This window comes from Pistacia vera, unplaced genomic scaffold (genome assembly GCF_008641045.1).
Source record: "Pistacia vera cultivar Batoury unplaced genomic scaffold, PisVer_v2 Contig67, whole genome shotgun sequence".
Taxonomy (NCBI): domain Eukaryota; kingdom Viridiplantae; phylum Streptophyta; class Magnoliopsida; order Sapindales; family Anacardiaceae; genus Pistacia; species Pistacia vera.
In genome coordinates, this window is record NW_022196523.1 from 1,375,102 (window position 1) to 1,447,190 (window position 72,089).

Here is a 72,089-nt window from a genome sequence, read left to right on the forward strand (position 1 = left end):
TTTTAGGCATAACAGAAGCCCCCCAGTTTTTGGAGTGCGTAATCGTGCTTCAGAAACTAAGGTCTTTGATCTGAATTACTGCTGCACTATAGGCTGCAGTCTCGAACTAAAGAGCTCGAACTATTCCTGACGCGATCGAGTGCTGAGAGCTAGGAGCTGATCGCGATCTGGTAGGAGCTCGACCTGAAAGCATAACAAGCTCGACCTGAAAGCATAACGAGCTCGACTTGAGAGCATAACGAGCTCGACCTGAAAGCATAACGAGCTCGGCCTGAAAGCATAACAATCTCGACCTGAGAGCATAACAAGCTCGACCTGAGAGCATAACGAGCTCGACCTGAAAGCATAATGAGCTCTACCTAAGAGCATAATGAGCTCGACCTCAAAGAATAACGAGCTCTACCTGAGAGCATAACAAGCTCTACCTGAGCATAACGAGCTCGACCTGAGAGCAAGAGATCAGCGATCTGAATACGCGATTTGAAGCTAAAGATCAGCGATTTGAAGCCGAAGATTAAGACGACCTGAGTGTGCGATCTACGATCTGGCCACGCGATTGAAGAATTCTGATGTGTGCGATCTGCGATCTGGTCACATGATCGGAGAACTCTAACGCGTACGATCTGGCCACGCGATCGAAAAATTCTGACGTGTGCGATTTGCGATCTGGCCACGCGATCGGAGAATTCTGACACGTGCGATCTACGATCTGGCCACGCGATCGGAGAATTCTGACGCGTGCAATCTGCGATCTGGCCACGATATCGGAGAATTCTGACGTGTGCGATCTGCGATCTGGCCACGCGATCAGAGAATTCTAGCCCGTGCGATCTGCAATCTGACCACGCGATTGGAGAATTCTAACGTGTGCGATCTACGATTTGGCCACGCGATTGGATTCTAGCGCGAGCTTGAGATCTGAGCACGCTATCAGGGAACTTGGACGCAGGTTTGAGACCTGCATGGGCCACCAAACTGTTGACGCATGATTTTGGAGGCCAACGACTCGCACGTGTAAAGTGCTATGAGGGTCTTAGAAATTACACGTGATGGATCCATGAGATTTGAATATGGAGCTGAGATTATATATGTTGCAGAAAACATAAATAATAGGCTAACAATGGAGGTTTTTATAGTGGTTCGGATGCTCAAACAAGCGACTCCTACATTCAATGTTATTTTATTGATCTCTGAGTATTTCTATGATATTGCCCATAAGACATACAAAGATGAAGAAATACAGTGTTTACAAAGAGAAAGAATTGAACTCAAATCTATGCTTAACTCTTATATGCCCAACCCCCTTTTTTGGGAAGAGAAGTGCCAATTTATACACTTCTAAACTCAATGTAAGGAGTGCTTTACAAGTTGCCTTGACATATGGAAGGCTCTCGTCCATTCATCTCTTGAAATGAGATAGAGTTGGTATGAATATCTTTGAGGAGATATAGGCTTGACAGCTAGTACAAAAAGACATTTATTGAACTGACATAAACATAATTTTTTAGGCATAACAATACTTTATGTGAGTTTTGTTGCAGGTTTCTCCTATTTCAATAAAGGTTTTGGGTTTTAAAGTTAAAAAAAGGTTTGTGGATGTGATATATAGTAGCATCTCATCTCATGTGCAAATAAGTTTAAATTTGTATCAAATTATTATTCAAATACAAGGAGTATACATATGAAAAACGTTTTATACGTTATGTCAAGGGTTAAACATAAATTCTTAATTAATGGTCCCTTTCCTTTGGGATGTTTTCAAAACATCAGATTTAATTCTCGATGGTCCATTAATAACCTTATTATTATTTGATTTGTTTCGATTCTAATAAATTATAAGGTTAATAGAGTAGAGAGATTTGACCAAGTGAAATGATGATGAATGCGTTAGAAGACAAAGAATTGAATAGACTTAAATGCAACATAGTTTCTCTCCATCATCTAATAAATTCACACTTTCTTATGCACGATCATCCATAGCCTCATTTAACCTCCATTAATGCTTCTTTGAAACTACCCCCCCACCCCCTAGATATATACACACCCATGTGCTGCCCATCATCAACTTAAACCCTTGTTCTTAAGTGCTATTAAATATGTATAATACTACTTTTCATACAAATTGGTTTTTGTATAACTTATGAACCAATCCAAACCCATGCATCTTCATTAAGGATGTATGTTTGATGTTACAACATAAAATATTAATAATTATTAGTCCATATATAGCTTGTAAACGTAGCAATGACAAGTAATTCAACTTCAATAATTGATCATGGAAGGAAATGCATGCATGTGATGACAAATATATTTCAGGTGGGCATGGAGTGATTTACGGAATAATTTAACCATTATTATTTTTATTTTTGACTGTTTAAAAGGTCTGATATGAGAGTTATGAAATGGGGTATCATGTGAATTTGGTAAAATTTGGCAAAACGACGTCGACGGTTGTATCCAATTTGAGGGTGGTCCCCTTTTCAGTCTTTGAGTAACTTTTATGTCTTTCTGTCCTTTCTTCACCATTTTGTATTTTTCTTCTCTGTTGTTTTCTGTCTTTCGAGTCTTGGCAAACCATAACCTGTGCCACTGTTTCTGTGTAATTTCACATATCAACATTCGTGAATCAAACAGTTTGATTATTGGGCAAATTTTCTCATGTCCACATTTTCAGGCACGACCAAATACCATTCATTCAAGGATATCACATGCTCCAATAATCATATGATTCGTATATATAGGTATATATAGCTATTCTCTGTTGCTTCAATTCCCTCGCGCGCGTGTGTGTGTGTATTATTACGATAAAAGATTGATTCACAGTTCAATCTTACAAATTTTCTCTCGTAATCTTGATGTAATGTGATTTATTGTGAGTTTACCAATTATGAATTATTATGTCGAGATTTTAAAAAAAAAAAAAATTATTATATTGAATTTTAATTTTAGTATTGTCCATATTATTATAACAACATGATCATAATTCTTAGATAATTGAAAACCATACTTAAATACTTAATTGAAGGAGAGGGGTTGAGGTGAAGAAAAGAAACAAAAATCACCAACCTGGAAAATCCTATAACACCAAACTACTGCTACTCTTGTTACACCAACTTAGAATCCAATAAAATAAACATCACACGTCTAAGACTCTTCTTATCATATTTGACTTCACTATTTTGTTAAATAAATCTAACGATAGTTATTATTTTTAATCCTTTTGATGTTGCAATCCCTTTTGCTTATAAAGTGATTTATGTAATTTTCAAATATAATTGTTTTGTAATTTAAATAATTACTAATGTGGAGGCTTTATTTACAAAATAATGAAGCTCAATAATTATATTATTATGAATCATCTAAATAAACAAAATTAATTTGACCTCCTTTTAGTGTTTAGGTATCAACATGAAAATGCCGACCCAATCTTACTCTGTTGAGTCTTCTTCGTGACTGAATTATACAAAACCCTCATCTTTGTTTTTTTTTTTTTTTTTTAATCACCGAGGGTGTTTAAGCCCGTTTACGTCCATCTAAACTAATCTCCGGAGTCTTGTAACTGTCAACCCGTCAAGAGCCACAGTGGTCACCCATATTAGTGTTTGGGGGGACTCAAACTTAAGAACTTATATAACTTTTTTTTACTCTTTTACCATCATGTTACCCAGTAGCCACACCCTCATCTTCATGAACATTGTTGAAATCTTTTTTTTTTTTTTAATTTGAGATTAAAATGTAGAATATTATGATATATTGGTCTGTTTGCAATGTTAGAAGACATATGGAATGTTAAAAATGTTTTGTGCATTAAAAAAAAGGTTATGTGTAGATTCAGACTAAGTTAAGAATTCAAATTTCCAAAAAATTATGAATAAACTCAAGTGCTTGAGTTTGATAATACTCTTATTGGAGTTGGAAATATAGGGATATTATCAATTAGGATGCAAACTTTTCAAACTGTATCATGGTTTTGTTCAATTAAGGACATCTAAAGGTCTTTTTTTTGGTAAAAGGTAATATATAAGAAAAAAAAAAAAAAAAATTGAATCTCCTAACCATAGGACCCTACAAAGTCACGGTCCTTGGACAAGCCCAAGAAACCAATCAAAGCAAAACAAAATGAAAGCAAGGATTTGTAGTCCCAACATCCACCTAACTAGTCTCAAATAGGACCAGACAAAAAGGGCCAGCAGTACAAAAAATGCAGGCCATTTGGACACAAAACAACTGCACAGTTTGTACACAAGCTGCAAACCAAAATCAGCAACCAGAATGGTCCCAAAATCCAGCCGCACTCAAGAAAATCTAGTAAAAACTTCAATCCCACTTCCCCAGCCAGCAGAAAAACCATGAATCACCACAGTAAATTCCTGCATAGAAACGCACCCAAAGGCAGGAGAAATCAATTGTTTGTTGTCAGCTTTAACAGAAAGTGATAAAATAGTTTAGATGCTCTCGATTTTTCCTTTTCAAGTGAATTTAGTTCTTAAAACCAGAATTTTGAAATTTTGAAAAAATAAAAAAAAGACCAAAACCAGTTTTTTTTTCAAAAGAAATCGAAAAAAATAAGAAATCTAAAAATAGAAGAAAATTAATAAAATAAAAAATTATTATTTATTTTGTAAAAAGGGAACATTTAATTTTTAATTTGATAATTTTTATTATTTATTTTATAAAAATAAATAAACTAAATTTGTTAAATTACGTTTCTACCCTTATATAAAGTTCAATTTAACCTTAAATAACTATTTATTGTTTTTAAATGAATCATTTATAACTTTCGTCTTTTTATTAATAAAATCTGAAAAATTTGTAATCTAATTGATAATATCTGGAAATATATGTATCATTAAAACAAATAGACTTATATAATATTCTAAAGGGTTCTTTGTGATGTTCTACAAACATCAAGAAACTCTCTCAATTTTTCATACCGTATGTAAAATATTAAGAAACCCCCTATTTATTTTTTTTGGCATATCCTAGTAACTTATATGATTATTATTTACCCCGCTCAAGGGCATTATGAAACCCAAGCGCTTGAGTTTATTGAACCTTGCTTGAGTTTATTCATCATTTTTCATAAATTTTAACATTTCAAAACCCTTATAAATCTTAGGGTGCGTTTGGTTCGGGGTGAAATAGGATTAATCCTATAATCTTTGTTTAATTTTCAAGATTCTCTCGTTTGGTTGTCAAATAATATAATATTACAGTAACATTTTTTTGTAAATAGTGTTTACTATTGGTAATATTAGGGATAATCAGATTACCTTCACAAGGGGTGTTAATGTTAGATTATCGGGGTAATCATAATTTTTACTCTATTTTGTCCTTAATATTTTATCATTCTAGACACATTTGCCCTTANTTTTTTTTTTTTTTGGCATGTCCTAGTAACTTATATGATTACTATTTACCCCGTTCAAGGGCATTATGAAACTCAATCGCTTGAGTTCATTGAACCTTGCGTGAGTTTATTCATCATTTTTCATAAATTTTAACATTTCCAAACCCTTATAAATCTTAGGGTGCGTTTGGTTCGGGGTGAAATAGGATTAATCCTATAATCTTTGTTTAATTTTCAAGATTCCCCCGTTTGGTTGTCAAGTAATATAATATTATAGTAACATTTTATTGCAAATAGTGTTTATTATTGGTAATATTGGGAGTAATCAAATTACCTTCCCAAGGAGTGTTAATGTTAGATTACCGGGGTAATCATAATTTTTACCCTATTTTGCCTTTAATATTTTATCATTCCAGACACATCCGCCCTTATATATCTTTTAAGTTACAAGTTTCCCAAATTGAGTTAGGATGACTTTTCTACCCCCCATATTAAATTGATAGAGACAAAAAAGCCCCTGATATTTGAAAAAACTACAAATACATATTATGTTCAATGAAACCCTAATCCACCATTGGTTTTTCTTTTCCTCCACAACGAAAACCAGTGGTGCTATTAGGGTTCTCTTGCTTCTCCAATCGACGCAAAGCACACCAGGTTGGTTCTTTTCACCGAACATTGTGTTGCTGTTTATTAAATTGTACACTGATGCATTGATTTTTGTTTGTCGTTGAGCAGTTCCAGTCCCGAAGTGCAACAATTTGTCTTTGTCAATCTCCGTCATTTTAATCAAGTCAGGTGAGTTCTGTAATACTGTATTTTGTGTGATTCAATTCGCCATTTTCAGTAATCAAACAACTTCGACAAAAAGGGTCAATTTTTTTCGTCCATTCATACACGGAACTGCTCCCAAATATATTGATGTTGTGTTCAAATGAAAAAGGGACTGTTGTTGGCATGATTATCTTGGTTTGAAGTGTCAGTGTTTGGGCATGGTTTGATGGTCTTTAGTTTTTAATATGATATGGTTGTTGTAGAGAATTGAGCATGTTGGTTTAAATTCTGGGTTATGCTTCCCTATTTTGTTTCAAATTGTGTTGTTTGAATTTGGGTTTGTTAAGGCTGTAAGCATGTGTGATATAGTGATTGTGTGGATGTTCTTTTTCTGTGATGTACTGTTTGAAATGGCTGGTTGTATCTTCATAAACTGTATGCATTCGTAGCCTTTGGGTTTTACATTTTGTTGTTTGGGTTTGGGTGGTTGCCATTCCACAGTTTGTCTTGACTGTCTAGTGTAGTGGTTTTGGTGCTGATGTACTTTAAATTGTGAACTGAAATGGTATAGGTGCTTGTGAGTAATATTATGCTTGTTGGTACATAGAGTAGGTGAAACAATCATGGCTCGTTTACCCCTAAGGCAAAAGATGCGTTTGGTCACAATCTTACTTTTGCAATTGCACATGATGGAAAACATGTTCGCCATGCTTCTAATTGTTGGGCTTGCTATGCTGCATAGGAATAGGAATACTAGGGGTTTATAACTTATAGGGGTAGGCGTTATTTGAGAGCAATGGGTAGGCGTCCTATAAGATATGCGGTCGAGCGAATTGATAGACATAATGTTAGGTCACTCAATTTACAGAACATGGTTTTTGATAGTGATACACAGTGTCTTGAAAATTGTAGAATGGATGTCAAATCGTTTGACAAGTTATGTCATTTACTAAAAAGTATTGGCAGGTTAGCATCAACTAGAAATACAAATATAGAAGAGATGGTGGCTAGTTTTCTTCACATAATTGCGCACCATGTGAAGAATAGAGTTCTTAAAAGACAAACAAAAAGATCTGGTGAGACAGTTTCACGAAATTTCCATAGAGTGCTACAAGTTGTGTTGAGACTGCATAGAATTCTGCTGAAAAAAACCAGATCCCATCTTGGAGAATTCAACTGATGACAGATGGAAATGGTTCAAGGTACACATTGTACCCATTCGGTTTATCATTTTCATATTTGTTTGCTTATGACATTATCCAGAAATTAATTTAATGTTTCCCTGTTTTTGCCATCCTGTTATAATTGTTTGGGTGCTTTAGATGGAACATATATACGGGTTCACGTGGACTCAGTTGACAAACCTAGGTATCGCACCGGAAAGAATGAAATTGCAACGAATGTGCTTGGTGTTTGCACACCAGACATGCAATTTATTTATGTCCTCCCGGGGTGGGAAGGTTCAGCTGTAGATGGTAAGGTGCTGAGGGATGTCATCAATAGGAGACATGGGTTAAAGGTCCCCCAAGGTAAATCCTTGATCAATTTCTGTTTTCTACAGCTATATACAGTAATATAGTCGATGGTTTTTTTTTATTCTAACATGTTTAATTTCATGGTAGGGGTTTATTATTATGTGATGCTGGATACACCAATGGGGAAAGAGTCTTGGCACCATATAGAGGGCAACGATATCATTTGAATGAGTGAAGGCAAGGTCGTCAACCAGTGACACTGCAAGAATATTTTAACATGAAACACTCTCAAGCAAGACATTGTATTGAGAGGTGTTTCCGTATACTATAGAAAAGATGGGGTGTTTTGCGAGAAACATCCTTCTATTCGGTGAGAACCCAATGTCGCATTATTTCGGCATGCTGCCTTTTACATAACTTCATTAGAAATGAACTGCCAATGGACCCAATCGAGAGTGAGGTCGGTAAAGTGTGCAATGTCGAGGACGACGAGGAGGACAGTGGTGAAGTTATAAGGCATGTGGAGATGAGTGTCGCGTGGACTACATGGAGAGATAATTTATCTCAAGAAATGTTCAACAGTTGGATGTCTTCGTGAAATACGTAGTGTCAGGTTATTAGGGGTTTTGTTGAATGTGTATGTCCGTATTGATGTCTTCTATTGCAAACACTTTGATCGGTTTACTTTGTTTCTGTTGTGACTGTAAACACTTGTAGCACCTGATTTTTCTCTTCTGTTATGTTTTACTTGTTGATGCTTTGTTGTATGTTAAATTGGAGTTGTTTAGTTATTATCTTTCATTTTGTGGCGTGCATATATTTTGTTAGTGCAACAGCTTTTACAATTTCTCTATTATTTTGTTTTTTTTCTTGTAGTATAAATAATTTAAAATTTGGGGCTACTTTGTCGTGTTTTTGTCTAATGTGCTGCTGAAGTTTCTTTACAGAATGGACAACTTAGATCCAAAAAATGAAAGTGGCGAAAAGAGTTTGAGTTTGGACGTACCAAACATCAACACAAAAGGAAAGGGTAAAGCCAACAGTACTGCGACCAAAAGACAGTGGACGAAGGATGAAGATGCTCATCTAGTTGACTATCTTGTAATAATGAAGCAAAGCAATCAGTGGGGTGTAGATAATGACACATTTAAAGTTGGGTTTCTGTCCTAACTAGAAAAAATGTTGCAGGAGAGGCTTCCTGGACATGGCCTTAAGGCAATTCCTCACATTGATTCGAGGTATAAGTTACTGAAGTGCTAGTACCATGCGATCAATGAGATGATAGAAAATGGCAGTGGATTTGGATGGAATGATGCGGAGATGTGCGTTACCGCAACCAAAGATGTATTTGATGAATGGGTTAAAGTAAGTGTTTTTTATTGGTGAAATTGTGTACATGTTTAATTTTTTAAAAACTTTCATTTCTCTGTCTTTTTATTTATTTATTTATTTTTATTTTTTTGGTAGAGTCATTCTACCATGAAAGGCTTGCGACACAGACCATTTCCCCAATATGACTCATTAATCACAGTGTTTGGTAAAGATCGAGCAACCGGAGGGGTTGCAGAGACCTCTGGTGATGTGGTGGAGGCTTTTGAGACAGAGCAGGAGGCGATTAATGAGACAGATATGAACGTCAACGTCGATCTTGAGGTGGAGGGCCAAAGTATTGTTCTGGTGAAGGAAAAGATGGCTAGTTCTACATGTCAGACAGCCACAGGTGGCCCTAGTAGAAGGGCTGTCAGTAGCGGCAAGAGGAAGGTTAAGGATGAAGGTTTTTTTGACTTCATGGATCAGATGGGCAGGTTTAGCAAAGCATTTGAAGGAACCCACGAAGAAATTAAAGACATTGCATCGTTTTTCAAAAGAGAGTCTGAAGAGAAGGACATGAGGAATTCGTTGTTCAATGTAATAGCTGAGTTGGATGGGTTCATAGTTGATGAGCTGCTGGAGGTAGGGGAGGTGATATGCAAGGAACCTCACAAAATTGAGTTCTTCTTCGTGTTACCACTTCATTTTAGGCGGGAGTTTGTGAGGAAGCAGCTCACAAGTAATGTGTATTATCCAATATTTGATGATTAGTAATATATTTATATTAACATTTAACTTTTTTGTGCACTAATGCGTTTATTTAGATGAATGTGTTGCCTCAGTAGAAGTATGTCAGTTACATGGGTATGGCATATTTTTTACTATGAAACACGATGGTGTAGTATCTGCATTGTATAGACCGTGGATGTTGTGTACTTTTTTTATTATGGGTGATAGTGCATTGTGTTAGCACTTAACCATATCCCATTGCGGATATCTTTTGCTGTGTAATACCCTAGTTTTTGTTAAGGATTGTAAATGTTGTTAATTAAATGGTAATCACAATATAAAATGGTGTTGCGTACTGTCATATATGTTGTTGTTGTTATTATGATATCCAATTATCATGTGCTGCAACAGTTATCTTAAGTGCAAGGTATAACAGAATTACCTTTGTTTTTTTACTTCCTCATTATTTTTTTACATGATTTTCAATTTGATTGTCATATGTATTTTTTACACATGTTCAAGGGGAATGACATCTACACAAAGGTAGAAAGGGGAAAGTGCCGAGATTGGGTGCCATGGACAATCACATGCCACACGACCATTGTGCAGAGAGGACAAAGATGAAGGTCAATAATGTGATTTCATAAATTCTTACTTTGTTCGTGGAGGACTGATCATTATTTGATGAAGTTGATTTGCACATATTATGCATTGTTAGGGGGAACAGAACCTGTACAGAGGGCCAAACCAACTAGTGCTAACCATGGCTGCCATGGTGATTCAGACGTTATATGGATGGTCTTTAGCTAAAGCAAATTTGACGGTAAGGAATATGGTTTCATATATTTGTTCTTTAGGGAACATAACAACACTTCACAACATAATGAGGTCAATTTGCTTTATAGGTAAGAAACTTCCATGACGGGCAAGCAACCGCATTGCCACCAGTAGACAACATGGAATGTTGACCAATAATATGTTTGACCGACACTTGGGGTATGCTTCTCACCTACGTCCATGTAATTTTTAAATCGAAAACTTTTTGGTAGTGTTGATAATTTCGATTATGACAGGAAATTGTGGACAAGATCTACACATGTTGACATATCAGATTTCAAGTGTCTCGATTCCATGTGGTTTTTCTTGTATTTCGTACGAGCTAATAGGTAGAAGGTTGTGAAATGGATTAAAAAAGAGGACATATTCTCTACGAAATATGTGTTCATTCCCATTGTATTGTGGTTAGTTAATGTTTGCTGATTTTTATAAATGCAAGGTAATTTTCAATTCTATATATTGATGAGGGTGCTAATATTCTACATTTCTGTATATGCAGGGGTCACTGGAGTTTGCTGATCTTATGTAACTTTGGGGAAGTAGCGTGATCAGAACCCAACATAAGCTACATGTTATTGTTGGACTCACTTCGGTTAGCTAACCCAAGCAGGTTTGAGCCTCTGATAAGAAAGTAAGGTCTTCCAACAATTTTCAAGATCCTGCTCCACATTTTTCACTTGTGCTAGAGTTTGTGGCCAATAGCAGCTAATTTTAATTCCACAACTTGTTCCATAGGTTTGCCCTCGATATCACTGCTGCTGAAACAACGACAGAAAAGACTAACCGAGTGGCTGATATACCTCTCATGGTGCCTGATGTGTATAGGGTTACACCCCACAGGGGTCACATTTTGGATTTTTGTTGTCATTTGTGCGTATGCTCACTGACTTACTGAATGTTATGTGTGTCCAAGTGCCCCAACAAAGGAACCAAACTGATTGCTACTATTTTGTGCTTTATTATATATATAAGTTCCTCGAACGTGCACCGGCGAAATTTTCCCTAACCAAAGGGTACCCGTACTTTGTAAGTGTTGCATTGTTCCATTGCCAGTTATAATTTTTTACATCCTTTTCCATCAAGATACAACCGGTTATTTATTATGTCGTTGTGTAACTTGTGCCTCACCACAGATGAAAGAGGATTGGTTTGGGGAGGATGATGTCAAATCTTTCTGTGACAAACTGCTGTTGGACGTCGCATAGAGTGAGGCAGTGGTAAACATTTGCTGTTGTAATTGTCGATTTAATATAATATGGACTATGTCACCATTGATCATGACCTACCATATCATGGTCATGAATTGTATTTGCACCACTAACAAGTATGATTTCCTGACTTGTACAGGATTGTGAAAACAACACAAAAGGTTAAAGCTACAAGTAACGTGCATTCGGCCTCATTGTTTTATTGTAAATTATTTGTTTCCATAACTGTTGTACAAAAAGTAGTTCATGTGTTATAAAATAAAGTTCGAAAACAATCCAACATTGTGATAAGGCACAATTGAAAAATCAATGTTACAACTTTATGTTTCTTTTCTATTGAAATATCTATTACATACAAATGTTTGTTTCAAACTGCTAAATTGCAATAGTTTCATTAGATGTATGGATGGTGGGATGTGTTTCGGTATGGGCTGAAGGGGGGAGTGGATTATGGATTTTGCTTCTGTGTTTGGAGATTTTTGGTGGGGCTAGGTGCATTTCAACGTCTGGTATGCTGTTGTGAGAGGAATGAGTTTTCTGTTGTTTGTGGGTTATTGTTTTGTGTTTTCTCTTTGGTTGAAGTTTTTAGTTGTGCAACAGGTTTTTTACCGTAGGATATGGTTTGCATGTTTGATGCATTGGGTGACAATGTTATGGAGGAAAGGGACATGATCGTATGGCGACTAGGCAGGGGTGTTGAGAGCCTACACTGCATGTTTGAGCTGCTAGTTATGTATGTTGGTTTAGCAGTTGGTGGGTGTTGCTATTGGGCTTGAGGTGGATGTCTATGCAGGTTTGTAATGGTGTGTTTAGGGTGATGAACACCAGTATTGCAGTGTACATTGTTGTTGCTGTGTTTGTTATTTTATGTTTCAAATTTCTTTGTGCGGCTTAGGAAAAAAGGCTCATTGGTCATTTCCCACAAGACGATATTACTTTGTAAAAGAACCAGTTTCCCAAAATAAAAAATGAAAATTGTTTGCAAAGGTTATATTTTGTTACATAATTTAGGCAAAACTTAGAAAAGATTCGCCCAACTCTTAAACTTTGAAGGGACAAGTATAGAAACTAATTGCAAATGGGCAAAATTATACCTCTTCAACCAAACAAAGCTATAATTGATTCCTAGACATCAGAACTAGTAAGGGTATTTTTGTAAAATACCATTATGTAATATTAAATTATTGTCAACCAAACACTATTATCAATTATAAATCCCCTGCAAACCAAACACAAAAATATTTTATACCCGGTAATCTTCAAGGTAATCTACCTTTCCATTAATATAATATTCCCGAGTAATAAAATATTTCCTGAACCAAATGGTACCTTAAGGATGTCTTTGATTGGGGGTTATTTCCCATTACTGAGGTAATACTTTGTTTGGTTGACAAGTAATATAAAATTTCAATAATCTTCTAAAACCAATAGTAATTACAGTTGGTTATATAGACAATAATTTGAATACCACCACTTTCTTAGGTATTATGAGATTATTTGGTAATCTAATTTTTGTTGCAATTTTACCCCTTAGGGTGCGTTTGGATTAGGGTCATATAAGATAACATAGGTAATTTTCATTTATTTTGCAAGATTCCGTTGCTTGATTTTCAAGTAATAAAATATTATAGGTATCTTTTATTGCAAATAGTATTTACTGTTGGTAATGTAGAGGGTAATCAGATACCCTCCCTAGGGGCTATTATTAAAAGATTATCGAGGTAATCTGATTTTTATACTTATTTTTCCCTTAATTAAATACAATTTTAGACACAATTATCCTCAAATGTCTACAAAATAACAATTAAATATTTAATTGAAGGAGAGAGATTGAGGTGAAGAAAAGAAACAAAAATCACCAACCTAGAAAATCCTATAACACCAAACTATACTTCTACTCTTGTTACACCAACTTAGAATCCAATAAAATAAACATCACACATCTAAGACTATTCTTGTTATATTTGACTTCACTATTTTGTTAAATAAATGTAACGTTACTTATTATTTTTAATCCTTTTGATATTGCAATCGCTTTTGCTTATAAAGGGATTTATGTAATTTTCAAATATAATTGTTTTGTAATTTAAATAAGTACTAATGTGGCGCTTTATTTACAAAATAGTGAAGCTCAATAATTATAATACTATGAATCATCTAAGCAAAGAAAATTAATTTGACCTCTTTTTAGTAATATTGACCCAATTTTACTCTCTTGAGTCTTCTTCGTGAACAAATTATACAAAACCCTCATCTTTTTTTTTTTTTTTTTTTTCTTTTTTTTTTTTTTTTTTCACAGGAAGTGCCCATACCAGTTTGCACGCACCTCAACTAATCCTCTGGGGCACTAGAATTATCGGCCTGATAAGAGTCTCAATGGTCACCCTTATTAGTGTTTGTGGGAACTCAAATTTAGGAGCTCATGAAACTCTTTTTGCTCTTTTACCATCAGGCCACCTAGTGGCCACACCCTCATCTTCATGAACATTGTTGTATTTCTTTTTTAAAAAAAAATTGAGATTAAAATGGGGAATATTATGATATTATGTTTATTTTTCTAAATAATGCAATGTTAGAAGACATATGGAATGTAAAAAATGTTATGTGCATTAAAAAAAGGTTATGTGTATGTTCAGACTAAGTTAAGAGTTCAAATTTCCAAAAAAATTATGAATAAACTCATGTGCTTGAGCTTGATAATACTCTTATTGGAGTTGGAAATATAAAGATATTATCAATTAGGATAACTTCTCAAACTTCATCATGGAAGGATAAAAGCTACAATTTGTTAAATTAGGAGACATCTAATGGTGCATTTGGTTCAGGGAATGTTGTATTACTGGAAATGTTATATTAATGGAAAGATAGATTATCTTGAAGATTACTGGGAACGTTTAGGGAAATGTGTTTGGTTGGTTAGAATAAATTGGTGGGTATGTTATATTAACATGTTTGGTTGGGAGGAGTAGAGTGGCGGGTATGTTATTTAAATTACTGAATTGCACTTTTATTAAATATTATTATTATATTATTATTTAGATTATTAAATATAACCCCCTACATTAAAAAACTTAGCAAAAACAACCTGATAATTAAAGTTTGGAAAATAAACGAATGCACCCCCACTAACCCAGCTACTGCCGGTCGCCAGCAACCACCGCTGGTTGCCAACAGTCGACAACCCAACGACACACAGTTGGTCGGAAATGGCCTCCGTGCACTGATCTGGCCAGAAAACAGCTAGATCTAATATAGTCGTTTTTGGTTAGATCGATGGCCGTTAATAGCCATATCTATTGATCTAGCCAGATCTCCATTTTCAGCCATTTGGCTATTTTTGGCCATCAACATGGCCAGAAACGGCTATATCGGAGACTCTTAGCAACTTCCGCTGGTGGTTGGTCAACTGCTGATGATGGTGGCTGGGTGGCGATGGTGGTCTACAATTTGTTTTAAATATAAGGGCATTGTTGTCCAAAAACTTTAAAGGTTTGCGAACAAACAATCAACAAATCATGTATTTTTAGTAACGCATTAAGCTTTAAAGGTTTAGTCATTATATATGCAACTTGCTCTTGTGTTTGACAATGAACCATCTTCACAATTCCATCTTTTGTGAGCTCACGAAGGAAATGAAAATGAACATCAATGTGTTTGTAGTGACCATGCATCACCGGACTCTTAGAAAGCTTGATTGTTGAACTATTATCGCAATAAATTGTTGTGGAATCATGTTGAGCATGGTTGAGACCCTCCAATATCCTTCTTAGCCATATTGCTTGACAGGCACATAAAGTTGCAGCAATGAACTCAGCTTCAGTAGTGGACAAGGTGACTATAGGTTTTTTCTTCGAGGACCAAGACACTGCTCCCGAGCTCAATATAAACACATAACTTGAAGTGCTTTTCCTATCATCTAAATCCCCATCATAATCACTATCCGTGTAGGCAATCAATTCCTCACTTCCTCCCTTCTTGTAAAACACACCAAGATCAATGGTACCTTTAAAGTACCTTAGTATCCTCTTTGCTGCTTGCAAATGAAGTTCAGTAGGGCAGTCCACGAATCTGCTATTAGGAAACGATCAAGTCATGGCAGCAGAAAACAAAAATTATATATAACACAGATCGTTCCTTAGAACCAAGATTAGGGCACAAATTTTCAGTTTATAAATTAAATCAGAAACTGCAGAAAAATCAGTTTAGTGTTAAGAAATCATACGCACGTTTGGAGGCTCCTCCAACTTGTCTCTGAATGGGTTTCTCTACTGATCCAAGAGTAGGATCGAACCAGCGGTAGTTCATACGAAGATAACCCCAAGGAACTAAAAATGGATTTGCTAGATCCTCTTTAGCCTTAAGAACCAAGAACAAGAATCAAGTGATATTTGATTCAACCCAAATGTAAACTGGCGTGGGAAGAGAGAAAAAGGGGGCTGGAGTTTTTAATTAAATGTGAATGAATGAATTGTTTTTTTTAATTCACAAAGTGTTGCACTTATATAGTGCATACAATGCCCTATTCTATCATGGAATAGGCTTGGGCACCAACCCAAACAGCCTCTATGTCAAAACAGCCCCATTTAGATATTTTAATTATTATTATTATTATTTCAATTAAATTCAATTAATATATGTAAAATATATTAACATTTAACAATAACAATAATTCATTTAAATATATGCGTACACATATTTAAATATAATCTCACTTATTTAATTTTAATATCAAATTAAATAAAGGCTACAACCTCAGCAAACTTAATTGCACTATGAGATTACCAAAATACCCTTTCACCTAAAAAGACGAAAATGCCCTTCTTATAAACTGGTTCTTAAATTATCTTCTATGTGTGTGACCTGTAGGCTTCTTATCATACCGATAGTGTGTAGTATTGCGATTAACACCAATTAATTGTCTCACTGCACACAGACCAAGATTGGCCCCTAGCAAGGCATCATGGCCACTCGATAGATTCAGATTTAGCGAAGCAACTACCTGTCAACGTGTTAGGAAAAAATCCATTGAGGTAGCGGAAAACAAAAATTAATAACAACACGGATTGTTCCATAGAACCAAGATCAGGGCACAAAATTTACAGTTTATATCAAAACAAGAATCTGTAGAAAATTTGTTTAGAGTTTAGGAAATCATACGCACGTTTGGAGGCTCCTCCAACTTTGTCTCTGAACGTATTTTGCTACCAACCCAAGTGTAGGATCGAACCGATGTAGTCCACACAAAGATAATCGCAAGAAACTAAAGAGGGATTTGCTAGATCCTCTTTAGCCTTAAGAACAAAGAAGAAAATGAAGAGTATTTAATTTTTCAATCAAAACTAAAATTGGCGTGGGAGAGAGTGTTTTGGGGCTGTGGGTTTTTCTTTTCAATGAAAAGAATGGATAATGAAATCTCTTTCCTTTTTCAATTAAAACTTTTCTTTTATAGTGATATNGTGTTAGGCTAGTGTCAAACTACACCAATCGGTGCACAAGGCACTCTGGTGATCTCAAGTCTAAGGATCACATGCACCACCATTTGTTAGAGGATTTGTTCCATAGAACTAGGGTTACCATCCATAGGGAATCCTCTGGTGCGTCAATCTAGTGAACTTGCCTATAGCAAGCACCCATGTGTTGCACCAGGTTGTTACCAAAGAACCTTGACAAGTGAGATCAGTCACTACCTTTTGACAGGGTCGTTCAACACTATGATAATCTTACCATATTATATGTGCCCTTACTTCAGAATAATACTGGGGCTACGGATGTTTCTAGAATGGCCACCATATGTGCTCATAGGGTTCTCACTATCAAAATTTGAAATACTTGATACCCTCATCACGGTTCTACCATTCTAAGGACATATATCAATACATACAATGATGATTTACGCGATATAGTATAAAACGTCTTTTATTGATCAATGAACATTATTACAAAAAGTCAATTCTACAATAATTGATTGGCTCTAAGGCATCTACTCTAACACTAAGGACACATATCAATACATACAGATATGATTTACACGATATATGTTAGGAAACAATCAAGTTATGGCAGCAGAAAATAAAAATTATTTACAACATGGATCATTCCTTGGAACCAAGATCAGGGCACAAATTTACAGTTTACACATTAAATAAGAATCTGCAGTTTTTCAGTTTAGAGTTTGAGAAATCATACGCACATTTGGAGGCTCCTCCAACTTGTTTCTGAACATATTTCGCTACCAACCCAAGAGTAGGATCGAACCAATGTAGTCCACATGAAGATAACCCCAAGGAACTAAAGAGGGATTTGCTAGATCCTCTTTAGCCGTTAAGAACCAAGAAGAAATCAAGCAAACTTTGATTTCAAACAAAAATGCGAAATAGCGTGGAAGAGAGAATAAAGGGGTTGGAATTTTAGTCTAAATCATTGAATGAAAGAATTAGTTTAATTCACAAAGTGTTGCACTTATATAGTGCACACTTTGCCCTATTCCATCATGGAATGGGCTTGAGCTCCAACCCAAACACCCCTTGTATCCAAACATCCCCATTTAGATATTTTAATTTTAATTATCATCATCTCAATTCAATTCAATTAAGATATATATATAAAATATAGTAACATTTAACAATAATGATAATTTATTTAAATATAAGTGAGCACATATTTAAACGTAATCTCACTTATTTATTTTTAATATCAAATTAAATAATGGCTACGACCTCAGCAAATTTAATTGCACTGTGAGATTACCAAAATACCCTTTTGCCTAAAAAGATGAAAACGCCCTTCTTATAAACTAGTTCTTAAATTATCTTCTATGTGTGTGACCCGTAAGCTCCTCATCATACCGGTAGTGTGTAGTATCGCGATTAACACCAATTAATCGTCTTACTACACCCAGACCAAAATTGGCCCCTAGCAAGGCATCATGGCCACCCGATAGATTCGGATTCAGCGAAGCAGCTACCTGTCAACGATATGGTTACCATACAATCCAATCTTTTCATCATCTGTTATATCAACGAGACCGAGGCATAGAAATAGTGTCAACCTCAGCTACTCTCGATATGTATGTATTCAGTTACTAGACCAATGACCGAAATTATAAACTAGATAGAGCAACAACTCAATCCTACTGCAGCCACAGTTTTAGTGTCATTGCCATTTACTGAATTACGCCGTGAGATAACTTCCCCCCGTACCCGGGAGTGATGAATCCTCTATCGATCCATCATAGTCTTGATACACTCCTTGATGCAGCCAATCACTACCGTATTGATAGCTTTGAATAGAACTGCATTAGGCTAGTGTCAAACTGCACCAATCGGTGCACAAGGCACTCTGGTGATCTCAAGTCTAAGGATTACATGCACCACCATTCATTAGAGGATTTGTTCCGTAGACACTAGGGTTACCATCCATATGGAATCCTCTGGTGGGTTAGTCCAGCGAACTTGCCTATAGCAATCACCCATGTGTTGCACCAGGTTGTCACCAAACAACCTTGACAAGTGAGATCAGTCACTGATTTTCAACAAGGTCGTTCAACACTATGATAGCCTTACCGTATTATTTGTGCCCTTACTTCAGAATAATACTAGGGCTACGGACGTTTCTAGAATGGCCATCATATGTGCTCATAGGGGTCTCACTATCAAGATTTGAAATACTTGATACCCTCGTCACGGTTCTACCATTCTAAAGACATATATCAATACATACAATGATGATTTACGCGATACAGAATAAAATGCCTTTTATTGATCAATGAACTTTAGTACAAAGAGTCAATTCGACAATAATTGATTGGCTCTAGGGCACCTACTCTGACAATATAGAATAAAATGTCTTTTATTGATCAATGAAAATTATTACAAAGAGTCAATTCTACAATAATTGATTGGCTCTAGGGCACCTACTCTAACAGTCTGCTACCTTACTTTGCTTGTTTTGGATTCGCGTGAGGTATGTAGTTAAGTTCTTGACTTTTTCTTGCCGAATGTTACTTAAATAACTTAAGGGCATGCGAATCGCCTTCTACCCTGGAATTGTTAAAGGTACAATGCTGTGAACTGTCGCTATGAATAAACTGAGTTTGCCTGCAAGCACTTGTACCACCTTTTTGCGTCACTGACCAATGTGACCGTGAAGCAACAGCACTTCACATGCTTTGAGATTTTATGTAGCTCTAGAAGGTCATTGATGTAACGCCCCACTTGAGGTACGTGGCTAATTTATGTTGCATTGTTTGAATGTTCATTGTTTAGCCCTCAATTGAGTTCGTATGTTGTTATTTTTGGTTGGTTGGCCCTTGGTTGAAATTATGTGTTGGTTTGGTTGAGTGTTAGCCCTGAAATTGGTTAAGACTTGGCGAATTTTAGAATTAAAGTCTTCACTGGGGCAAGGAATAGTCTTCGCCGCGGCGACGTAGGCTCTGGATTTCTTTGCCAGGGCGACGAAAAAGTCTTCACCGCGGCGAAGAGCCGACTGAAAAGTTGGGTGAAGTTTCCAGAGAATTTTCCATAGGGGCAAAGTGACCATTCTACCCCTAATTAGCAGGAAAAGTGGGGAGTGATATGTAAGAAAATTTCATAGAGAATGTGTTAGAGTTGGGGGTGTGAGTGCAATGAATTAAAAGACAAAGATGGAATTTCCAGGAAAGAGCAAGGGCAAAATGGGAATGCATATGTAAACTATGAGCTAATAAGGGTTTGGGTTTAGTAAACCCTTCATTCTTCATCCTCCACCGCCATTCCCATTCACCATTTTCTCTCAACTTTTCACTTAAATCTTTCAAGGATTTTTTAGGGCTTTTAGTTGGATCCTGGTAGAGAATTGTTCCTAAGCATCAAGAGGTAAGGATTCATGCTCTAGTATCAATTTAAGTTGAGTAAATGTTGAGTTCTTATTAAATTTATGCATAGGAATTAAGAGAAGAAGCAAGTCCAACAAGTTAGAGAGCTTTTGTGCAAGAACTCAAGAAACAGGTAAGTAAATCCAACTCAAGTTAAGATTTAAGCAATCAAATGATTTGATATGTATTTATATACTTATAATTGTGAGATTGATTGCTGAGATTGTAATTGTTGATGAGTTGATGCGTTGATACATGGTTCTTTGAGCCAAGAGAAGTAGAGTCAAGTTTGGGATGGCCAAATGAAGTTTGGCCGAATTTGAGAAGAAGTTGAGTAAAGATTTTTGAAGTGTTTCCTTGACAGGTTTAGAATTGTTGTAGAGGGGTTTTACTCCAAATATGGATGGTCCAAGAAAGAAATAGAACTATAGATAAAGTAGAGTTTTTGTGTGCACATTAGTTGTTTGATGAAATGCCTAAGAGAAATATAAGCATGAATAGAGAACCTTAATTCTTGCAACATTTCATAATGGCATTTTATGAGTGCATTAACGAGCATGAGCATAACAGATACATTAATTGTGCATTTGAGAAGTAGCTTGAGAAAGAGTAGAGAATTTTGAGTATAAGCTACTTTAAGAGTAAAGAGAAAGAGAGAATGAGCACTAGAGCACAAGAAGAGAGGAGTGCTAAAGAAGAGAATAGAGTGGGTTGTGCGATGGGAAACACATGAGTAAGGAGTAGAAGTCACGAAGAGTGGAACACCAAGGTCCAGCCGTGCCTCCGGTAAGATGGGGTCGTGACAGTCACAAAGAGTGGAACACGAGGTTCCGACCGTGCCTCCGGTAAGATGGGGCCATGACATTCAAGAGAGAGAATATGTACTCACGTGGCCAAGGGTTCCAAATCCATGCATAACCGAGTCCAATCGGTAGAGAATGAGTAAAAGTTATGAAGAGTGGGATAAGTTCCCGACCGTGCCTCCAGTAAGATGGGGCCGTGACATCCGTAGAGAGAGTTAGTAGAAAAGAAATCTGAGAAGAGAAACGAACAAAAAAATGAGAAAGTAATGTAAGGAAAGAATTAAGAGAAAGAGTTACGAGGATAGACGAGTAGAGGATTTACTTACTGGGCCTTTTTGTGCTAACCCCATTGTTTTCTGTGTGTTTTGCAAGATCTAGGTGAGGACGCGGTCGGATGGACGTCGGCAAGCGAGGAGCAATATCTAAATTGTCTATCACATTTTTGATGACTTATGTACATGATACTAATTTTGTGTAAAGAATATGTATATTTAATAAAAGAAAAATTTGGGCCCAACTACTTTTGCTAATGTACATGTATTTTATTATATGTATTTCTATAAGTATTTTAGTATAAAGCAGTTGTTACAATTGAAAGCATCGAGATGACCTCCAGGGTCGCCTTTGCCGTCAAACTTTGTATCTAAGGCTTTGAAGTTTGCGGGCAAAGAGGTGTATCGAACTTCTTTTATGAACGGGGAGTCGACTATCCCCACCAATGGGTCGTCTCGTTGGTTTCTCAGGTTGCCAAGCATCCTTTGTACTTGGTCCAGTTGGTCATTGACTTAAGGATTTTGTACACGTGCCTGATAGTTCGTCGGTTCGATTGGGCAGTTTTGATATTCTTCTCGTCTCGCATCTAGGTATACGAGTATGCGATGTGTGCTTATTTGCACTGACGAGTTATTGGTACCAAGATGGTATGTGCTATGGTCGCCCGGATTAGCTTTTCGATGACACGCATTTGCATTAACCTGCAAGGGTTGGCTATCAACCAAGCAAATGGTTTCTTGGTGGCCTTCCTGCCTTATCGCTAGTTCTTTTCCTAGTCTTTTGCTAGGGGATTTCTACCTTTGGGCCTCCCGTTCTCACGTTTCTTTCCTGGTTCGCACCTGGGGGCGTTATACAATTTTTGGTCTAGAGAGGCCCCTCCTTCTAGCGCCAAAATTTAATGCGACAAATCACATCAACCAGAGATACTCAATCGGCCCCGAGAGGGGCTGAACAAGATGTGAGCATGGCCACAGATGACTAGCAAGGTCGCTAAAGCAATGTATTAAAGTAAAGAACACAAGGAATTTTATAATGGTTTGACGGTTATGAGAACCAAACCTACACCCACTGTTCTATTATTATTGCAGTGGTGTTACAAGGTGCGAGTGTGAATCAAGGGCATTCAACCCCCGTGATCAATCTAATTTTTAACTCTCTCTAGAAGATCAATGTATTTTCTCCTTGAACCTTACTAATAATCGAAAAGTCCCTTGAAATGGAGGTCAAAGGCTCCCTTTATACTGTTGCATCTGACAGTGGGTGAGAGTGGGTATTACGAGGTTCTTTGCACACATAATCCCCCTAATCAAGATCTGGATCAGTAATCCTATGCTTGTTGCAAGTCGGGCCATGCTAATAGCTACTTACCACATACTTATGGCAGCAATCTCCTTATAAAAGTAGTTATACACCAAGAAGATGACATGTGGGAAGATCCTGGGCATTAGGCTACTGCATACTTTAGAGACATGTGGCATTGATCAGACCATTCGGGAATCAGGCATAACAAAATAGAAAAGGGTACCAACATAAATCGGACTAGAAGTACGAGTTGTCATGTGAGAACTAGAAACGTGAGTCGTCATCTATTAAGTCTCGGACTCGAGAAAGTAGTATTATTTTGAAGTAATATTTGGTTGGTGTGAATTAACTACTAAGCCCAACCATGTATTGGTTCAGCGCGTGAAGTCTCAACAAGTTCGCCCTTGGACAACATGATGCACTCGACTTTGCAATCTAGGATCAGCTTCTAAATAAGGCAACCTATTCCATTGCAAACATGTCTTCAAAATTGGTTGTTCCAATCACATTTTGATTATGACAATACGTGGAATCCCTAATTAGCCTTGGAAATAGTTGAGGTGGAGTTGAAATACTGTTACTTTGTATCGTGCAATACAAATATAATTCACTTGTATGAATATAATGTTAGTTGTTTACAATTAGTCATCCTTCTCCAATTAGAATATATATATATATATATATATATATATATATGTGTGTGTGTGTGTGTGTGTGTGTGTGAAATTGGTTGGTCCAATCACATTTTGATTATGACAATACGTGGAATCCCTAATTAGCCTTGGAAAGAGTTGAGGTGGAGTTGAAATACTGTTACTTTATATCGTGCAATACAAATATAATTCACTCGTACGAATATAATGTTAGTTGTTTACAATTAGTCATCCTTCTTATATATATATATGTGTGTGTGTGTATACACATAATATATATATATCTGTGTGTGTGTGTGTGTGTGTGTGTGTGTGTGTGTGTATTTATGTATGTATGTATGTATCTTCAATCAAACAAAGAAAACAAAATCTATGCCTGTATATAAGCACAATTAACATCTTCATATCCTTATCTTTGGAATTAATAAACCATTAATAAAAGCTCCCCCCTTCCAGTTTCCATCATCAATAAAATGGGGATAAAATGGACCTGTCTTCTGTTGGCCAAGTTTGATGACAAAGATGTTGAAGAATGCAGAGCTATGGCAGAAAACTACTTTAAACAAAACGATTTCGATACAGCAATCATAGCCATTAGAGTTGTTGATTATAAAGCTAAACAAATTGGTGCTACCATTAACTTCAACTACCACAACTATGGCTTTGCCTACCTTACACATAAGATGGCATTAGCCACTGATAACAATTTTTATCAACTATTGAATGTGAAAAAAGGTGCAAGTACGAATGATATCAAGATGAAATACAAGCAAAGGATACTGAAGCTTCACTCATATAAATGTTCTTCTATTGCAGCCGAAGTATTTGGATTATAGTCTATCAACTTCTATATTTGTTCTCTCATTGATCTATAGATGAGCTACTTGGGATGATGGTCTACAATAAGGAGGGTAAAGGTGAGAAGTAGAGGAATATTTGGTTATGCGTGTGTTAGGAGTAGGTTTTGGGAGGACATGTGGCTTAATGAGATTTGAAAGGCGAATAATTCGGTTATGAGATAAATGTGTCAGGGAATAAAAGTGGAGGATAGAGGGAATTTGGGGATATTTAGAAAGAAGGTTAAAGTTTTGGAAGGGGAAATGACTGACCCTCGAAGTTCAATCTTTATCTTTGTTTTTGCTATACTTAGAATTGTTCAATTCTGCTGTTAGGTTGCTGGGTAGATGATAGATTATGATTCTCTTAATGTAGTGTTTTGTTCTTAATATCAATATAGAGTCTATTTCTTTTTCATTCATGTGCTTGCTGATTATTTTAACTGGTATTGGATATAGTAGTTTGTGTGTTGCTTGGTGGTTTAACAAGTCGGTAATCTATCAAGTGGTATCAGAGCATTGATTTCTGGGTAATGGTTGTGACGAGAATGGATTCTAGAATGGATAATGTTGAGAAATAAGTTACCAAGTTAGGGGTTGAAATGGGCACTATCCGAGAATGTTTGGTAGAGATACAATCTTCGGTGCGAAGAAAGGACGAAGAAGAAGCTGGCAGAACGAAAATGCATTCATCAAGAAATATTCACTCTCACAAAGTGGAAAATCCTAATGGTACTGGTGGGTCTGGTGATAATGGCGAGAATTAGAGTGAAGTTGGAGGACGAAAACTAGAAATGTCAATATTCTCTGACGAGGACCCTTACGGATGATTTTTAGAGTGGAGTGTTACTTCAACCTTAACGGAGTATCTAAGGAAGGGAAACTAACAGTGATGGCAATTTGTATGGAAGGTAAGGCCATCAACTAGTTCCAATGGACTGAATCTAGAACTTCTGTAGGTTCGTGGGCCATGTTTAAACCAACGCTCCTCTAGAGGTTTAATGGGTCACAAGAGCATAACCCTTATGAATCTTTGAAGGCTATGAGACAGACTGGTTCAGTGGTTTATTTTCATTGGCAATTTGAAACGGTGGCTGCACTTTTGGTAGAGGAGAAAGAAGAGATACTACAGGTGCATTTTTAAATGGGCTTAAAATAAAGATCAGGGTTGAGATTCGTTTGGCCCAACCCAACTCTTTAATTCAGTTAATTGAAATGGCTCAAAGAATAGAGGAGAGGAATCAAGCCTTAGAAGAAGCCCGAGTAGGAGCTGCTAAGTTTAATCACATGAATGGACCTAGGTTTCGTATGGATTAAACACCAATGGATCAAGAAATTTTACCCGATCCAATGACAACTCAAAGTTCCCAAATTCGCCAGACTCCCTAAAATCAAGCTTGTTTCCAACTATAATCGAAGAACACCAAAACCATCGATACAAAGTTCGTCGCCCAATTACCTTCATCGCGACCATCCACCTTCTTCTTTTCGATCTTTTGAGCGACCATCCTTCTAACAGAGAGAGTTTCCGTTTAGAAAGATGATAGATGCAGAAATCCAAACAAAAAAAAAAAAAAAAAAGGGCCTTTGTTTTAGATGCAACAGTAAGTTCTTTCCTGCACACAAATGTGGTGAAAAATAGTTTCAAATCATCTTAATTGATGAAGAGGAAGACAAACCAGAATCGATTGGTGGTGGAGAAATAGAGGAACCTGAAGTTGAGTGACAACAGGGTGAAGTCAAGCGGCAACAGTGTAATGTCGAACTTTCTCTCAATCTGGTGGTAGGGATCAACGGTCCGAAGGTAATGAAGCTTAAAGGGAGAATCAAAGGTATTGATTGATAGTGGGGCTTCCCACAATTTCATTAGTTTTAAGGCAGTTAAAAGATTAGGGATACCGATAATGGGAACTCAATCTTTTGGGGTTAGAGTGGGTGATAGGTATAGTGTGAGGTGTGAAAGGGAGTGTAGAGATGTTTGTATGGAGTTACAAGGTGTCACCATCATTCAAAACTTCTTTCCATTTGACATGAGTAATGCTGATGCTGTTTTGGGAATTGTGTGGCTGGAGACTCTAGGTGAGACAATGACTGATTGGAGAAAGCAACCAATGAGGTTTAAATTGGGAGATCAGACAATTAGTTTGTGTGGGGATCCATCACTTAACAAAATGATGGTATCTCTCAAGGCCATGATTAAGGCATTGCAATGTGAGGGGCAGGGTTGTTTGATAGAGTTGGGACAGATCTAGAAACAGTATGGTGAAAATGGGGAGGTAGATGATCGACTGTTGGATGTGTTGGAGAAATTTAGTCAAGTTTTTAACCCATTTCCAAGACTACCACCTACCAGATCAAGAGACCACACCATTCAATTAGTTTTAGGAATTCAACCACCAAACCTTAGACCTTATAGGTACCCTTACTGTCAGAAAAATGAGATAGAACACATTGTCAAGGAGATGTTGCCCTCGGGGATTATAAAGCCGAGCATAAGTCCATTCTCAAGTCTTGTTTTACTAGTAAATAAGAAGGTGGAGATTCTATGTGGATTATAGAGCAGTTAACAAGGCGACAATTCCGAACAAATTTCTAGTTTCAGCTATCGACGAGCTATTTATTGAGTTAGAAGAGGCGACGATGTTCTCCAAGCTTGATTTGAAATTAGGCTATCATCAAACCAGAGTCAAACCAAAGGACACACAAAATACTTTCCGAACCCATAAAGGGCACTATGAATTTTTGGTTATGCCCTTTGGCCTAACCAATGCACCATCCACCTTTCAAGCATTAATGAATGAGGTCTTCAAGCCATATTTGAGGAAGTTTTTGTTAGTTTTCTTCGACGACATACTGATTTACAGTAAGGAGATGGGTGAGCATGCAAGGCATCTTACTTTAAAGACACTGATGGATAATCAATTGGTGGTCAACAGGAAGAAATGCATTTTTGGGCAGCAACAGTTAAAATATTGGGGCATATAATCTCAGCAAAAGGAGTGGCAGTCGACCCCTCAAAGATAGAGAGCATTACTAAATGGCCAGAACGACAGGATATTATCAACGATTTGTTCAAGATTATGGTAAGATAACCCTCCCACTCACTACCCTATTAAAGAAATATTCGTTTGAGTGGAATACAGCAGCTCAAGGTGCTTTTGAAGAATTAAAAAGACTCATGACACGTGTTCCAGTCCTCAGAATGTCTAATTTCACAAAGGAATTTATCATAGAGATTGATGCATCGAGGAGTGGTTTAGGGGCTGTATTGATGTAAGAGGGGCAACCTATTGCCTTTCTCAACAAGGGTTTGTCTCTAAATTCCAAACTTAAGTCAGTTTACGAGTGAGAATTAATGGCCATAGTCATGGCAGTGCAAAAATGGCACCATTATCTATTGGGAAGACGTTTTGTTATCAGGACCAATCATAGAAGTCTCCACTTCTTAACTGACCAGAAATTGTTGAGTGAGAATCAGCAAAAATGGATTATCAAGTTATTGGGGCTAGACTTTATAATTCAGTACAAAACTGGGCTACAGAACAAGGTGGTAGATGTTTTTTCTAGAGTGCCAGAAGTTGTAGAAAACCATGCTCTCCCTATGAGCTGCTTCTCGAGTATAACAAATTTAGAAGATGTCATTCATTAGGATGATAAGTTACGCGGGATCATGCAACGGCTTTTGGTCAACCCAAACAGCCATCCTCATTTTAGATTTGTGGGACAACATCTAGTGTATCATGACAGGTGCCTAAATCTGGACCTCATATCCAGAAAATATTACATAAGTTCCATTCCTTGCCCATTGGGGGCCATTCGTGCTTCTTTTGGACATATGATACAAGCTTGAAAATACATATTTTGTTAGTGATTCAATTGGATTATTTGTGGAAAAATGTGTTTAATTTGTGAAATTTAACTTAATTATTTCATAAATGTCTTTTATGGGATCACGGGTATGTTTCGAGTGTTTTCATGTTCTTAAAGATGATATTCAGATGAAGGTTATATCGACGATGGAATGTAGGACGACAAGAATCAAATGGTTCGTGATTTGGAGCTGAAACGAAGAAGTTAGGGCGATTTGAAGTTAAAGTGAAAATCCTGGAAAACGCTCCAGTTTTGAACATGCGACATTAATTTGACAATAACTTGATCTGTAGATGTTGGATTGAGATGCATCTTGAACCGTTGGAAAGCTGATTCAAAGGGCTACAATTCATGTGTTTACCACTTGGAAAGATTCGAACGTTATCATGCTCAAAAACCACCATCTTGTCAAGATTTCGAGTTCTGGGGCAGAATCAACTATGCCTAGGCATAATGCTGCGGCACAACTGCGATTCTGGACTTTTTTAAATTAAATTTATGACGTGTATTTCCTGTTTTAAGAGTTCTAATGTGATTAGGATAGTGGGAATCATAACCCTAAAACCCTAGGAGTATAAATAGATGTCTTTAGCTTATTTTTAGGGAGGAAAAAGGAGAGAGAAGTTGGGCGGCTGATTGGAGATTGGAAATTCCTGCAATTTTGAGTCATCAATTAGAGAAGTTTTTCTACTCTTTCTTATACTCATGTTTATGAATATAATGACTTTTATTACTGAAAGTATGAACTAATTTTATTTTCTAGGGCTAAGATGTAGCCCAATTTTATGAATATGCATTGAATTATTTGTTGCTAATTTTTATTAAGTTTTGTTTTAAGTTTTATTATTGCGCTTAAAGCTTTCAATTCTTAAGGGCCCTAGAGTTGAATGATTTTATGGGTTAGGTTGAGATCGAGAGATGAAACCTAATTAGTCTAAGGTAATAAAACCATAGATTGAGCGAACGCTAGAGATAGGTTACCGCGATCTGTGAGGCTCTAGTAAATTCCATAGAACTTAATGATCTCCAATTGCTTAAATCTGATTAGAGATAATTCGGGTTAGTAATTAGGAGTTAATTTGTTAATTGTTCGAGAGAAAGTTAGCGAAATATTAGGGAGTTTGGTCTTTAGAATAAGCTTAATTGGGTTAACGATAATTGTCAATGCATAAGATTAAATTGGTGTGAAATTTATGCCCTAGGTTTAGTCATATTGATTTCCTACTAAAGTGTTAATAAAAGTCTGTTTCTATTTTGTTTCTAAGTTGTTTTATTTTTCATTGAATCGTTCTAAAAATCTGATTAATCAAATAGTAATAGAATAGTTTAATTGGTACTTGGTATTAGTAATTCCCTTGGGTTCGACATCCGTATTCTTACACTTTATTACTTGCACGATTTCGTACACTTGCGAAAATCAATAACAACATATAAATGCATCACGAATATAGTGTATTGGGAGGGGATGAAGAAACATATTAAGGAATTTGTGGAAGCCTACACTATTTGCCAACATAACAAATACGGAGCCTTGAGTCCAACAGGTTTGCTACAGCCACTGCCTATTCCTAAACAAGTGTGGGAAGATGTCTCAATAGACTTTATTATGGGGCTTCCAAAGGCTCATGGGGTAGACACCATTCTTGTAGTTGTCGATCAACTAACAAAATATAGCCATTTTCTAACTCTCAAGCATCCTTACACAACTAAAGGGGTAGCTGATCTATTTATCAAAAAGATAATGCGGTTGCATGGGTTTCCGCACACCATTGTTTCAGTTCGTGATAGAGTTTTCATGGGAAACTTTTGGGGAGAATTATTTAAACAGTCAGGAACTTAACTACACATGAGCTCAGCTTATCATCCACAAATGGACTATCAAACTAAGGTGGTAAACCAATGTTTGGAGACATACCTCAGGTGCTTTGTCAATAGCCAACCCCAATAGTGGCCGAGATGGGTTCCGTGGGCAGAATTTTGGTTCAACATGACTTATAGTAGCTCCACAAGTATGTGTCTATTTAAAGCTTTGTATGGCCATAACTCTCTAACGGTGTTGAGGTATATTGACCACACTTCCTCAATCAATGAAGTCGACCAACAATTCCGGAGTCGTAATCGAGGAGTTAAAAGAGAATCTCCTCAACGCTCAAAACCGAATGAAGACTTATGCTGATAACTGATGGCAAGAAGTTACTTTTGAGATAAGGGAATAAGTGTATTTGAAGTTGCAGTCTATAGACTAAGATCTCTACCTCATCGGTATAATGAGAAACTTAGTCCGAGGTTTTACTGTCCATTTGTGATCAATGACAGAATTGGGACAGTAGCATATAGGCTGGCATTACCTCCCTCAGCTCGTATTCATGACGTTTTCCATGTTTCACAATTGAAGGATGCAACTTTCCCACTCCTTAATAGCCAACCCCTATCGGAAGCCCTTAATGAAGATTTTATTTTGAAGGTTGAACCAGAAGTTGTACTCAAAAAAAGAAGGCTCTTGAATGGACAATAGGAGTTACTAATTCAATGGAAAGGATTACCTCCTTATGAGAACACTTGGGAGGATTTTGACACAATCAACTCTTGATTTCCTTTCTTCCACCTTGAGGACAAGGTGGTTCTCCTTGAGGAGGGAAATGATGAGCTATACCTGGGAGGCTGGTCTACAATAGGAAGGGTGAAGGTGAGAAATAAAGGAATATTTGTTTATGCGTGAGTGTTAGGAGTAGGTTTTGGGAGGACAGGTGGCTTAATGAGAATGGAAGGGTGAAGAATTTGATTATGAGAAAAAGGTGTTAGGGAATAAAAGTGGAGGACAAACGGAATTGGGGGATATTCAGAAAGAAGGTTAAGGTTTTGGAAAGGGAGGTGACTGACCCTCGAAGTTCAGCCTTTATCTTTGTTTTTGTTGTACTTAGAATTGTTCCATTCTGCTATTAGGTTGTTGGGTAGATGATAGAACATGATTTTCTGAATATAATGTTCTATTCTTAATATCAATATAAAGTCTATTTCTTTTTCATGCCTGTGCCTACTGATTGTTTTAACTGGTATTGGATAGAGTAGTTTGTGTGTTGCTTGGAGGTTTAACAGGTCGGTGTTCTATCACCTACATTCGATTATTGATTTGTTGTTGATGTAAGTTCAATTTATGAACTCATCAGTTATATTAAGCATTGTTTTAAAAATCGGACCGTTCGTTGACCCGGTCAAGGGGTCGGTTCGCGGGTTGACCGGTCCAACCGATTGAACCGGTATATAGCAGTCACATCTTTAAACAATTCCATTAATTGTTATAAGTTTGAAAATCAACAAATACATCCCTAAAATTTACCTATAAGCCTCTGTAAGTTTAAAATAAAGTAAATGCACCCTACAGATTTTATTATTAATTATTTTTTTCTCTCTCTCCATCAAGCCATCACTTCCATCTTTCTCCTTTTTTTCTCTCTCCCCATCAAGCCATCACTCCCCATCACTTCCTTCTTTCTCCTTTTTTCTCCCTAGCTCCATCACTCCCCGTCACTTTCTTCTTTCTTCTTTCTTTTAACACATTCGCGTCTCTCTACTGTAATTTTTCTCTCCTCCTCTTTCTTATTCCTTCTCTTTCTCTTCATCTCCTCCTTTCTTTCTTCTAAACTTCTTTCTTACTCTTTCTCTTGTCTCTTCTTCTCTTTCTTCTTCCTTCCCCTCCTCTTACTTCTTCTTCTTTACGCTGTAGATTTTAGAGTAAGTGAAGAAGAATAGAACATGAAAATAGAAGATGCAATTTAGTTTTTTTATTCAAATGAAATGGAGAATGAAACGATGCTACAAATTGCTCTAGGAACTAAGAATATGAATTTTTTAGGATCAGATACCCAAAAATAGCAAACTGTTTTAAGCCCCGAGCCGAACGAACCGACGATTTTGTACTGTTCTGTCGGTCCATTGCCAGTCCAAAGCGAGTTTAATGACATTTTCGGTTTTTATGTTAATCCGGACCGGAGTAAAGGTTGGCTCCCGATCGAACCGGACAGTCCAGTCCGGGTTTTAAAACAAAGATATTAAGCTCTACAGTTTATGAACTCATTGTAATTGTAATTTTTTCATTCAGTCATGACTCATGTATAATCTTCCATCCACTAAGCTATATTGTTGTTTACTTATAAAACTATATACATGAAAAATCAAAAATTGAAACGTGCTTACAAAAGAAAGTGTTCTCATTCTATTAGAATTAATTCTTTTCACAAGGCTAATCAAGCAAAATTCAGGCAGTCTTTCAGGGATCAAAAGTTTTAAAATGCAATGACATTCGACTGACCTATTTCTCTGTCAGATCAAGAAAAGGGTACATAAAACATAAATTAGAAATACAAATTGATCATCACTACTATATCAAAACATCTGTTCAAGCATTTGAAGACAGGTGTGGTTCAGAATTTACAGCAGCATGGAGATTGAGATTGAATCGAGTCTTTCCGTAGTTATCCTTGAAAAATAATATATAGCCTCCTGTCATCTCACCTGTAAAGAGAAAGGGGGAGAGATTATCAAGTTCGTAACAATTCCTTAAAGAACTCAAATTTGGAAACTGAAAAACATGTGTAAAATAATGTTAAGTTGTATCTGGTAAGTACATGGGTGAATCAAAGATCATAAAATAACTTCAAGAATGATATGGTAATGAACGCATACATAGAGAAAAGATTAAAAAAAAAAAAAAAAAAAAACTCAACATGGACCCTCTAGTTTGGAATCATTTGGTAAAATCCAGAACCAACATAATAACTCCATATAATGAACACATCCAATACCATAGCATAGGCTCAAAGCTACTCTCAGTCAATTGATTAATAGCAACATTCTTTGGAAGCATGTTTGTTGAAATTAATGGAGAAGGTATTGAATCAAGTAAAACATATTGTAGAACATGAGTGCATGCTATTGGTTACTAAATTTATTAAAGTCTCGACTTCAACTACTTTAGATTGGCAAATAAATCATTTTTCACAATACGGCTCCAAAGAAGCATGTGTTTATACCAGAACAGCCAATTCTCTACTCATGCTTCTACCAAGATTTTTTTTTTTTTTTTTTGTCTTCCTCTTATCCCAACTTTGTATCAGTTACAGTTAGACACCTTCTCTTCAATGACTGACATTTCTTTAAACTTGATTCCGTACCCAAGAAGTTCAACCAGTCACAATAACCCACATATACAAGAACCTAGGCACTGTCCATCTAGAGTTTAGGATACACTTGCATTTTAACCCATTTGATCTCGCACCGCAAGTTCCTCAATTAAGCAGACGAGTGTCAAAAAACAATAATATGGTTTCTTTATTTTATGTTTATCCCTTCAGCCTGTTGCTGATAGGGCAATAATTTCTTATGCATCTGAAGTCAAGCATATGGTTGACTAATATACCTTGCCAACATTTAAGTCATAATAAAAACAGTACTTACCAATATTCATTTTTCTGTTCAACTAAGCAAAAGCCAATTGAAGTGAACAAGGTTAAACAATTCAATAAAAACATCACAAAAGGAAACGAACCTTAAACATCAGTGACATATCTCATAATGGTAACTGATCACTTTATTAGCATTCTAAAGCATATGTAGGGACCTACAACAAACGAAAAAGCCAACACATAAGCACCAAGTAACATAAAAACAAAGAAGTTGCTAAACCAAGTCTTAAAAATACAAAATTTAAAGCAGTTACACCTTTAACACAATTGATTTCACTCACAGGCCAGCACTCAAAAACATGTAGACCACAAAGGCGATTATCAGGTACATGCTTTCTATGTTTTCAGCACATTCATAGAGTCAGGTATGTTAAATAACTCCATATCTGAACAACCAATTTCAGATCTGCGATGAAACTAAAAGGAAAATTCACCAACTACAGACCCAAATCGAAGAGGAGAAGAGAAAAAGAAGATAAGAACACACCCTCTTTCTCCATTTATATCTAGATGTCTGTGCACATATACAACTACTTTTTTGTATTTGCCAGAGACTTTGTGATTGCTCAGATAATTTTACGATGATAAAGGACTCTACATTCTGCTACTGCAGCCACTTCCCCAACAGGATCAGTCAGATATCTAGCCTCTCCCTGATTAAGAATATTTTCATGCTTGATTTTTTAATTTCCAGATGCTCATTTGTCTTTTGAGTCCGATTGATTATTTAAAAATATTAAAAGTAGCTGAGTGGCTCAACACTTAAGAAAATTACTATCTTGGTATCTACCATTTTAATCCTATGACTCGACACCAGACACAAATGTGTTCCTAATCAACAAACCAAAAAGATGAGATAAACATCTATAGAACATAAAAAATTCACATGGTACACTTATTTCACGCCATTGCTTCTGCACCAGATATATCCTAGAACATTCACCATAAAACTTATAAGTAACTGCTAAATATAAAAACAACTGTGTATTTCCTTTATTTATATGTGTAAAGGAAACAAGTCTCAATCTTACGAGATCCTAAAGTACGTTAAAACTATATTGCACAGAACTGTTATTGTTTCATTTTATCCTTTTCAGGGGTGTGGGGGCGGTCCAATCTTTCAAGTGATGACATTTTTTGCTCATTTACCACTTTCATTCTTCTTCATCTCTTTTCTTTTTCCCCCTTTTGAGAAGAATAAGTCAGAAGTTCAAATAAGAACCAGGAAACAACCCACATCATCAGTGTTAGCAAACAGATATCTCAGATTTGATATATACAGCTCAATGGTGTGAAAACCAGCGAACCATAATTCACAATAAATCTCCAAGAGAAGTAAACTACCAAACTATTAAATCCATTATCACACTGAAGGATAAAGTCAAACAACATGTAATGAACACAAGAAGAATTGCTTTGGCAAGAAAATAATTCTAAGAAATTAATAAGAAGCGTAATTTCATCAGAAGAATAAAGTGGAAAATATCAAATTATCAATAATACAGTGCATTCATCTACCTGAAGTGTGTTCTCATCAAAAAAGGAAGACACTGAGTGATTCATGCCATAAGAACCATCACACTGTAGAATCCTAAGCTTCCCTTCCTGCATTTTAAAGCAGATCAATAATAAAGTTAAATACAAAGCTGCAGGCTCCCAAAAGCAAAATCCAAAGCATGTTATATTTACCTTAGTTCCATAGACAAGGCCACCGCCAACTGAAGGATGAAAGCATGCTACATTAACCTCATCCTCAGCACTTGGTAGAACTCTCACAAGTTCCATATCAGAAACTCTATAGACCTTGGTGTCAACAACAAAGATTTAATCAAGATAGCATACATAGATAGAAAAGCAAACCAAAAAATAATAATAATAATTTCAAAATGATTTGGTCCTAAAGTTTCACCACAAGGAAATACAGTGGGGAAAATATTAGCATCAGATATGAATATACTTCCAGTGCATTGAGCAATATCACTTCTACTGCATTTAAAAATAAAAAATATAAAGAACAACTTTTTTTATTTGTTTATTTTTTCAAAACAAAAAAATTCTTTCCTACCCTAATGTGAGCACCATTCGATCCCGAGACCTCTAATAAAATGCTAAAAGATACAACTTCTAAAGCATCTTCAGTAAGTATCATTACTCTCCATAATGATATATATCCTATCATATATAATTGGGAAAAGTTAAAAGTATAAAATCTTTTATTTCTTCTGATATATCCTAACTGCATCAAAAGTGAATATATTCTTTCCAAGGAGTGATCGGTTGGAATCAGGGATGAGATTAATAGGTTCCTCAATAAAGCAAAACCCATGGCGTTTAGTATAAGTTGTATTATTCAGTTTCAAAGGAATTTAATGACTTCTTTTTTCTTTATACATCCTAACTGGGAGGGTGTTTTGTGCTAATTTTGTATTGTTAGCTTATTTTGGCTCAGGAAGGGAAGATGATCTTTGACATATTTTTGTCAATGCTTGTATAGGGTTCCCCTTTTTTCTTATTTTTTTTTTTTTAATCTCTTTCTGGATTTCTAGCCCCTGATGTACTTATTTCAATCTCTTCTTTAATATGGCTAAACAGTTTCTTATCAAAAAAAAATTAAAAGTTGTACTATAGCCAATTCAAAAAATGTAAAATATGTGATGTGTAAAAAGTCAATAACAGCAAATGAGAGAGCTACCACCAAGACTTTGTTATTAGGAAACTATAACCACCCGATGCTGGGAGGAATAGAGCACATACACGTCAACACTATTTCAGCAAAATCTGTGAAAAATAGTTCTTTCTAGAAAATGTCTGAGATCTAAACTTGTTTAGCCATTTTTCTTCCTTTTTACTGTATTTTCTCCATTCTTTATAACTAATTTCTGATTAAACTTGGAATATAAGTGAAGATCCTTCACTTAGGAATCCATAAAGTCCCACCATCAAACAGTCACTAAAAATGAACTTTTTCAAGCTTATTAAAACTATGGACTCTGAATTGCATCTAAACAGCCTTGAAACCTTAGACACGAATTGAGTAGCGAGTTGAACTGCACCATTCAAATCTTTCTAACATAGAATCACAATCTAAAATCTAAAATCATTCTAAGATAATACAAATCATAATTTCTAGGAAGCAAGTTCCAAAAAGCAGATAGCCAGAAAGTAAGAAATATATAAGCTTATACCTCTAGAATTGTGTAAATGGGAATTGTTGCCTCTCCATCAATGACAACACTTTTAAGAAGTGAACTATGCCGACGACCGTATGCAAGCAATAAGTGCTCTGATGTGGGCGAGAACTGAAAGATTAAAATAATGTGTGATCAATAAACATATAGAGAAAAAAAAGCAGGGAATCATATTATCACTGTCTTACAAGTATCCCTAAAGGTCTAAAGCATCGACAGCCAATTGCCATAGTATCAGAAAAGAAATCAAAGTTGAACCAAACAAGATTAAAGCTAATTAATAAAAATAAAAAAATTACATATTAGAACTGTCTTGGGAATTATCATCACTGTTGACCCTATCAGCTTGCCATGTTGATGATGGGTTTTAGATTTTTCTTTACTACAAAACAGAAACAATACTGCAGGCTCATAACTCACTCTTTGGCTAACCAGTAAGATGGTTCTGACACATTGAAATCCAAGGCTCACAAGCTTTCTCAATTCTTTTCTGTCACTTCATCTCTTTTCTTCCTTTCAAACAAACACATGTACGAAAGCAAATTTCCTTCCCCTCTTCTATGTTTCCCTTCCCTCCTACCCTTTCTTTCCTCTCTCTTTATCCTCCCTACCAACAAACTGAAAGCAAAGGTAGGCATGCTAAGAAGCAGCGATATAAACATGCCTATACAACAGTTCTTCAAAATTTTAGCATGTAAATTATTGAGCACATTAACTTTTTTTTTCCCTAACTGTTGAATACTTTGTAGCTGTATCCATTATAATTTTTGAATTCAAACTTGAAATTTGAACTTCCTANCATAATGGATGGACGACTGTCCCTAAGCTTTTACAAATTTTTTTATTTTATTTTAATAGGGACGGGCGTCCATATTATATGGACGGCCGTCCATATAACATGGACGACTGTCCATAATGGATGGACGGCTGTCCCTAAGCTTTTACAAATTTTTTTATTTTATTTTAATAGGGACGGGTGTCTATATTATATGGACGGCCGTCCCTCGCATATGGACGCCCGTCCATATAACATGGATGGGCGTCCATGTGAGTGAACGACCGTCCAAATTTGATGGACGGCCGTTCACTAGAAAAAAATTATAAAGAAATGGAGAAACGCGTTACACGTCGGCTGGTACAAAAATTCGGTACTAATATTTCGGTGTCCGTAGTGTTATTGTTATGCACAGAGCTTACTGTCAAGGGCATGTGGGAACTGGGAAGGATTAACACGTTCAAAATTCAAGAAGGAATCTTCAAGAAGCCATGAAAAGGCTTGTGTATAAATATACAATAGATCAGATCTTTCTGTCCATGAATGGTAACCAATGAATTTAACATAAATCACACATTTAGCAAAGGTTCCACACAATTTACTGGCTTACTCGGGCCATGTTTAGCAGTTATAATGGGACATGCATTGTGCTTCCCTTGATGGTTTCAGAATTTGTAAATATCATATGGGAGTTAAATGTTCTGTTGACAAACAAGCTGGGATTTTTCCGTTGTTTTCATTGGATCAGTGAAGTTCTCTGGACCACCCTTATCCACAATCTTGAGTTCTGACGTGGCCTTATCCATTATATGTGTCACCTTCACATTCAACAATTTCTGAAGCCAATTTAAACATCTTCTTTCGAGTAAAACAATCAGAATTAGCATCACCAAAATGGCATCAATAGCGCCACTGCAGAGTTTTTATACTATTACTAAGACAAGGAGGCATTTGGCCGTAGCAAGTAGCCCTTCTCTCACAGGCTTTTCTGCTTTACCAACACCAACTGGTAGGGTGTTGAAGAATAAAAAAAGATCATTGACGGTGGTTGCAGCCGTCGGAGACGTCTCAGCTGATGGCACCACCTACTTATTTATCGGTGCAGCCACTGTTGCCCTGCTCGGAACTGCCTTTCCAGTCCTCTTCTCCCGCAAGGACACGTAAGTCACCTCTTTCTCTCATATTGCCTATCGTAATCTCCTTTTTTTTTTATTTGTTAATTCTCATTACTTTAGCTATTAAAGCTCCCAAAAAATACATTTTAGATACTGATGAAGAAGAACTCAAACGTTTTAAGTTCGAACATTTTGCTTTAAAGCCCCAGGGAAGAAAAATCATCTCTTTTTAACACATGTGAAAGGCTTGTTACAGCTGCCCTGAATGCGACGGAGCAGGTTTTGTTCGGAAATCAGGAGTTACCCTGAGGGCAAACGCAGCTCGAAAGGATGAGACTCAGATTGTCTGTGCTCGTTGCAGTGGCCTTGGAAAGCTCAATCAAATTGATAAATAAAAAATTACTGTGTTTTGTAATTTTGAACTTTAGCCCTGCTGTAATTTCAGTACCATGAAGTCCCGACACTGTTATACTGTAACTCCTACCTCAAATTTTCCTACGTTTATCACCATGATGATATATTTCTTCTTCTTTAATCTAATTTTACATTTGTAATATATTTGCCCGCAATTTCTTTTCCCCTTTTCCCTAAATTATCCCCACTGTTATGCTTCTTCAGCCACATTCATGGGCTGACAAACAACCAATGAACACCGGGCTTGTGAAATGAGGGGCCTTCAACCGAAATAATGTTTCTCAAGATCAAGTCAAGCAGTTTATTGAAGATAAACATAAGTTTGATATTCTTATCTACTTCATCATCAAAATTCCTATCAGATAGACAACATTTTTAAACTTCAAACTTATCTTTAAATTACAAAATTTTGATGTCTCAAAATTGTGGTTATCGGTTTGACATTTAAGTATTTTGATGATTGTGTTTATATTTCGAAAAACTGATAGAAAACATTCAGACTTGAAAAAGAAAAGAAAACCGTATTAGGTAGGCACATAATAAAAGTGGCCACAAGCACATGAAAGGAAGCAACAACAAATATGGAAAAAAATGAAACAAAATAGGTATACAAGTTTTTGATTGAGTTTGAGTTGTTTGCATGGCCGCTATTAATATTCGGAGAATAATCCATTATCTTCCAGCAAATTGCTGACCAAATGACACGTTTATACTTGCACAACATCATAGCCTTCTTTAATTGCAGAAAAGCACGCCCTCCATTTCCGATTAACATGGATTTATAGGTTGACGAAACCAAGACAAGAAGATCTGCACCTTTTTCACTACTTTGGCTTTCTGCTTTCATTGCAATCATTTTACGTATTCATGATATTGATACCCAAAGAAAAACAAGTTTAGAAGAAGGGAACAGTAGTTTTGTAGTTGTGCAGGTGTATTATATTGTGGGGGTGTTAAAAAATAAGGATATTTGAAGAAATTAGGAAAATATGAAGCTGATGGATGAGGATCTGGGAACAGAACGCGCAGATGAATTTGCGACGGATGATGAAGAAAATCAGGCAGAAAGGGTATGTGAAATCAATGATGATTCAGAATCTGATTACTCTGGCCATTCCATGGCCTCGGATAATGCCACCGATAATGGTCATACCATTTGGCCTCAGAGCTACAGGTTTTGTTATTATTATTGTTGTTGATAGTTCTGTTTACGATCTGTAAAAGAAGAATAAGCAAAGCAATTTTCTATTCTCTTTGAACATGTATTTGTGGAATGTATATATGCAGGGATTCAGTGGACATGTACACAAGTATCGTATCTCCTTCCTTTGGTTTCCTGAGAGGGACTAGTCTGACAAGACTTGGCAGTTCCATGCGCTTACCATCCAAGAGAAATCTAGCTTCTGATTTTGATTCTTTGCCCACTAAACCCCTCATTTCTGATTTAGAAAAAGTAGTCCCCGAAAAGTTGTCCAGCAGAAAATTATCTCTCAATGACTATGACTTGCCTCCTCAGAAGAAGCAGAGTTCATTTGCTCAAGCAGTTCTTAATGGTAAACCTTATACGTTTCTTTCTCTGTAAATTTTAAATGAAGAAATGCAATAAGATAATAAGAATAACCCAACTAAAAGCCACATCTTGGCAAGCTTCATAAGAGATCTAATTCTTTATTATAAAATTACGTAAACATGTATTTGGTATTTTACTGCATTTACTGAAGAAATAATCTATTCCATAGAATCAGTGGGCAGAGTAGAAATAAACCACCTTTAGAAGCAACAGTAACCTTTCTGAATTTTTTTACTTTTCTTGAATCCTTCAGTTATGTGTTTTACTTAAGATTACACCTTTATTCCTTGATCTCTTATGGACCCCCGATAGTCAAATGCTATAACCGCAAGGGGCAGAAAGGGAAAAGACACGCATGACAGGTGAAGCAGCAACACAACAAGCAAGACGAGATTGTTAACAAAGGAATCAAGGGAATAAAAGGAAAGGAGAGAGGATAGATAAGATATCAAAGAGAATATTGTGGAATTTGTTGGGAGGAGTTGACCCTCGAAGATAAGCCAGTGTTCCTTTCTTTATTGCTGTTCGTCATACTATTTGCATTTACATTTACTTTCATTGTAGTTTGCCATTGAATATCAATACAATTATCATTACAATTGAGTCAATCATTGTTTGTATTCTGTTCTTGATGGATTGCAGAATGTCGTGATTGATTGAATGTGGGTGTAATTGAGTAATCTTGGTTGGTTCCATCAAACTGGTATTAGAGCCAAGACTGATTCAGGGCATGGTTGGTACAAGGATGGATAATAGAATAGACAATGTTGAGAACGATGTTGCTAAAGTGACCGAGACGGTGAACGCAATGAGGGAGATTTTAATGGATATGTAGAATTGGATGCGTAAAAAGGATGAAGAAAGAGAGAGAGGGGCTTGTGCTACCGTTGTGATGCGAAGTACTCACTGAGTCATCGATGTGGGGATAAACAAGTGCAGGTATTGTTGATGGAGGATGAGGATTCAGAAGTAAATGAGTTGTCTGTGGAGGAACCCAATGGTGAGGAAGATATATCAAGAACCTTGGAGCTTTCCATCAGTTCAGTGGAGGGCATAAGTGGACCCAAAGCTTTGAAGCTAAAATGGGAGATTGCAGGGAAGAGTGTAGTGGTTTTAATTGACAGCGGGGCGTCTCACAATTTTATCAATCGACAGGTAGTCGAAGAGCTAGAACTTGCGATAGCTTTAACCAAATCTTTTGGAGTCAAGGTAAGTGATGGTTACAGAGTGAGTTGTCAGGGGGGTGTCACGCGGTGAAGCTGCAATTGTAGGATATTTTAGCGTTCCAGAATTTCTACCCCTTCGATATGACCAGTGCTGATGTTATTTTAGGTGTTGCATGGCTGAAAACCTTGGGAGAGATTACCATGAATTGGAAAAAATCAGTGATGAAATTCAACCAGTCCGAAAGAGTAGTAGTTCTGGTTGGGGACCCCTCTCTGAGCAGAACAAAGTTGTCACTGGAAAAGATACTGAAAATGTTGCAGTACGAAGGACCAGGCTACTTGTTGGAATTTAATAATTTGTAGATGCAGGAGGGCGAAGACACAACGGATGATGGCAATCAAGTGGCCTTGTTAAAGGAGTACCAGACCTTATTTGAACCTTTATTGGGGTTACCATCGGCAAGAGAATGTGATCATGCTATCAGGCTAGAACATGCAGCTCCCATCCCTAATGTCAGACCCTATCGGTACCCATATTACAAAAGAATGAGATGGAGAAGATTGTACATGAAATGCTGGTTTCAGGAATTATTAAACTGAGCATCAGTCCATTTTCCAGCCCGATACTTTTGGTTAAAAAGAAAGACAGAGGATGGCGCTTCTGCGTCGATTATCGAGCGCTCAACAAAGTCACCATACCCGATAAATTCCCTATTCCGACAGTGGATGAACTATTTGATGAGTTAAGTGGTGCCACTATGTTTTCAAAGCTCGACCTCAAGTCCAGGTATCATCAAATACGGGTCAGGAAAGAAGATAGTCATAAGACAAACTTCCGCACACATGAGGGGCACTACAAATTTCTATTAATGCCTTTCAGGTTATCAAATGCCCCGTCAACCTTCCAAGCTCTCATGAATAGCATCTTCAAACTATACTTGCGTAAGTTTATTGTGATTTTTTTTTTTTTTATGACATATTGGTTTACAGTACTAAGTCGGAGACACATTCGCACCATTTTAGGATCACATTTCAAGTATTACTCGACCATCAGTTGGTAGTTAACAGAAAAAAAATGCACATTTGGGCAGTATCAATTGGAATACTTATGCCACATCATTTCCGGCCAAGGTATTGCCATTGACCCTTCCAAGGTGGAGTGCATACTTAAGTGGCTTGTCCCAAGGGATGTTAAAGCCCTCCGTGGGTTTCTAGGGCTGACAGGATACTATCGGAAATTCGTCAATGGATATGGGGCAATTGCCCTACCTTTAACCAATCTTCTCCGCAAGGATTCCTTTGTTTGGACCGATTTGGCATAGAAAGCATTTGAAGAGCTACAACATGTTATGACTACTGTTCCAGTCCTTGTAATGCCTAACTTCTCAAAAACATTCATCATTGAGATAGATGCTTCAGGACACGGTATCGGGGCTGTCCTAATGCAGGAAGGCAGACCCCTTGCATTCTTGAGTCAAGGACTTTCCACCCACTCTCGGCTTCTATCGGTATATGAGAGAGAGCTGATGGCTGTGGTTCTCGCCATCCAGAAATGGCACCATTACATATTGGGCCGTCATTTCATCATTAGGACCAACCAACATAACCTCCACTATCTGAATGAGCAGTGGTTACAAGGCGAAGAACAACACAAATGGATAATCAAGTTGCTTGGGTTGGACTATGAAATACAATATAAGCCAGGGTTAGAGAATAAAGTCGCTAATGCCTTATCTAGACATGATGGCACTGTTGAGTGTACTGCCATTTCGGTCTGTTACTTTGCAAAAAAAGAAAAGTGGGCAGATGCCATTCAGCGAGACAGCAAACTGCAGAAAATTTGTCAAGATCTGATTACTGATCCTTCTAGTCATCCGCATTTCAGGTTAGTGGGTTCCTTACTTTATTATGATGATTGCCTTGTGTTGCCCAGATCTAGTTCCCATGTGCAGCAACTTCTGCAGGAATTTCACTCCTCCCCCGCAGGAGGTCATTCTGGTTATTTCTGCACTTACAAGAGATTGGCACAAGTGGTCTTTTAGGAAGGTCTGAGGCAGGATGTCCAAGCTTATGTTAAGGCTTGTTCGGTTTGTCAACAGAATAAATACGATGCATTGCAACCTGCGGGCCTTTTACAACCTTTGCCCATCCCCTCTCAGGTTTGGGAGGACATATCCCTGGATTTTATTGAAGGACTTCGTAAGGCAAATAGGGTGGATACCATTTTGGTTGTGGTGGATCGCCTTACGAAGTACAAACATTTCCTTCGCTTGTGCCACCCTTATACAGCTCAAGAGGTCGCCAACCTGTTCCTTACAGAAATTGTCAGATTGCATGGTTTTCCCCACGCCATCGTCTCCGACCGAGATGGAATTTTCATGAGCCTTTTCTGGGGAGAAATGTTTAAACAGTCCAGGACTCAACTCTACATGAGCACAACCTACCATCCTCAAACGGATGGTCAATCGGAAGTTGTCAACCGCTGTGTCGAAACTTACCTCCATTGTTTTGTAGGTCATCAACTTCACTAGCTGCCCAAATGGGTGGCATGGGCAGAGTATTGGTTTAATACCACTTATAACCGCTCTTCGGGAATGACTCCTTTTAAGTCTCTTTATGGTCGGGACCCTCCAATCCTTTTGAAATATAGTGAAAAATCTACAATTGTGGATGTTGTAGATCAGCAACTAGCAGACCGTAATACCATTTTGGAGGACTGAAAGCTGAACCTCACTAGAGCCTAAGAAAACATGGAACAATATATTGATGATAAACGGCGAGAAGTTCACTTTGCCATAGAGGACTCCATCTACTTGAAATTCCAACCTTACTGCCTTAAGTCCCTTGCTCGTCGAGTCAACAAGAACCTCAGTCCACGCTTCTACAGACCCTTTTCCATTGCTACCAAAGTTAGTCAGGTTGCTTATTGCCCCACCTTACCTTCCACAGCCTGGATACATGATGTTTTTCACGTCTCTCAACTGAAAAAAGCCACTTCTGCACCCCTAGCAACCCAGCCCCTTCCCGCCATCCTCACAGGTGACCTGGTTTTGCAAGTTGAACCTGAACAGGCCTTGCGTAAACGACGCCTACTGAATGGTGGCTATGAAATCTTGATCAAGTGGAAATCGCTTCCCCATTGTGACAACACTTGGGAGGATTATGCCTCCATATGTCGCCAATTCCTTTCTTTCCACCGATAGTCAAATGGTATAACCGCAAGGGGTAGAAAGGGAAAAGACACGCATGATAGGTGGAGCAGCAGCACAACAAGCATGACGAGTTTGTTAACAAAGGAATCAAGGGAATAAAAGGAAAGGAGAGAGGATAGATAAGATATCAAAGAGAATATTGTGGAATTTGTTGGGAGGAGCTGACCCTCGAAGATCAGCCAGTGTTCATTTCTTTATTGTTGTTCTTAATACTATTTGCATTTACATTTACTTTCATTGTAGTTTGCCACCGAATATCAATACAAATATCATTACAATTGTGTCAATCCTTGTTTGTATTATGTTCTTGATGGATTGCGGAATGTCGTGATTGATTGAATGTGGGTGTAACTGAGTAATCACGGCTGGTTCCATCAATCTCCATTGTAGAATATCAAAATAGGATACATTCATTGCTAATAGCTAGATTTCTGGGTTCTCATTCTGAAATATCACTTTCTTAAGGGGATACCGGTTTGACGCTCCTCATTTTCATTGCATGTTTCATAGGTCATTGTTTTCTTAACATTTTTTGAATGCAGTCTATGAAGCAGGTGCAATCTAGATATAATCTAAATGGATACACGTATGTATTTGTCGAAATCTAGTATTCATAGAGTCAATTGCTTTGTAAGGTTATTGTTTTGCTATATGCTTAAAAACTTGGAAGTCATGGTTTTTCTTCTATGCAGGAATCAATGTTCTATGTGGCGTAGGACTTCTAGCAGCTCCCTTTGCGGTCAAAGAAGGAGGGTGGTTGAGCCTCTCACTGATCTTATTGTTTGCTGTCATTGCTTGTGATACTGGGATTTTATTGCAGAAATGTTTAGATAGCTCTCCCGGACTTCGAACTTACCCTGATATTGGACAGGCTGCTTTTGGAAAACCTGGTCGCCAAATGATAGCTGTAAGTTCAATTAAGAAATTGATTCTCCAATGTCAACAAGCATGTATTTGTTCACGTACATACTTTTGTTTGCATCCGAAGTAACACTGAGAGCTGAGTTTTTGTCAAATGCAGATAATCTTGTACATGGAATTATATGTAAGTCCTTCGAATTTTCATTTTCTGCCTGTCACAATTCTCTATTTAATTTGGTGCCCTGTTCTTATTATGAGCTAAAAGGTGAAGAGTGCTATGTTCTGTAGGCTGCTTGTGTGGAGTACACAATCATGATGGGTGATAACTTGTCGTCATTGTTTCCGAACACCAACATGTATATTGCAGGAATGCATCTTAATTCCAACCAACTCTTTGCCATAACATCAACCCTCATTATTCTTCCAACTGTTTGGCTTCGAAACCTTAGCTTACTCGCGTATATCTCAGGTTCTTTATCTTTACTTCTCCCTTTTAGTCTCAGGTTTCATTTTTCTTGACATTCCTCCCGAAAGGTGTACCTGCTCACTCTTAAAGCCCTTGTGTTCAGTCGGAGGAGTTCTTATAACTGGTCTGGTGATGCTTTGCCTGGTATGGATTGGGGTGGTAGACAATGTGGGGTTTCATCGTAGCGGAACAGCCTTAGACTTGGCAAATCTACCTGTTTCAGTGGGAATATATGGTTTTTGCTATGCCGGCCATTCAGTTTTTCCAAACATATATTCTTCAATGAAAGAACCATCACAATTTCCTTGGGTTCTTATAATTAGGTGACAGCAATATTTTTATTGTTTTCCTGGTTCAGTACGCAAAAATACCAAGAACTTGTATAAATGTAAATGATGATTAGTATCACTATCTAACTTTGCCTTTGTTCAAAATCAATTACTATTTAACTTTGTGTATAAAATCACTTGTTCTTCAGAAAATCAGCTATAACAAAAATATCCATCTCTCTGTTGCTGCAGCTTCTTTTTTGGGTGGGTTTTGAACACTGGGATAGCAGTCTGTGGCTACCTGATGTTTGGTGATTCAGTCAAGTCTCAATTCACTTTAAACATGCCCAAACAATTGGTGGCTTCCAAAGTTTCTCTCTGGACAACGGTACGAGAACAATCTATATTCATTGTTGTAGTCAGTTTTTCGCACATCAGCATCCAGCAAATCAAGATTGTTAGACTATTAAACTAGTACTCAGAACTTGAGGTCAGTTTGTATTCGTTGTCAAATGTTAAATTTATTCTTTTTCTAGGTTGTGATCCCAATGACAAAGTATGCCTTGACACTTACACCAGTTGCATTGAGTTTGGAGGAATTGATTCCTTCAGCCCAGCTTCAAACTTACAGTGTATCAATAGTCATCAGAACAATTTTAGTAATTTCAACTTTGGTTGTGGCACTCACAGTTCCATTCTTTGGTACGAACATTTTAAATTTACACATAAATTAGTTGTAACATTGGTCTGATTTTTGAATATGATGTACATCAAAGAAATGCATATGCTTTCCACTAAGCTGCTCATTTGTTTGGACTGCAGCTTCTTTGATGTCATTAGTAGGATCATTTCTTACAATGCTAGTTGTAAGTTTCCTTTACTCGGATAAACCTCTGATTTAATGCTTATAAAGAACAAAACAAATGTAGCTATAATCTAAATGTTTGATTGCAGACTCTTATTTTTCCATGTGTATGTTACCTGAGCATACTTAAAGGTAGACTATCTAAGTTGAAGGTAAGCATTTTTCACTTCTTCGACATCAATATATGCGAAATTCTTCCCAGTATAAAGGGAAAAAAGTTTTAGCTCATCAGATGTTTTTTTTTATTCTTCTTTAATCAGATTGCAGTTTGCCTTTTCTACATTACTATTGGAGTAGTATGTGCATATGCTGGGACATATTCAGCCCTCACAAGAATTGCTAATCAAACGAATGAGTGAAGAAACCAGCATCTCTCTGCTGCAGCTTATCATCTTGTGCCATTGTGTTCAACAGAAAATTTATAGTAAAATTCCCATTTATCTTTCGAAGAGATTGACTGAAACAGCTAGACAAGAAATTGAGATCATATTATCAAAGCCACCATAACACAAATGGATAGAGCTCCAGTTTTGGCAATAGAAAAACATTGTCTGCAGTTAAATTATGAAAATGTTTTTGAAATATCAAATGCTCAACTTAATGTGTATGGTTGATACCCTGTCTCCCTGTCGATTTCTTCGATTTGACAGAACTTCGCCTTTCTTTCTTTATCTGGTGTCATCGTCGAGAACCTCTATAAAGTTTTTGCATAGGAATGGGAATCATCAGGGAACCCATTTTATTAATGGACCCAACCACGAACTGTGTCCTTAAACAATTCAGCATTGCATGTGCGACCACCTGACTGAACATGTTTTTTTCTTCTTTTTTTTTTGGCGTACAAGATAAACTGCACTTGGATTCAACCACATTCTAGAACAACCCGCGTGAATGTCTGATTAACTACTTAAACTATCTTGAATTAGTTAATGTCTTGTTTTACTTAAACACAAGACGCGTATTCTTAATTAATGTATCTAACTCTTCATTAATTTAATTATATCAGATCTACAGCTCCTAAAATCTGTGGATTATCTGCATAAGGTCTTGATAAAATGATAAACATACTTTTGTTAAGTACCTTCACCACCTTAGTCACATTCGCATCAACTCACCCTTCAATGATTTGTGGTTTTTCAGAGATTTTCAAGTGGAGTAACCCCATATTTAAGAGTAAACCACTTTTTCCAACCCAAATAATGGTTTAATAACTTTTTCCACCCATAGACTTTTAAAATACTACTTTACTATCTAAATTTATATTCCGTTTCCGATTCTGGCATTGTTGCGACTCCACACCATTACCATTCTCTTTCCCGATCATCACTCACTAAAACCCCTCAAACCCTACTCCCACCGACTTTGTCAATCGTTGACAATTGAGCGATTAGAGTTTGTACAGTAGCCCATCCCAAGTCAAATTCTGATTAACTATAACCATCAAAATTTAACTTTTCACCACCAAAAGACTCATTGGCCTCACCAATAGCGAATCCAGAAATTTCTGTTAGGGTGGCCCAAAGTAAAAATTAATTATACATTAATACTTTTGTCCATTTTGGGCCAAAATATATATATTATATATATTAATATTTAAAAAATAAAAATTGAGGGTGGGCTATGAAGTGGCTGGATCCGCCCCTTGGCCTCACCTCTTCAAAAGTTCTAATATTCTGAACCGAGTTTGCTCTTATTCAATGTTGAAATATAAATTTGGATAATAAAATGGTATTTTAAAATTTGTGGGTAGAAAAATGTCATTAAGCATTATTTGGGTGGGAAAAAGCAATTAACTCCAAATTTTACTAATAAATAAATGGGTTTGACTTGACAGAATTTTTTTATTATGATTAGATCTTATTCATATCCATGTTTTAAGCAATTTCTTAGGAATAATGAACCAACCAAATCTTCAATGTAGTTTAATTATAGTTAAAGCATATTTATGAAATTCTTTTTTTTTTTTTTTTTCAATAATTATTGTTGAAGGTATGGGATACAGCAAACATGTAATTATACGGCATGGTTAGTTACTACACCATCCATAGATTAGGCCCCAAATAATCAAAGCATGAATATGCGTAAAGAATGGGTTTGGGGGGAATGACATTTCAGCAGAAATCTCATTAATTGAAGTTACGATCCGTACAAGCAGTTGTTGTAACCAAGGTTTTAAAACCCAGTGATCTGACCGGAGTGACCGCCCCACTGGGGCGGTCACTCCGGTCAGATCACTGGGTTTTAAAACCTTGGTTGTAACATTATATGTTTATTTAACATGTATGATGTGTTAAGCTGATAATGACATAAAGATACCGGAGTTTTTTATTTTTTTCATTATCACGATGTCCGAGTCAATTTACGTGTATTTCAATTAATTTCTCAAATTTAAAAACTATCGATCGAATAAAAACTTTAATAATTATTCTTATTAATGTCTAAAGTAACTCAAACTTAAGAGATTATAAAACCTCATTTTACTTTTTTTACTACCATATCATCAACGGGTAGTTAAAATAATTGGGAATTGGTCTGCTAATTCTACTGAACCTTCAACCGGAGTATTTACCCGATCAGCCACATTAATTTCTCTCCTCAAAACAGACACTCACCGACACCATTTAATTCTTTATTTAATCTCAGAATCTACCTCCCAAACAAAGCCAATCAATTACAGAAGAGCAATAGTTTCAAAAGGGGCTTCTCCAAAGTGATCCTCGAAAATGGAGGAACCAAAAAGCAGCAGACAGAATAGAATGAACAGCTGAGAAAGGAGAAAAGAAAAGCAAAAGCGATACCAATAGTTTCATTACTAAAATGGGATTACCACGTGTCCCAGAGTAAATTTAACTCTAATAAACAAAAAGATTACATAAAGTAACATTATGTCTTAATCTAATTAATTACATAACTCAACTAATTTTTCTCTCTGGTAACTTTGAATTAAGGAGTTAGATTTAAGCCGAAGTGTCATGAAAGCGCGCGCAGTCGTTGTCAAGATAGTTGCCTACAACAGTCAGGTTTAGCTCTTCGTAGATCTAAATTTAGTTTTAGTTTTAACTCAAGTTGGACTTTGGTGGCAGACACTTCTTCAGATTTCAGATGAACAACCAGAAAACGTGTAACCAATTTTGATACTGACACATTACAACTTGTTAACTACTTAATGCACATGTCTGTTCAAAAGGGTCTCAAAATCACCTAAACGACATGGTTTCTACTCTGTCTCTCTCCATTTTTAACCCATCTCAACCTCCCCCTGATTCTTCTCATTTCTGTCCATAAAACTCTACATTCTTGTTTATCCGACTGTTGCATTACAATGAAAACATACATTCTCTGCCATATGTTTGACCCTTATCTTAGAAATCCCTCCTTTGTGTTTCTCTACATTCTGTTGATCCAAATCCAGTTCCAGCTCAGCTTTTCTTCACAGGATATGCTTATATTATCCTTAAAAACTCAACTAATCCCATCTGGCTCTGTTCCGAGATCACCAAACAAGCTCCCATTTCATCACAACGTGAGCCTCACTGTCTCTTTGACTGTTGGTACACCTCCACAGAATGTCTCCATGGTTTTAGACACTGGAAGTGAACTCTCCTGGCTTAACTGCAACAAAACCCGATATAATTACCCGAATTCCTTTGATCCGAACCGTTCATCCTCTTACAACCCCGTTCCTTGCTCTTCACCCACCTGCACCAACGGTACCCAAGACTTCAACATTCCGGCTTCTTGTGACGTAAACAACCTCTGCCACGCCACTCTTTCATATGCGGATGCTTCTTCCTCTGAAGGAAATCTCGCCTCCGAAAATTTCTTTATCGGGTCATCCGAGCTTCCGGGTCTCGTTTTCGGGTGCATGGACTCGACTTTCAGCTCCAACCCAGGGGAAGACTCTAAAACCACTGGGTTAATGGGTATGAACCGTGGGTCTTTATCTTTTATATCTCAAATGGGTTTTCCGAAATTCTCGTATTGCATATCTGGTATTGATTTTTCGGGTCTTTTGCTACTCGGTGATGCCAATCTTACGTGGCTTGCACCGTTAAATTACACACCGTTAATCCAAATATCAACTCCGTTACCGTATTTTGATAGAGTTGCCTACACGGTTCAGCTCGAAGGAATCCGAGTTTCGGATAAGTTGCTCCCATTACCGAAATCCGTTTTTGAACCGGACCATACCGGGGCCGGTCAAACCATGGTTGATTCGGGTACCCAGTTCACTTTTTTACTCGGACCCGCTTACAGTGCATTGAAAACCGAGTTCTTGAACCAAACCACAAACATTTTAAAGGTTTTAGAGGATCAAAGTTTCGCATTTCAAGGAGCAATGGATTTGTGCTACCGAGTTCCACTGAATCAATCCACTCTACCCGAATTACCAAGTGTGAGTATGGTGTTTCGGGGCGCCGAAATGACGGTAACGAGTGAGCGGCTCCTGTATCGGGTACCGGGTGAAGTAAGGGGAAGTGATGGGGTGCATTGTCTGACGTTTGGGAATTCAGATTTATTAGGTGTGGAGGCGTACGTAATCGGTCATCATCATCAACAAAACGTATGGATGGAATTTGATCTTGAGAATTCAAGGATCGGTCTGGCCCCAGTACAGTGTGATCTGGCTGGTCAGAGATTTGGTGTTGCCTCATAGAGTAGGTTCCACACAGATTTTATTAATGGCGCTTTAATTATTGACACGTGGATTTGTACTATTTGGTATTTTTTTTTTTTTTTAGCCCGATTTTATTGTTAGGTATATATGTGTATATTCTTTTTTATTATTGAAGAAGAATATTTGTTGTGTATCTCAGTATCTGTAAGTTTGAATGTCAATTATTGTTTCATATCAAAATAATTAAAACAGTTCGGAAAAAATAAGGGAAATCTTGACATGTGTATAACGGAGAATGACAGTTTCCCACCCAGAGTTTGGTGCAATTAAGTTTCCCCACTAAAAAATTTGTAAAAACCGTTAAAATCCGTTTGTTAATTTTAAGAAAAGAAAGACAATAAGATAGTAAATTCACCATAATCCTTTCTGTATTTTTATTTCAATAATACTAGCTTCACTAACATATCTTACTAATCTCATATGACACCTCGTAATTGGTTTGGTTAGATAAGGCTAATTTTTAGATAGACATGACCCATACGAATTAACTAATTATGAGTTGACATATCATGTGAGATGAGTAAAGTATTGCTTGTTTATTATTTCTTGTCATCTATATTCTCTTTTTTCACTTCCTTCTCTCTTTTCTTCTCTCTTATTATTTTCCTCTCTTTTCTTCCATCTCTTTATTTTCCTCTTTCTTCTTCTCTCTTGCCAACGGACATGGCTGATCACATTTGGCCGTCGTGTGGGGGCCTTGTAGTGACCAAATATGCCTGTCGCAAGACCCTCGCATTGCGGCCAAGCAGTAGGTGATTTTTCCCTTTTTCTTTTTCTTTTTTTTTGGTTGTGGGTGCAGATTGGACCAACCATACTTTTTTTATTTTCATTTTTTTTTTCTATTGTGGGTTGATTGAGGAAAAATATTGTTTTCGATGTTCTAGATTATGAGTTGAAAGATGATGAAGGTGATGATTTTGAGTTGAAAAACTGTGATGAAGCCGGTGGCGAAGATGGGAGGTGATGAAGTTTTGTTTTCATGTTTTGATTAATTTTTTATTTATTAAAGATTTTTCAACAGAAAAGAAAAAATGAAAATCAAATCATAACATATATTAAAATAAGCTATAAGAAGAGAGAATATAATTGAGGGGAAATAGAACCAATGCTTTTCTTATTCCAAAGTTGAGTGTACATCATCTTTCATAATACATCTATTTATAGTCTCAAGATTATGAAATATTATAAATGAAATTAAAAGCTAATAAAATGCTTTGAAGTTGTAGAACTTGAAAGGTTTAAGAGTTAGAGAAGATGAAAGATTAGGAAGTTATAGAATTTCAAGGGACATCCACATTTACTCATAACACTCCCCTTTGGATGTCTATTACACAAAGAATATGCCTTGTTAAAACCTTACTAGGAAAAAACCTAATAAACCTAGTGAAGGAAAAAGAGTACATTATTCTTGTGTATTATACAGATTTAGAAACTGTCTCATTAAAAACCTTATCAGGAAAACCCAATGGGATAAAACCTTGGTCAAGGGAAAAAGAGTACAATGCATATTTACTCCCCCTCATGATGTTATCACTTAAGATTTTTGTACTGGCGCATTTCAATATTGTATACCATCTTTTCAAATGTTGTAGTCGATAAAGTTTCAGTGAATAAGTTTGCCAGATTATCACATGAGCGAATCTATTTAACTTCAATATTGCCATTCTTTTGAAGATCATGAGTGAAGAAGAATTTTGGAGATATATGTTTCGTCCTATCACCTTTGATAGAACCTCCCTTTAACTGAGCTATGCGTGCAGTATTATCTTCATATAATGTTATAGGAACTTCTTTTTTGTAATCAATGCCACATGATTATTGAATATGTTGGGTTATTGATCTGAGCCAAATACATTCTCAGCTTACTTCATGGATAGCTATTATCTCAGCATGGTTTGAAGAAGTAGCGGCTATAGTTTGTTTTGTAGAACGCCATGAAATAGCCGTACCTCCATATGTGAACAACTAGCCTATTTGAGATCTAGCTTTATGTGGGTCAGATAAATATCCTACATATGCATAACTAATTAATTGAGGTGTGGATTCATTTGAATAAAATAAACCCATATCTATTGTTCCTTGAAGATATCAGAATATATGCTTAATTTTGTTCCAATGCCTTTGTGTTGGAGCACAACTATATTAATAAGCCTCCTCTAGCCCAAATTACCCAGATTTACAACAAGAAGAATGGGAGGGGTAGAAAGGGGAATTGAGTGGGGAATTAGTTAAAAGGGAATCTGCCACGTGGACTCTAAAAAAAAGGGGCATTGAGAGTGTGACTTCATTCTAGTGTATAGGAGGGGAAAAACCATGTAAAAATCATCAGTAAATTTCAAAAAATTCTTGGGAGGTCGCTAGCTCCTCAAACTGCTAGTAGCCTGGGTTTTGTTGTTTCCTTTATCATCTTTTATATCATTGTTTTCTTTATTATCAGCTATCTTAAATACTTGTCAATTATGTTTGGTTCAACAATATATCAAAATACATTCAGTCAATTCTGGATACTCTTGTTTGTGTGAGGATTATTGGATTGTTTTGTTAGGTTGTTTTTGGTTGATTCCTATCAAATTGGTATCAGAGCCAGCTTGGGCTATGGTTAAATCTAAAATGAAAAATAGAGTGGATGGGCTGGAAAAAGAGATGGGAAGTGTGGAGAAGGAAATGGGGTTGATGAGGGAGGACTTAGGAAGTGTCAAAGAGTATCTCTTGGAACTCAAAGAGTGGATGAGGTTGAAGGATGAGAAAGAAGAAACTAGAAATCGAGAGAGGGGTAAAACCCATACAGGGAACATGTCAAACAACGAGGAAGGCAGTAGTAGTCGAGAGGGGTTGAAGGTAATTGAAAATAGCAAGGAAGACGGGAAGGTGAAGAAGTTGGAATTACCGATTTTCAACTGGAAAGATCCAAGTGGGTGGACATTTTGGGCCGAGCGGTATTTCCAGATGAACTATTTTGAGGAAGAGGAGAAAGTGGATGCCGTCGTTGTGTGCATGGAAGGGCGTGCTTTGAATTGGTACCAGTGGGTCAAGACACAATTGCCGATCTTATCTTGGAGTGCCTTCAAGTCAGCGTTAGTTGAGCACTTCCAGCTGTCATACAAGGGGGTTCGCCTACGAAGCCTTGGTGGCACTAAAACATACTAGAACGATGACTGAGTATAGAGAGCAATTTGAAGAATTATCAGCACCCTTACGCGAGTAGGAGAAGACTTCCTCATGGGCATATTTGCTAATGGGTTGAAGGAAGATCTGCGGGCGGAAGTGAGATTGACTAAGCCCAAAACCCTTTTTGATTTAATAGACCAAGCCCACCGCACTGAAGAGAGAAATTGGGTTTTAGATATAATGAAGCCTAGGTTATCCAAGGCCCAAATAGGTTGATCCGAGTCCTATACCCAGGTCTCATCCAACTTGGAACTCACTTGCCCAGATTGGTGGAATTCAACAACGAAGGGCAACAAAGGGGGACAAAATCTGGGCAACCAAAGTCGGAATTGGGAAAGAGGAGGAAAACCGATATAAGGGACGACGACGCCAGCCAGGGGGGATGGATTCCGACGACTAATAGAGGCTGATCTATAGTATAAAGGGGAGAGAGGTCTGTGCTTTCAATGTGATGAAAAATTTGGCCCAAATCGTCGGTGCAAAAGCAAGTCATTACAAGTCCTGTTGGTCCTGGATGGTGATAAGGCAGGCGGAGGAGAATCGGAAGTTGAAGCCGAAGTAGAGACTCTTGAAGAAGGTAAACCCTTAGCTCTATCTATGAATTCAATAGTAGGAATTACTTCTGACCAAACCATGAAGCTTAGAGGGCAAATTAGAGGGGAGGATGTGGTTTTATTGGTGGACAGTGGGGCTTCCTACAACTTTATCTTGCAAGAGTTGGTGAAGGAGTTAGGAATCACAGTGGATGGGTCTAAAGCTTTTGGGGTAATGGTGGGGAATGGAGTTAGGATTAAAGGGGAGGGTATTTGCTAGGGAGTTAAATTGATGATTCAAGGGGTAAAAATACAACATGATTTTTTTCTGTTTAAGTTGGGAAGTGCTGACGTGGTGTTGGGTATTACATGGCTAAGCTCCCTAGGTGATGTGTGTTTGAATTGGGGAAAATTGACTATGGAGTTCGACAGGGAAGGAAAGAGAATGGTACTCAGAGGGGATCCTTCATTGATTAAGATTGGAGTGTCTCTAAAGTCCATGATTAAGACATTACAGTCTAAGGATACTGGGTATTTAGTAGAGCTTAATTCCATTGAGAATAAGGGAACACTAGGGGAGGAAAAATTTGACCCAGCTGTGGTAGAAGTAATGCAGGAGTTCCAAACCATTTTTTATCAATCCATTAAGCTACATCCATGGAGACAACATGACCATGCCATTGTGCTCCAAGCTGGAGCCAAACCCCCAAACATTTGACCCTACAAATACCCTTACCACCAAAAAAACGAGATTGAAAAACTGGTTGAGGAAATGTTGACTGTTGGCATCATACAACCTAGCACTAGCCCGTTTGCCAGTCTTGTGTTGGTAAAAAAGAAAGATGAAAGTTGGAGGTTCTGTGTTGATTATAGGGCGTTAAACAACCTTACTATCCCTGACAAGTTTCCCACACCAACCATCAAAGAATTGTTAGATGAATTAGTCGGGGCTATGGTCTTCTCTAAATTGGATTTGAAATCAGGTTACCACCATATTAGAGTTAAGGAGGAAGACATACCCAAGACAGCCTTTAGAACTCATGAAAGACACTACGAGTTCTTAGTCATGCCGTTTGCTTGACTAATGCCCTGTCCACTTTCCAAGCCCTCATAAACACAATTTTTAGGCTGCTGTTAAGGAAATTCATCCTTATTTTCTTTGACGACATACTCATTTATAGCCCTGATTTCACCACCCACTTGCAACATTTGCGGCAAACCTTCCGGATCCTTCAAGAAAACTCCTTGGTGTTAATAGAAAGAAATGTTCATTCGCCAAACAAAAATTGGAATACCTGGTTCATCTAATATCATCCATAGGGGAGGAGGCAGACCCCCAAAAGATAGAGTCAATGGTCTTGGCCAATTCCGCAAAATGTGAAAAGCTTATGGGGATTTTTGGGCCTTACAGGGTATTTGAGATGACTTGTCCTGACCTTCCTTATCCCATAGGCTCCGGGCACACCCATGAGACTTAGGTGATCGAGACATGCCATGTGGGAAAACTATAAAACCTGTTTATGAATAAAAACATCATAAAACTCTTCTAGCCAAAATATTTATAAGCACTCTCTTATTTTTTTTCTCACGAATAAATGTAACTGAAATTTTCACAAAATGAAATGTATGGAATCAGATTTTTCCATATCTTTAATAATCCAGAAAAAGAAATAAATATATGATGAAGAAAACATAAAATTTGCAGCGGAAAATAAAACACAATTATAGAATATATGATGAAATGAAGTCGTGTGGCCCAACCTTGAATGGGATTCACTCTTCTGCACGAATCTCCCTCTTAACCTGGTGGGGGGAAATAAAAACATTTGAAAACGAGGGGTGAGCTAGAAATGCTCAATGAGTGGGGAATGGGTTAGTATGTATATAACATTTCAATATACAATAAAAACACTCATGCTTATAAAATTTCATTTTCATAAACACATTTTATAATATAAGCCATCTTTCATAACATATGTTGAAATCTCTCATGGCAGGACTTCTTTCTAAAAGCTATTATGGTAAATGAATCAATACTTATGTTTCTCTAAAAATATCATTTCTAAGAAACAGTTCATATATGGATAACATTTATATTTATAAGTTTCCATTTTCAAATAAATGATATACATACATAAACATATCCAAACCATCTCTCAATCACATGTGAAAACTCTCACCCAACTAGTACCCAGGGGTAAATCCTTCCAACCCGGCAAGATCTAACATCGCGCTGGTTAAACCACTAAAACCATCCTGCTAGGCGGAATTGGTCACCGCTCAAGCCTTCGACCTAGTGAGTCCAAACATCACTCAGGCCGACAAAATCATATCTCGTGAAGCGATATTTGCCTCACTCAAGCTTTCGACCCACTTGGGCCAGCAAATCAAATCATGTGTAGCGATATCTGCCTCGCTCAGGCCTTCGACCTACTTGGGCTGGCAATATCAATCACGTGAAGCAATATCTGCCTCGCTCAGGCCTTCAACCTACTTAGGCCGGCAATATCAAATCATACACATGCGTAGAATCAAATCAATATCATGGGGGGGATGGGTACTATGTAGGGTGGTTTGAAACCCATTATCATCTCATACTTATTCTCAAAACATTTTTCTCATGAGCATATAATAATTTCACAACTAAAAAATATAAATTCAGGTTCTCAAATGTTTTCAAATCTAACAATTTCAACCCATTTTCATTTCTTTTTGAACTATTGCCACAAAACATCAAAATTTCATCTTTCTTATGTCAATCAACAATTTCCAACAATAACATTGCAATAAAGCTCATTTATATAAATAAATCAAACATATTAGGCAATTTAAAACAATCAACAAGTATAAAAGAGCACTTACAGATAACTTTATTAAAAAGAAAGTTAGGGGTTTAGATTTTTCTACTCACAGTTTGGAGCTCAACACTTAAGTCGAAAAATGATTGAAATCTTCTAACAATGCCCCCGCTGGCCTCCTTATATACAAAATCCAATAAATCCTCCATACATAAGTCCCCCTAAGGTAACACCTCAATATTAAAATCATTGGACACTACACACACCAAAAGATTAACATAACTTCTTCTTTAACAAAACTGTCTCATAATCGAACATCGGTTGCTCTCGAATTTTTCTTAAAAATTCTATTCATCACTGTAAAACCCCTCCCTAGCTAGGTATTTCCTAAGTATCCCTTGGCCATTGAGAACCTAGAAAACGTACGCCTAGGAAAGAAGTTTATTTTAAAATTCTATTTAAAGAATAAACTTGTAGTTTAAGCACACACACACACACACACACACACACACACACACACATTATATATATATTATCTATATATAAATATATATATATATATATATATATTTTTTTTTTTTTATGATATTAAGAGTTGAAAGTATAGAAACCCTAGCCACTCTACCCTCCATTCAAGCCATTCTCTACCCAGATTCTCTCAAATTTCTTCATTAAATTTCCAAGGAAATTCATAGGATTTTGGCTAACTTTTGATAGATTTTCAATCCTAAGCATCCAAAGGTAAGATTCTTGCACAAAGAAGTGAGATTAAATTTTAAAGTATTGAATTCTTATGGTTGTATATGCTTAGGGTTTGAAAAGGAGCAAATTCTACCAAAGAGAGAGTATAGTGTTGGAGTTGCTCAAATTCGAGGTAAGTAAACCTAATTTGAACCTTAATTTGAGCAAGACTTTTTTTTATTTATTTTTTTGCATGTTTGTATGTGATGGTATGAGAGAATTATGGGCTGTTTTTGATGTTTATTGATGTATAAATTCTAGCAATGAGAAGTAGTGTATGGTTATGTGATGATTTGGTGAAGTTGTGGAAGATTTTTTGTTGAGATTTTTGGAGTGTAGAGAAGTGATCAATTCAACCAGGTTTGATACTCAATTTAGTGAGTTTTTGGCTCACAATTTGGTTGAATTAGAGAGTTGTGAAAGTGTAGCCAACACGGTAGTAGCATGTGCATATGAATTGTTTGATGAAAATCTTAAGAGAAAACATGTTACCATGGTTACCCTGTCAAATCCCTGACATTCTAAGTGATTTTTGAGCATCTTAAACATCGAACTGGGTTGAGACATAAACATAAAAGTTGTAGCCCTTTCTCTAAGCTTTAAAATGAGACCAAGATCAAAGCAATCTGATGTGTATAACTCGAGATATGGCTTCTTGAATATGACCTGCGCAGAATGACTACCTCAAAGTACCTCCAATTTATTAGTTATTTTTAGTCTAATAATCTATGATTGATTTCAAGTATGGGAATGTTGTTGGTAGAGAATACTAGTTCCATAATGATATCTTTATATGCCATAATGCATTCTCACATTCTCACATTTGCATTTAGAAAGAATAACAAAGAATGAGGATATTTCCATGCACATTCAAGTGTATGAGAATATTAAAGAACAAGAGAAAGAGAGTTTCGATTAACTGTAGAGAATTTATTTTATACATGTATATGCTTATATATGAAGAATTGTTGATGGAATGGATATTGAATGATGGTTAGAATTTATCCATGAGAAGTAGTGTTTGTGTACTTGATGTTTGATGAGAGTTTGGATGAATTATGGAAGAATTGGAGTAGAATTTATGGAGTGTGAATCCTGGACAGGTTTGACGTTAATCTTGGTGTGTTTTATTCCAAATTTTGGTGGCTTAGAAGAGAGGTAGAAATGTAGCTAAATTAGAGTTGATGTGTGCATATAAATTGTTTGATGAAATGTCAAAGAGAAGTGCATACATGATTATGATTATTTGATATCTTGAGATGAGTTGGTAGATGGTAGAGAATGACATGTTCACATTCCATATTGCATTAATGCATCCAAACATGTGAATTTAGAATGAAAAATAAGCATGAGCCCATATGCATGCATACTAGAGCTGGGCATTTGGGACCGGGCCCAAAAGCCCAACATCAAAACCTGGTCCTAGGACCGGTCCTTCAGAGGATCGGTCCTAGGAGGCCCGGTCCCAAAACGGGACCAGGCCTAAGGAGGAGAGCCCTCCTCCAAGGCTTGGGCCAGGGCCCAAATTTTTTTTACATTTTATCATTTTAGTCATTTGTAAAATTATTTAAACCCCCTAAAATAATTATAAATTATAAGGACTAAAATGAAATTTTACAAAATTTATTAAAAAAAAAAAATTTAACTTTTTATAACCGTTAGCTGCCAACGGTCACAACTCACACCGACAGTTATAAACTTATAATTATAAGTTTTTTTTTTCATTTTCCCCCCCACAACTACACTATAAATAATCCTAAAACCTTTAATTTTTTTCACATCAATCAATCTCTCATTCTTTTATTCTCTCAATCTCTCTACTCCAAATCTCTAATCAATTTCTCATTCAATTTATATTTATAATTTATTTATATTATTCAAATTTTTTTCTATTTTTCAATATAACCATAATTTCATATTATTATTTAATTTTTTTTCATTTTAATTATTTATTATTTTATCATAAATTTATAATGTCTTCCCCAAATGAGTTTTACGTTCCATCCACCTAAGAAATTGAAGCCTTCAATCCATTTTCATCATTTCCTCCAGAGGATGCAGCTGTAATTCCAGAACCACATTCAGTCGGGACGAGGTGTAGCCAAACACATGTGAGCTGCGAGTCAATAGGCACGGACATAGCCCAACCCCCCCGACCGTCAAAGAGGGTCATGTCCGATGTCTGGCGATACTTCACCAAATCAAAACGGCCAAAGACAAATGGGGAGGGGGAAGAATCGTGTGGGATATGTAATTTATGTAGAACCATTATTGGGGTTGAGAAGGGGACTTCGACGATGCGACGACACGTAGAGAAGAAGCATCCCCAAATAAATGCATCTTCAAGCGGATCAGGTAGACAAATTCAAACTCAACTTAATTTTAATCCACAATCCTCAACTCTCTCAACATGGCAATACAATACACATGTTGCACGAGAGGAAATAGCAAGATATATAGTTGCTACAGACTCTCCCATTTGTTTATCTGAAAATCCTTTTTTTGTTAATATGGTTAAAACTGCATTTTGTCCAGCATATACCCCTGTTAGTAGAACTACAAGTAGAAGAGATATACTAAAACTTTATAACAAAATAAATAATAAACTTAAAAACGAATTTCAAAATTTTAGGAATATATCTATTGCACTTACATCAGACATATGGGCTTGTAGATCAAAAACCGATTTTTTAACTGTTACAGTACATTTCTTAGATCATAATTGGGGTTTACAACAAAAATTGATAGGTTTTAAACCATTATATGAAAAACATAGTGCTGAAACTATTTATTTTACGATTCTTGAAGTTTTGCAAGAATATTTATTAACTGATAGAGTTGTAGCGCTAACGCTTGATAATGCAACTGCTAACACCGCGACAATATCTTTATTTGAAAAGAAATTGGATCCGCTTGGTGAAGGCAAATTTTATCACCAGAGATGTGCTTGTCACATCATCAATTTGATAGTTAAAGCAGGTTTAGATGCTATACATTCAAAGATGGAGAGGGTGCGTAGAGCTATCGGATTTATCGTCGGCGGTAGCAATAAAAGATGGCAGGAGTACGTCAAATATTGTAAGCAAGAGGACCCACCGGTTCGACCTTTGAAGTTATGTACAGACATGCCTATCCGTTGGAACTCTACCTACTTGATGTTGGAAAAAGCTTTGCCAACCGCGAAACAAATTACAGATTTCGTCAACCGGAAGAACTATCCAGAGGAAGTTGTCAACTATGATGATTGGGCGGTTTGTGAACTTTTTTATTCATTTCTTAAAATTTTTTATGATGCTACTAATACATTAAGTGGTATTTATTATCCAACTACTAATTTAGTGTTAGATATTTTAGTTCAAATTGCTAAAACTTTTGATCAATATAGACATGATAACATTTTTAGTGAAATTGTTTCAAGTATGGAAGAAAAATATAAGAGATATTGGTTAGATATTCCATTCTTATATGGATTAGGCCTTTTTCTAGATCCTAGGTTTAAATTATCCGTAGTTAACGGTGTAATTACTGAGTTAGGCCATTATTTAGGACATGATTATACGTCTTATTTGACTGACTTTAAAAACAAATTGGATAGGCTTTTTTCTTTATATGAGAACAGATACAATGCAAGTAGAAGTGGAAGTGGAAGTGGAAGTGGAACATCTGGGAGAGGCGATCAGGACCTTGATGTAGCCCCCCCTCAATGGTCGACCAAGTGGGCGTATGTGGGACGTAGCGGAAGCTCCAGCTCTAGCTCCAGCTCGTACATACATAGACCAAATGAGATGACTCGCTACCTCCAGGTGGACTTGACCTTTATGACGATGAAGGAGCAACTTGACATGGATATTCTTCAATGGTGGAACCAACAAGAAAGTCAATTCCCCATTATATCCCAAATGGCACGTGACATTTTATCTGTGCCGGTTTCTACAATTGCATCCGAGTCAACATTTTCAACGAGTGGTCGGATTGTTGAAGACAGAAGATGTTCTTTAACCGATGAGATGATTGAAGTGATAACGTGTTTACGGGATTGGACTCATGGAGAAAGAAGACTACAACAGCACCCTGAAGATCCCGAACTACTCGAACTCTTTAGGAATACAGATTTGAATAATGTAACTAGTGTTGACGATGAAATTGAAGATGAATAATTTAATAAAAAAATTATTTAATTGTTTATTTGTGAAGCGTGAATGTGTGAAATGTGAATATTATATTTATGTTAAAAATTAAAATTAACTATTAATTTATTATTTTTTAAAATTAATTAAATTTTTAGAAACTTACTAATCAACCTCTAAAAAATACTAAAAACCCCCTGTAAAATTTCGTTTTGCCCCCAAAATATAAAAAAAAATTGAGGGGGAAAAATAAAATTTTCCAAACCCCATGGGACCGGTCCTGGGCCCATAGGACCAGTCCCGACCAGGCCTAAGGCCTGGTCCGGGTCCTAATTTTTCTCATGGTCCCAGGCCCATGAGAGACTGGTCCCATTTGGGACCAGTCCCAAACGAGCCCAGGCCTGGGCCCGCAAGGGACCGGTCCCTTGCCCAGGTATAATTCCAACCAACATACTCAACATACAATTGGTATGAGCGGGACCCCTGAGTGCGTCAACCGCAACCGTGACGCCGATAGTATGTCCCCTACTCCAAGTCCAGCCTCATCGCAAAAACACACAACAAACAAAATACTCTTCTCATACCAATTCAACCACAACCATGACACCACTCATCATCAAACATTTGCATTCCATGTTTACATCTCCAAAGGGTGTACTGATCCCCACAACAAGTAACAAGCAAAACAATAAACATACGTATAACATATCCAAAATCTTTTCTCTAACCCAAGCAATTTATATCAAATCAAAATACAATACTCCCTCGTAGCATTATACGGCTACAAACAGTCAAAACACTATCAGAATAGGGTGCAGGGGTTACACCCAAGGCTCTGATACCATGTAAAGCAAGGTATTCAGCCGTAGTATTTCGTTCATTGAAGAGTAACAGAGATTTATCCAGAGAGATTCCCATAACTACTCCTACAATTGAGGTGTACATAAACGGAAAATACATGCAGAAAATCAATTAGCAATTAACTGCCCATAATTGTGTTATACGATTCCAAAACTTTAGGGATACCATTGACTGCTCAACATGTTCAAGTCATCTTAACTATGTCCTCCTGAATGGTGATATAATTGCTACTGCTCATTTATAAAAGATAGACCTGATGGCAACATGCAAGGCCTTAATTATTGCAGAACAGATTTGATGGTCTATATATATATATTTTGGTTGAAAAGCTATGGCAATGCGATGCAATTTATTCCAGAACTTATTCGTTTTCAAGGATGATGTCTTGGGCTCGAATTAAGGGGATGTATTCTACACCCCGCCATAGAAAGTGGGTAAGAGACAAATTCGAGTTCCACCATAGAAAGTGAGTAGGACAATGCGTATGAATGTAGCTCTCAGAGCCCTACAAAAGATAGTGAACGACAATTTTTAGTAGATCTTTTGCCTTAACCATTTTATATAAAATTGCGAAAGAATTTGGTCTTAACCAAGATTGTATTCATCTGGCTTTTGCCTAATCCTTGTGCTAATTAGAACATATTTCTCTGAAAACCAAGTCCATATAAGACTTTCTTCATGATACTACTGATCTTATGACTGTTGAAATAAAATTTTTATTTTTCATTTTCTCTGTGGCACAATTTTCTGTGCATTCTTCCATCAAAGCTTCATACAAAATCTTGCACGTTCACACCCCCAAATCAATTAATCCTATCCCTGACGACCATGCTTTATTCTCATGGAATCCAGGTAAGATTTTTCGTGAAGCTCACGAGCAAATAGGCCTTTGAAGTACTCTTCGATTGTCACTCTTCTAAACGATGCAGGTGTTTGTTCAGTGATCAAACTGAATGCAGGGCCTACTTCACCATCATATCTCGGGCTGTAAAACGTTGCAATGGACAGTCTCTCTTGCACAGAGTTTACCGTTGCACGATGCTCAATGCTTCTGTATGCTCCATTGGTTATCATCTGCCATGTAAAGTCCAAAATCAACAGTCAATGGTTACTCATGAATAATGGTAGTGGAGAGATAAAGTATGGAAAGGGGTGGTTATTGTTTAAATAATTAGCAGTAGTGGAAGGTTATGAGTAGACTCACTAACTTTTCTAAATTTTGACTTGATGTAGATGTCTGGAGTGCAGAAATGGGAGAAGGTGGGGTGATTCATCCGAATTTCCCCAAAATGGTCGTTTCCGTAATCCAAGTTAAGGGTAAAGTTGAATGGGATACTTTAAACATGTGGGGCCATGTTGATTTACTTTTCCGTTTTGACTTTCTAAAAGATCTCTCAAAGAAATTATTGCTGTTTTATTTTCCATAAAAATTTTACACAAAAAGTAAGGAAGTTGTTATTTCCAAATTCCAATCATAAAGCCAAAATTAGAGGAATTGACGATAATTAATACCTCCAACATGTCTCCATGTTGACAATAAAGGCATTGGGAGGGGGTGAAACAGGAACCCACTTGCCATTTTATCTGGAGACCTTCAACTCATTGATCTGTAGAAGAATTGTCAAGCCTGTGGCACAAGTGAGGAGTGAGGCCCATAACCTTCTCTGGCTGTGGGACATGGGAGGTAAAGTTCATCCTCATTGATGCTTTCCGTTTTCAAAGAAGTCTCTATTTCATCAGCTTTGATGTTTAAAAACTTTTGCCACTTTCAATAACAGAGATATGGCAAGAGTTCTCAGTTCTAGTGAGTAAACTCCAAGGTTTCTCTACATGGAAAGAAAGTTCATTAGAAGCTCTAATTTTCTCTCTCTTCTGGAAAATAATACTGGACTAAAACTAACTTGAGAGGGAGAGGGAGGTTAGGAAATAATGGGGTTCCTTAGATGGACTGGTGGGTTGTCATGTAGAACATATCACCCCAATCAAGTTTTGTTCCCAGATACAACAAAGGCGTCCAAATCCTCAAGTTCTCCTGGATACGCCAATATTTTTCTTCTCTTCCATTTTGAGATTGAAAAATTCCTGAATCTGTTTCTTACTATCTCTAGAATGCTGAGCTTACTCCATGATTACCAACTGAAGTCATGCAGATAGTGCAGATCAGACAAATATTTTATCGACAGAAATGCAGCGCAGCTTAATTGATTGAGAATCTCTGCAGTCAGTATTTGCTTTAACTTTCTTATTTCTGGCTAATTTGTTAGAATGAAGAAACTAACCTATTGAAATAGCAAAGGAAGAACAATTTGAAGCAATTTGAGTTAACTAAGCTCTACAAGGCAAAATCAGAATTTAACTTTGCGCAAAATATGCGATAATGGTCATCAAACTGTGTCTCTCAAGTAAAACAACTGATCCTTTTTCATACTTGTAGCCTAATTTGACCTGTTTTGATTATATTGACGTATTACATAGTTCTTTCATTCAAGTCTTGCCCAACAAAACAAGAAGAGAAGGATATGAAAAATGGTTTGGCTCCAAGTATTGCTTGATAAGAAGAAATCACATATGAAGCTGTTATGAGAAAAAAAGAAAGTGTTACTATTTGGTTTTTGAGACAGGGGTTTACCGGAGAAACCCCATTCTTGCAAGCAAAGTGGAGCTTGCCAGTTCAGAATCTAATTCTTCAGTAAACAACTTCTGCATGTTAATAACTGGGATCTCTGAGATCAAACCACCATCAGAAATGATGGAAATTCTTGTTCTGGACGTATGTACCGGGGGGGGACAGTTTCCATAGGCTTCTTGGCTAAATCTTGAACACAAGGGGACCAGTAGTGAACCTCCAAGTTGGCCATCTCTTTTTCCAAAAATTAATTTGCTCGACATGTGTAAGCATTGTTGTGAATTGAATTATTCTAGTGGCAATATTTTCAAAATTACCAACAGCTCGTTGAAAGTCTAGTAGGTTTTCTGTGGACTAGTCTCCCTTGGGGAGTTTTAAAAAAAAGTGGAAAATCTTAGTCACGTTTCACTTATAAATGATCAAAATGTTGACAAATGGAAGGCGGCCAATAAATTCTGCAGTCCAAGTTTGATGGCTATTTTGTCTTCTTAATGCTGTGTTTATCATTTCACATAATACAATCTTGCTGACACCTCAGTGTGAAGGGGGTGCATTAATATATCGCGATGGGAAAGGTTCTTGTGAGTACTCCATCACTCCTGTAAAAAGGGGCATATATATATATCTCGCGATGAAAGGTGTATTGTGAAGTCTCACATCGCTCTGGGCTTCGTGTGGGAGATGGGGTGTATATATATATTATTATATATATATATATATATATATATATATATATATATCGTGATGAAGGGTGTGTTGGTGAAGTTACACCGCTCCGTGTGGGAGAAGGGGTATATATATATATGGGGGCATGGAGCTATAGCCCTTACCCAACATGCTGCATTTTAGGCCTGAAGCCCAAAAACAAACTGTGAGACCTTGTAATTCAAAGTTAGATAATATTAGGTTGAGCCATTTATATACATCCTATATTTTACTCTATAGTCCAATTGAAAAATTAATGCAAAATTTAAAAAGAATAATACTACTCTTCATGAATTTGGCCCATAGCTAATAAGTTAGAAACCGATAATAAAAGCATGGGCTTGTGAGCTGGGCTGCCAAAATTCATCCAGCCCAGTCCAAGGTGAGCTTCATGGTGGGCCTAATAAATGAAAAAAGGAACCCAGCCCACAAAAGCAAACAACAAGCACACTGTAGACAGAGAGTGATGGAGACATTGAACCTGAATGGAAGCAGGAGGTTAGGAAACAAATGGGGTTCCTCCAATGGGGTGGTTGGGTAGTCATGAAGAAAATGTCACCCAATCAAGCTTTTGGTCCTCAGACACAACAAAAGCTTGCCCAAATCCCTACTTCTCCAGGATATTTGCCAGTATCTTTTCTTCTCTTCCATATTCAGGTTGAGAAATTCTGAATATCCTTTCTTCACTTTCTCTAGAATTGATGAGCTCACTCCATGATTCAACAACTGAAAATTGACAAAAAAAAAAAAAAAAAAGTCTAAAGATGAATTAACAGAAACTAGCATACACCATAAAAGGAATATTTATTTACCTGGAAGAAACCCCATTCTTTGCAGGCAAAGTGGAGCTTGTTTAATTCAGAATCCATTGATTCTTCAGAACATCAACTTTGCATGTTAATAACTGGATCTCTGAGACAGATCCGCATCAGAAATAATGGAGTCTGTTCTGGACGTATATATCTGGAAGGGACAGTTTCCCTAGGCTTCTTGGCCAATTCTTGAAACACAAGGAACATGTAATGAACCTCCTAGTTTGGCCATCTTTTCTTCCAAAATTTGCTCAACAATTCTACAGAGTTCTTACAATCTCTGAAAGATTTTTATTCAGCGAATCTGCCTACACTTCAAAGTGTTTTTTCTAGAGCAATCCCCACCTTTCTAAATATGTGGTGAAAATCTTTTCGAAACCCACTGCTTGTCTTCTGGGTCTTGTCACAAGTACGATGATCCTTTTCCTTTGGATTTACCTGAAGCTGGCTGGTTTTAGTTTTTAATTAATTCAGTGTCACAAACCTCATCCTTTCTATAGTGTAAACCTGAAAATTAGACTCTAAAATTGCCCACGACTAAGGGTTTGAGAATATATTCAACTAATCAATAAAGGAAGGCCAAAGTTGAAATCAAAATCAGTACACTCAATCATTCAAAATCAACGTAAAATTACAATATGATTTTCAATATAAGATTACAAGCCTTCTTAAAGGTCTCTCTATATACTATGGGTTCACACTGTTTCCAAACAACTCTATCATTTATTGTCACTTTTTCACACTATTTTTAAAGCATTCTTCTTCAAAGATTCTCACTGATTAATCTTGCATTCATCCAAATCCAGTACTATTAATTCTTGTTTCACCATTCTGCTGTATCCTCATGGTATCCAGATAACATTTGTCATGATTCTCACGAGTAAATAGGCCAGTGAGGAATTCGTCAACGTCAGTCTTTAAATAATGCAGGGTTTTTTCAGTGATCAAACTGGGTGCAGGGCCATTCACCATTATATTTGGGTTGTAAAATGTGGCTATGAGAGGTCTTTCTTTATCAGAGTTTACAGTTGCGCGATGCTCATGCTTCTGTATTCCATTGGTAATCATCTGCCATGTAAAATAGATTGGATGGGGATAAGACTAGATATATATGAAAGCAATCTGCTTGCGTTGGAGGAAAACCATCATCCCAATGCCGCGGCAACGGTATTCATACGCCATTGCCATGCAGGGCATCGGACTAGGAGAATACTGGTATTCCTCATACGCAATCTGCCTGTGTCAACGTAAGGATGAGCGCAATGGCGCTGAGGTCCGCCATGGACTTGGCGTCGATGCATAGGGTTTTCCGATAGGATGTTGCATATGGCTCCTTTTTAATTATTATTATATTATTACAAATTATATATATTAATTTATAATCTATTATAATCTTAACAAATATTTTATTAAATATATCAATAATCATATTTATCAAAGACAATATCATATATTTCAAATAATTTATACATTTAAAAGTAATAATAACATTAAAATATTTAATTAATGTTTTGAAACTACAATTTTATTTGATTAGATAATTCTTAATTTAATTTTATTATCTAAATAGGAATTATTAGACGGAATAATAACAAATATTCGTTAATTCATAATAAAAGTAATTATTTAAATTTTAAAACATTACTAAATTAATGTGTTAATAATTAAAAATATTGTCATGCAAGTAGTTATTATGAGTAATATATTACAAATATCATAATTATTAATATAAATATTTAATATAATAATATTGAATTAAGTAATAATATAAAATCACAGTTTTAATTTTAATATATAATATAAATATTTTTCTTGTATAATATATTTTTACTTAATATATATTATATTAACTAATTAGTTAATATATAAATTTATTTACCTATTTAATAAATGATTTAGAATATTATAGTTTAATAGTTTGAAATTATTATTAAATAGTCTTCTCATGAACCTATTCCAATCCAATCCAATCATATCCAGAAAGTCAATCTAATCCAATCCTGCCTCTCAAACTCAACCATAGTGTAAGAAAGCTGAACAATTCTGCATAAGTGAAGGTGCAAGAAAGACGTTTTTTGAATTAAATATACATGTTGAAAAGATTACTGTGATTATTACCTCCAACATGTCTCCAATGTTGACTATGAAGGCATCTGGGAGTGGTGTAATAGGAATCCAGCTGCCATCTTTTTTTATCTGGAGACCTTCAACATCATTGAGTTGCAGGAGAATTGTAAGACCTGTGGAATCAGAATGAGGACGGACACCCAAAACCTTCTCTGCCTCCGGACATGGAGGGTAATAGTTCATTCTCATTGCTTGAAGTCCATTTTCAAAAAAGTCTTATCATTTCTTCACCTTTCATGTTTAAAGCTTTTGCCATTTTTGATGTGAGAGCCCTGGCTATAGTTTTTAATTCCGTGGAGTAAACTTCCAAAGCCTCCCTGCATGAAAATGAAGGTTCAAGTACTATAATATTATTTTTCTTTTTCTTGAAAAATGCATAAGTGCAACACACAAAGAGAAAACCTGAGGGGAAGAGGAAGCTCAGGAAATAAATGGGGTTTCCGCAGATGGGGTGGTTGGGTGATCATTAAGAACATGTCATTCCAATCAAGCTTTTGTTCCTCAGATACAATAAAGGTTTGTCCAAATCCCTCTATTTCTCCCGGAGACTGCCAAAATTTTTTCTTCTCTTCCATTTCGAGATTGAAGAAATCATGAATCCCTTTCTTTACTTTCTCTAGTAACGATGAGGTCACTCCATGATTGACCAACTGAAATCACAGAGAAATAAATGAAATAAAATAATGCATGCATGGCTAAAACTAAAAGCATATGTTATATTTCACTATACTAAAGACATTGTAGTTGCACAAAACCCAAGGAATTTACCTGGAAGAAACCCCACTCTTTGCAAGCAGAATGGAGCTTGACTAATTCAGAATCCATTAATTTTTCAGAAACCAAGTTCTGCATGTCAATAACTAGCATCTCTGAAATCAAAACAGCATCAGAAGTTATGGGTGCATTTTGTTCTGGACGACGAATGTATCTGGAAGGGACAGTCACCATAGGCTTTTTGGCCAATTCCTGAGCACAAGGCACAGGTAGCGAACTTCCTAGTTTTGCCATCTTCAATTTGTTCCACAAATATTTGCCCTAGATAGATCTTATTATACAGATTTCTTCAAAATCTGTCTTATTTGTAAGGGTTGTCTTAATGTGAGTCTTGATAAACGGACAAAATACTTATTATGTAGATGTATTAAAAAACGTTTTTTTTTTTTTCTATTAATAAATAAAGTGTATTTAAATAATTAAAATTTATTTGTCTGTTTATAGTATTAATTAATGTGTATACTAAAAGAAATACTATACATATAACCCAATCCGATCTCACAA

General features: G+C 36.7%; 3 protein-coding genes, 1 long non-coding RNA gene and 2 pseudogenes across 4 annotated transcripts; 3 read left to right on the forward strand and 3 right to left on the reverse strand.

Moving 5' to 3' along the window:
* Positions 1-32,749: 32,749 nt before the first annotated feature.
* On the reverse strand, positions 32,750-37,448 carry LOC116112882. The gene is made up of 6 exons (XR_004125321.1): positions 37,343-37,448; positions 36,920-37,033; positions 35,424-35,537; positions 35,253-35,339; positions 33,818-33,889; positions 32,750-32,784 (listed from the first exon to the last, which is right to left on the reverse strand). It is a non-coding gene; the product is annotated as an uncharacterized LOC116112882 (long non-coding RNA).
* A 798-nt stretch (positions 37,449-38,246) lies between these two features.
* LOC116112881 lies at positions 38,247-39,368 on the forward strand. The gene is made up of 2 exons (XM_031399008.1): positions 38,247-38,857; positions 39,069-39,368. The coding sequence occupies exons 1-2, from the start codon at positions 38,592-38,594 to the stop codon at positions 39,205-39,207; spliced, it is 405 nt and encodes a 134-aa protein (XP_031254868.1). The 5' UTR covers positions 38,247-38,591; the 3' UTR covers positions 39,208-39,368.
* Positions 39,369-39,732: 364 nt separating this feature from the next.
* LOC116112855 (amino acid transporter AVT1D-like) lies at positions 39,733-48,307 on the forward strand. Its single transcript, XM_031398983.1, has 11 exons — positions 39,733-40,400; positions 40,514-40,779; positions 45,867-46,081; positions 46,196-46,219; positions 46,324-46,504; positions 46,605-46,824; positions 47,023-47,158; positions 47,307-47,472; positions 47,593-47,636; positions 47,725-47,787; positions 47,896-48,307. The coding sequence occupies exons 1-11, from the start codon at positions 40,216-40,218 to the stop codon at positions 47,992-47,994; spliced, it is 1,599 nt and encodes a 532-aa protein (XP_031254843.1). The 5' UTR covers positions 39,733-40,215; the 3' UTR covers positions 47,995-48,307.
* A 2,410-nt stretch (positions 48,308-50,717) lies between these two features.
* LOC116112878 (aspartic proteinase PCS1-like) lies at positions 50,718-52,389 on the forward strand. The gene has a single exon (XM_031399006.1). It carries the CDS (start codon positions 50,958-50,960, stop codon positions 52,290-52,292), a length of 1,335 nt encoding a protein of 444 aa, XP_031254866.1. The 5' UTR covers positions 50,718-50,957; the 3' UTR covers positions 52,293-52,389.
* A 12,544-nt stretch (positions 52,390-64,933) lies between these two features.
* On the reverse strand, positions 64,934-68,916 carry LOC116112816 (annotated as a pseudogene).
* Positions 68,917-69,476: 560 nt separating this feature from the next.
* LOC116112817 lies at positions 69,477-71,819 on the reverse strand (annotated as a pseudogene).
* Positions 71,820-72,089: the final 270 nt, after the last annotated feature.

Bases quoted from the DNA above. Each gene is read 5' to 3' on its own strand.
- LOC116112881 (XM_031399008.1), top strand. From the start codon at position 38,592: ATGGCATCAATAGCGCCACTGCAGAGTTTTTATACTATTACTAAGACA. The intron at 38,858-39,068 runs GTAAGTCACCTC...GGCTTGTTACAG, and splicing joins CTCTTCTCCCGCAAGGACAC to CTGCCCTGAATGCGACGGAG.
- LOC116112855 (XM_031398983.1), top strand. From the start codon at position 40,216: ATGAAGCTGATGGATGAGGATCTGGGAACAGAACGCGCAGATGAATTT. The intron at 40,780-45,866 runs GTAAACCTTATA...TCTTCTATGCAG, and splicing joins TGCTCAAGCAGTTCTTAATG to GAATCAATGTTCTATGTGGC. The intron at 46,082-46,195 runs GTAAGTTCAATT...TGTCAAATGCAG, and splicing joins CTGGTCGCCAAATGATAGCT to ATAATCTTGTACATGGAATT.
- LOC116112878 (XM_031399006.1), top strand. From the start codon at position 50,958: ATGAAAACATACATTCTCTGCCATATGTTTGACCCTTATCTTAGAAAT.